Consider the following 71,406-nt stretch of genomic DNA (forward strand, 5'->3'; position numbering starts at 1 on the left):
TTCATCGCTGGGAAAAGTAATGTGAGTGAATGGCACCAAACTGGCTCTCCCAGGTTAGATGTTTGGTTTTGCTCCTCATTTGTAAGGAGGAAGCTATCACTAGCATAGATGCTGACCAGCATGATGGTCAAGGCATGGCCCCTTGGGTATTCCCCTCTATTTTGACTTTCTCTTCCCTGTGTGACCATTCATTGCTATTAAAATGCTGTGTCTTCAGACTTCCCTAAAGTGAATGGAGTACCACTGAAGAATTAGAGGTTAGAGATGTGTGGTGGTTGTTGAGGCATCAGTTTCTCCATGTGGCATCATATCCCAGCTGCTTCCTTTGCAAAACTCCTTATTGCTGCCTCCAAAACAGGAAGGATCCTTGGGATTCACTTTGTTCTCCCCAAGGGCTCTTCCTCCTCCAGGGTAAGGATGGGGATATGTGGGAGCCAGTTCTCCTGCAGAAGGACTTGTGCCCCTCCATGAACAGCATTTGATGTTCTGATAAGCTTCCCCTTCTGTCCCTGCAGGGTTTCTTTTGCTTGGCCCCAGGGGTGTGATAGCTGTTTGTCAGGAGAAAAAGGTGATGACACCAACCCCAACTTGCTTTCACCATCCCAAGTCTTCTATTAGTGAAGAAAACAGCTTATAGTGGGGGTGTTTGGGTTATTTCTGCAGGGTAGCAAAGGGAATGGGAAGAGAAATAGGCTTGGGGATAATGTGGTGGCTTATGGGAGTTGTGTTTAAGATGTGATCTGTCTTGTGGAAGGACGTAAAGATTTAACAAGTAGTTCTGCTGCTCAGAGGGTTTTGTTCCAGCAAGCTGGATTCTTTGGCTCTTTCTCAAGTGGAAGGGATGCAATACCAGGATCTAGTCCTGGAGCTTCACCTCAGCTTTTGCCCTCTCCATCCCAAAGACACCAAAGAGAATAATACAAGTCCTTTTCCCTCCTCAATCCCTTTTGTAACAGGGGCAACAAAGCCCGCTGGGCTTAACACTGCTCACACACAGTGGTGGCTGTGCAGCACAATCAGCTATCAGAGCAGGCCTTAAGAGCCCCTTAAAGCCTTTTCTGATGAAAGCTGCCAGTGAGATTAAGGGAGATTAGCTGCTTTTTAATTACTGTGATGGTGGGGAGGCTGGACCACAACAGTGGCTCAGTGGTTGCTGTCTGCTCCATGTCCCAAATACCAATAGACAGGTTTTTCTCCCTAATGATGACAAAATACACTTTAAATATCCTGACTTTGTAACTGGCTCCCAAGGGATCCAGTCAATTATTTTGTCATTCACTTAAATAGAAGATTGTCAACGGGGTCTGCTTATTGAAGGAGGCTGAAAAGTGAATTCATCAACCCAAAACTGGCCTTTTAAAAGGGGCAAAAGGCTCTTACCAACCCTAGGTGCAAGTCTGTGAACTCACTGCATATAGTCCGGTCTGAACAGCAGATAATGCTTCTACCTCTGTTTGCCCTGCAGTCAAAAGGTGACAGCTTGATTTCCTTCCCCAGGCAGTGTGGAGACCTCCCATACTTGAGAAGACTTTTATCTGTCCATAGAGGAGATAACTCTTGTTGCTGAGTCATTTTCCCTTTCTCATCTGCCGCTGTAATTGGGAAGGCAAAGGAGCAGCAGAGGCTGAGTTTTGCCTTCATCTCTCCCTCATCATTCCTCTCCTTCCTCCCGTCTCCCCCCCCCCTTAATGTTTTGATGTGCAAAACACTTTTCACTTCAGGAGCTGCTGTGCTGGGTAGTGGGAAAGAAAACAAGCCCCTTGTAGCTTGTTACTCTTTACTAAAGCTGTATTTTCTGCTGTGCCTTCCAGCTCAGCTCCTCCACAGCAGGAAATGAGGGGATGCTGGAGAGACCTTTAGGAAGAGGAAAGAGCTTAATTACACAAATAAACCTGTTTGTAGGAGTTCTTGAGCCTTGGAGGCCCTGACCTTGCAGACCACCTTGGGTATGGTTGTTTGCAGTTAATGGGAGATGGTGACCCCGTCCTTGTGGGCTGGGGTGATGTGCAGCTTGTATATTTAGATGCTGCAATGCAATGTGCCTCATTTAGAAGCATTGAGCCCCCAGCATTTTCCCTGTGAGTATTCAACTTTGCTGAAGTAACTTCTCTTTTAGATGGTAGCATACCCAGGATTTGGGTAGCTTGTGGTTAAACACCAATATCTGGCTGGCTGGACACCATCACCTGGTTAGGGGTGGTTTTTCAAGCTGTTTCTATGAGCTATTTCCTCTACTCTTACCATAACACTGTATTGTGTGGTGTTTGTATTGTGTGAGGACCTTTAATGTTCATTATCTCGTCCTCTCCACCCTCATGTGGTCCCCAAAGCCTGCTTTTCCCTATGTAGTGCTTGGAGTTGTGAGTGTCCAACCCTTGTCCACAGTTTGGCCTTTGTTTCCTGTTGTGGCATCCGACATGAAGCATCTCTTCCATCAATCCCACAGACCGTGTCCATCTGAATTCCCTTTGGTTTGTGTCCTGCAGTTGTTGTCTTGGGTATGTGACCACAGGAATGCTGAACCGAGGGGTGCAGACAGCCCTGGGCTGGAGAGGAGCATCCATGGGGAACACTGTGACCTGCACACAGGCCAGTCAAATACTGACTAGACCAGAGCCCATGGTGATTACTGGCATCATTCCTGGGCTCTGGGGATTCCCCATCCTGCTCTTTCCATGACAGATGATCTGTGTTCAGCCTGGAGTGTGGTATTTTCTTCCTTGGTACCAATCATCTCTGATGGTTTCTGGGTCGATGTGTAAGCACCATGCTGTACATAAACGAATGAGTGATACAAGGAATATTACAGCTGTAGTTATGTTGTATGTAATGTACATAAGGAGAGAATGTATTTTGTTCATTTTTTTTTCTTAATAAAAATGTATATGCCAGCAGGGGTGTGTGAGATCCCTTCATCCTCACTGCTTGCTACATCCTTCGGGAAGAGCGGCTGGAGAACTGCTCATAGGGAAGGACCTGGGGGTGTTGATTGAACATGCACCAGGCAGTCAAGAAGCCCCCAGCATCCTGGCCTGGATCAGCACCAGTGCAGCAGCAGGGCCAGGGCAGGGATTGTGCCCCTGCTCTGGGCACTGGGGAGGCTGCACCTGAATCCTGTGTTCAGCTCTGGCCCCTCACTACAGGAGACACCTTGAGGTGCTGGAGCGGGGCCAGAGAAGGGCAATGGAGCTGGTGCAGGGCCTGGAGCACAGGAGAGATGGGGAACGGCTGAGGGAGCTGGGGGGTTCAGATGGAGAAGAGAAGGCTCAGGGGGACCTGATGGCTCCCTCCAAGTGCCTGCCAGGAGGATGGAGCCAGGAGGGGCTGGGCTCTGCTCCCAAGGAACAAGGGATGGGACAAGAGGAAACGGCCTCAAGCTGCACCAGGGCAGCTTTAGATGGAGCTGAGGAACAATTCCTGCCCCACAGGGTGCTCAGGCATTGGAACAGGCTGCCCAGGGCAGGGCTGCAGGCAGCGTCCCTGCAAGTGTTCACACAGCGTGGAGACGAGGCCTCAGTGCCATGGGTTAGGGGTGGCCTTGGCAGGGCTGGGAATGGTTGGACTGGATGAGCTTAAAGGGCTTTTCCCACCTGATTGATTCTATGATTTTAAGTCTGTGACGGCCTTGTTAGAGGTGTTGTCAACCAGGAGGTGTGTTATGCTTGAGTGGCTGTCACTGTTGCTTCTGGAGAAGCCTCCTGTGTCCCTCCATGGCACAGAACAGCTGAGAAAACACCCTGTTCCCTGCAGTCATCCATGGGCTGGGTCAGTGTTCCATAAATCCAGCCTGTGCTGAGCAGCTGCAAGAACTTTAATTGAGGAGGAGCACAGAGTTAGAACACAGGCTGATGCAACCCATCAATCTTTAATCATGGAATGGTTTGTGCTGAGAAGGACCTTAAAGCTCATCCAGCTCTAACCCCTGCCACAGGCAGGGACCCCTTCCACTGGAGCAGCTGCTCCAAGCCCCTGTGTCCAACCTGGCCTTGAACACTGCCAGGGATGGGGCAGCCAGCCCTGGAACATCAATATTTGAATCAAATAAACTTTTCTTTCTTTCTTTTTCTAGTTCCTTTGCATAAATGGAAACTTAACCTGGGTCAAAATGTTTTATTTGAGGCACTTCAAGGTCAATGGAGCTGCTGAACTGCCCATGCTGCTGTGGAGGAGATCCTGCTCTTGTCTTTGGTGTCCCTCCTTCACCAGCGTCTTTTGGCTTAAGGGTTTGAGGTTTGATTCCCTCCTCTACAGCATGACCCAAGTGTGAGGAGGGGCTGCAGGATGGGTTTGAGTTAAGATGAAGGACAGATACAAGGGTAAGCTCCTTCCCTTCCCTCCATGGGCTTAAAGGCACCAGTAAATCAAGCAGATGCTCTGGTCATGGTGGAGCTGCTCTCACCCCCATCAGTGAGCATCCCACTCCTCTGAGCTCTCTTTGTTTTGAATTATGAGACATTCTCCACCACTACCTTCCTTCCTTCTGCATGGGAAATCACAGACAGGTTTGTGTTGGCCAGGACCTTAAACTCATCCAGTTCTACACCCCTGCCATGGGCAGTGATGCCTCACACCAGACCATGTCACCCAGAGCACAAGTTCTTCCTCCATCTGAAGGACTGGGTTGGGTTTGCTCCTTCTCCCCCAGTGTTTTCCCATGTTCTTTGCTAGGAGAAGCCTGCAAGCCCCATGTTGTGCCTCCAAAGCTCCAACCCCATCCAGTGGCAACACCCCCATCACTCAGCCAAGGAATGAGCCTTTTACATAAGAACGTTTATTGACAGAAATACATGATGCTTCCAAAATATATTTGTAGGAAAATGCAAGAATAATCTCTACAATCCAGTTCCTCAGTAAATTCCAGTGTAAATCAGACTCCTGTCCCCGTGAGAGATGCTGCTATACAGTACGTAAGAGCTCTAGTATATGTGCAAGGTTCAACAGGAAATAGGTTCTCCTTCTGCAGTCCCTTATGGATGATGTCTCCTGTATGTCCTCTGTAGGCAACACCAGTCACAGTCTCAACCTCAGCGCTTGGATCATGGCACTGTGAGTGGGAGATAAATGGTCCTAAAGTATTTACACGTTCCATGTGAATCCGAAGACGGAAAAGTCTCCAGCCAGGACATCTGAGCTGCTTGGGAAGCTCCCACCAGGAGGTAAGAGTAAGAAGCTCCTTGTACAACGTGTTGGGTGTTAAAGCTGGTTTGGGGGAGAGAAGAGGAGCATGGGGAAGGGAGGAAGGAAAGGCTGGGATAGGTTTGTTTTACCTGTTAGTTTTTGGTCTAAACAGTATGGCTGCAGTCTATAACGGGAAGGATTAAGGCCAAAGATGCTCAATTACTGCATTTCCTACCTGTTTATGTCTCTTTTTCGAGCCCAAAAAAGAATGTTCTCAACATAAGAACCATACTGGTGTTATCTTTCTTTTTTCTTTCTCACGGAAATAGTTCTTTAAATAGGGGGAAGGAAAACTCTACTATAAAATATCAGTGGTTTAAAAATACGGTGTCTGGAAAAATAAATAAATGTACAATTCCCATTCAGATAGAAATCCCTGTAAGCACTTGCTGAGCAGTCAACATCTGCAAGGAAAGACCTCAGCTTGCTTCACCTCAAGCCTTGGGAAGGATTCTCTTGGAAAGTCTTTGGACCTGATTCATTAAAGCACTTTGGCATCTCTTTGCTGGGAAGGGGGAATCTTTAGGCACGTGCCCAATAGCCACTGCCTGGAGATGCTCTGCCGGGAGCATCCCTACAGCGGCTCCTGTGGCCAAAACCCCATCCTTTGGCTGCATTGATCCCATGCCAAGGGCAGGAACACAGGGTCAGTGTGTTCCCTGCGGCAACAGGGAACCGAAGGCGCTCGGAAAGCAACTGCTAATGCCAAGCCCAAGGGTTCTTTGAGCCTTGCTGCAGTGTCAGAGATGGACTTGGTGCTGCCGTGGCACAAGGTTACATGGGCAGGATGTGTTCTCCTGCTTCGTGTTGGGTTGGATCCCCTCCCAGCATGGCCATTGGCTTTTTCTTTCCTTGTTTCTTTGCCTTTCAACCCCCGTCCCCTCCGGAATGACTTCCCCACAGTGCAGTGCAGGGGAAGTGAAGGCTGCTGAATACATTGCTGATGAATAGCAGGACTATTTACATACAAAAATGTATAGGTTTGAATGCTTCAAACTCACTGCCCTTGGGTGCAGGAGAGAAGGGAGAAGAGCCAGGCCCTTGGAGGAGGCATCTTCTGTCCCACCCCGACCCTCTCCTTCACGTGTATTCCCAAGGACCAAATCGATCCATGTTTCTCCAAGTTTTCCATTGCTCAGCTCTGCTTCTCCCTTCATTCAGGGCAGCCATGGGAGCAGATCCCCATCATGTTGACTTGGTGGCAGAGCCCAAAGGGAATGGGCTGTTGTGCATTGGTGAATGCCTGGTTTATGGCAAGCAGGGGAAAGGAAAGGCCGTGCTCAGGCATTGCTCTTCATCTGCAGCCCCTGTGGCTTGCAGAGGGCTTGGGACCACCACATCCTCCTGTGTTGGTGGATGCTCTCACCCAAATGACCTTCCCATCATCTCCTCCCTTTTCTGTGTGACAAAGGATGAAGCCCTGCTCTGATACTTGCCTCTGCTGAGCTGCTTCCCCAAATCCAGAGCTAAGGTGGGAAACTCTCCCCATCCTTTTAGAGCCACTCAGGAGCTGTGATGGGGAGTTAGGAAACCAGGATCAGCCTCAGTCCAACTGCTTTCTGCTCCTGTGTATTCTTCTTTTCCCCTCTAAAGCAAAGGGAGACCTGGGCAACAGACCAAGGGCTGCAGGACAAGGCTTGGTCTCAGCTTTGCTGCTGGTCTCTTACTTTACCAGCTATTGAAGAAGAGCTTGAAAGTGTGGGCTGAGCTTCGAAACTGAACACCAAGGGCTGCACCAATGGTAAACCCAGAACACCACCAAACTACCCAGCTCGTGCTGCTGTTCTTTCCCCTCTTCTGCTGCTCATGCAGGAAAACATGACCACAAGAACCACAAACCACCGTGGGGCACGTAACCCATGGCCTTAGAAGAGGATGGATGTGGGCTGTGAGATGCTGCTGTGTAAAGACTGGAAGGCAATCAACACTTCTGTAGGGGAATGCAGTAACAGAGTCAGACTCCTGCACCAGGAATCATGGAATGCTTTGGGTTGGAAGGGACCTTAAAGCTGATCCAGTTCCAATCCCTGCCACGAGCAGGGACACCTTCCACTGTGTCCAACACTGCCAGGGATGGGGCAGCCACAGCTTCTCTGGGCACCCTCACAGGGAAGAGCTTCTTCCTTATCTCCAACCTGAACTTCCCCTGTTTCAGTCTGAACCCATCACCCCTTGTCCTGTCACTGCAGTCCCTGATGAAGAGCCCCTCTTTGTCATCCAGAACCCCCAACCTTGTGCCTTGACCAGTGAGCAGGCATCCCTCTTGGTCTCAGTTCACCCTTCCTCAGAGGAATGGACTCAAGCAGTTATTCCTTTTCCTCTCCCTCCCCTTTGCATCAATACAAAGAGCTGCTGTGCCTCTCCTGGTCTCCTACTGTGTTCAGGATCCATCCCACAGGCACTGCTGCATCCCTCCCATCCAACCTGGTCTGGATGTGCTCATTTGCCTATGGCACAACACAGGGTCTTGTGCGTTTCAGCCAGCAGTTTATGGAGAGAGGATGGAAACCGGATTAAAACTCAAGGAACAGGCTGGTCCACTTGATACTCGGGTGCTGGGAGGGCGAAGTGACAACTAAACAGCATGGGCTAGAGGACTTCCTGGCTCTACTTGCTCTTGGGACATGTGCTCCCTCTCCCACCCTATTGACATCTATTTCTCTTCATCTCGGAGTGATTCGGTAGCTGGAGGATGCAGTTGGTGTGGTTGGACATGGGATGGGAGGGGACACGCTTGGAGGAGACACCAGCAGCTCTCCAGGAGCAAAGCCACCCCATGAGCCCATGCCTGGTGTGGTAGGTCCTGCTGAGCACCCGCAGGTGATGGAGATGCTTGTCCATATGTGGCCACCACAGTGGCTTGTGTTGATGATGGGCCCCAGAGGTGTCTTCTTGTGTCCCTTCCTCTTCCATGGCACAAGGGGCCAGGATGAGTTCATGAATGGGTTTTTCTGAGGTTTATTGGGAATTCTGCCTTGTTTTGGAGGTGTGTGTGTGTGTGTAGGAATTGTGGGGTTCTTTTGGGGGGGTTGGTGGTTGGTTGTCTGCTTCATCGAGTTCTGCATCCTATAGATGCGTGTCCTCCTCTTCCTCCAGGTCCTCCTTCATTAGCGTGTCAAGAGGCACAATCCAGCTGTCCCCCAGCTCCCCGTTGAGGTTCACCTTCTTCTCCTGCATCTCAGAGGAGGTCTCCATCACCTCCAACGTGGGGTTATCGTGGTACCCGTTCTCCATCGTCTGCAGCTCCTCGGTCAGGCGCTGCTGCGAGGAAAGAAAACCAAGAAACCCCAATGAGGAACAGCTTGGCTGTGCTGTGTGTGCCACTTCAAGGCTCTCACCCACCAGCTTACCATGACCACTGCTCCATATAGATGGATCTAACCACATATAGAGCCTTTTGTGGTGAGGTTGCGGCTGGGGGCTGCAGTCAGTGCCAGTGCAGCGAGGGGATAGCATGGAGCTGGCAAGAGAGAGACTGCTAATGGTGGAAGGGAGGAAAGAGCAGCCAGAGACGTGTGGAAAACCTCCAGGAGCAGTTGCCAGCTTCAGCCTGGCCATGGCTTGGTCCCCGCTGGACCTCAGGAAGAGGCTGAGCATCCTTACCTCACCCCAATCCTGCATCCCTACTCCTGTATCCTTACCTACACTCTGTTCTCTCCCTCCCCTTTATGCTGTGCTTTTCTAGCTGCTTTATTGTTATTCTCCCCCTTGATGGCAAGATGCTGCCGGCCCATTTGCCCCTTCATAAACATCATCCCTCCTCGTTCTGGAGCTCATGGTGGAAACCAGGCAGGGAAAGAAGAACCAGGCCCTTTGTCACCCTCATCCTTTGGTACACCGTGCTTCAGGCTCCAACCCAGCCCTTCAAACCTCTGGTCCTTCCTAATTCACCACCATGGCTTCTTCATGGGTTCACCAGGGAGCTGCAGTCCTTGGTCAGCCCTTTCTGGGAAGCCCAGGGCTGTCTGTGGGCACCCCTGTTAAATTCCACCTCAATTCACAGCTTGATCCATTACAGCGCTCCTAATAAACGTCAGGAGACAGGAATGGGAGGGAATCCACGGAGAAAGAAAGGGATGGAGAAGCAAAACTGCAGCTTTGGCACTAGCAGAAGGGGGCTGCAAAGGTGCTGCTGGGGGTCCCATAGGTCCCTTTTGGCCAGGGATGGTGGGATGCTCGAAAGCTTTTAAGGGGCTGTTTCACCCCATGGAGATGCTGGTACCCCAGCATGGATGGATGCTCGGGCAGCGCTTCCTCCCACCATGGCAATGCACCCCCCACAGCGTGCAGCAAGGGGAAGGGGGTCTTTAAAGCTGGGCTTTAGTAGGCTTTAGTCCTGTTAAAAGCTACTGAATCCTACCAAGCATCGGGGGTGAGAGCTGGTGTGTTATGGATGCGGCGCCCGCCCCTCCGATCCCTGTGTTGGAACTCACATTAAAGATCAGGGCCACATGTCCATCATCAAACCCGGGGAGATCAGGGTGGATGTGCTGGTTATTTCCAAGGTAAAACAGGGTTTAAAAGGGGGGAGGGAGGGAAAGGGTTGGAGAAAAATAAAAATAACAAAAACTTTCAAGTCATTTTTTGGACAGAAGCAGGAGGAAAACCAAAGAAACCACCCAAAAGTGAATGCAGGGAGGAGAAAAGGGGTTGGTTTGTCTACAGTCCTTGTCCTATGGTCTGAGCAAGAGCTGTGCTGAGGAATCATAGGTTAGGGTAGGAAAGGACCTTGTGATCATCCAGTTCTAACTGGCAGCCCCTTGATCTGGTTCTGATACCCTGCTCTGTGGCTGGTGGGTTCCGGTCTCCAGAGCATCCCCCAGGGCTGGAACCTGTTCCTCTGCACCATGTTACATGAGGGGTACACATTCCCATCACTGGAATTACCCCATTTCTGCCTGTGTTCTGAACAATACAGGGAAAGAACAGTGCTGTGTTTCTCCCTGTCCCTGCTGGGACGTTTTTCCCCCTATCAGGGACACTTCAGCCAAGAAATGCTGTGAAACCCCATCAGCTCCAAGGGGACCACAGTGGGGGTCAAACATCTACCGAGGTCTTGCATCCTCTCCCATTCCCTCTCCAAAACATCAACCCTTTTAAACCCAAGACTGATGCTGCATCCATTTCCTCTTCTCTGCCTCCTGTGTTCATCTCTTACAGTGCAAAGGCTTCTTTATCCTTCAGCATCACACAGCTCCTGGAGCTGACATTGGGACCCCATGGGGAGGATGAGCTGGTTTGGGGGGAAATGACTTGGAATGCAGGGGTTTGCTTCTCCATTAGGAGGGTGGATAACACTATTTTGGCCTCATTTCTGCCCAGCTTTCTGTTGCTGTCTCCCCTCTGGAGCTAAATCCTCAGCAAGAGCAGCAGAGGCTGATGCAAACCTTGGTTATGTGGCAGAGCTCTTCCTACTCGCATGGGAATGGCCAGTCCTTGCAGGTGGATACTGCACTAAAATAATCCCAAACTGCTTCCTGAGATACCAATTATAATGATATGGGTTTTTTCCATGTCTGTTCTTCCTTAAATCCCACAGCTCTGAAACTGGGCTCTGGTCCATGTCTCCCAAAGGCTGAACCGTGCGGTGTTGATGCCCTCCTGTGGCTGCTGTGCAGCCACCTGCACCCAGCCCCTGGTACCAATGGGGAGAAACTGGGGTGATGCTGGGGACCCAACACTGCTCCCTGCTCATAGAAGTATTTTAAGGGGGAATTGGGTTGGAAAAGCCTTTCTTGTTGAAATAATGACCCAAAGATGCAGCTCACCCGCCCTGTACGTTGGGTGGCAGCAGGGATGGGTGCTGCTGGTTTTCATCCTGCCTCAACACCCCCAAAGGGCAGTTCCTGCCCCTCCAGAGCACCCACAGCATTTATCATAGGATCCTAGCTTGGTTTATGTTGGAAGGGACCTTTGAGCTCATTCAATTCCAACCCCTGCCACAGGCAGGGACCCCTTCCACTGGAGCAGCTGCTCCAAGCCCCTGTGTCCAACCTGGCCTTGAACACTGCCAGGGATGGGGCAGCCACAGCTTCTCTGTGTGCCAGCACCTCAGCACCCTCACAGGGAACAGCTTCTGCCTTATCTCCAACCTGAACTTCCCCTGTTTCAGTCTGAACCCATCACCCCTTGTCCTATCACTACAAAAGAAGAGGACTTGGGCACCACTTGAGCAACACACAAGGATGGTACCCACTGGACAAGCCAGGATGTCTCTACCAGCAGAGATGGTAACAGAGATGTTCATCTGAAGATGCCATTGAGTCAAAAAGCCCTCACAGTCCCCATCCCACCCCTATCCCTCTGTACCTGGTCCTTCTTTTGGGAGAAGCGCTGGTGGCAGCATCCATAGATGGCAGCGATCAGCAATAGGGAGCCAGCCAGGGTGACGATGGTGATGATGAGGGGCGTGCTGAACTCATCGGTGATGACCATCTCCCTCTCCATCCTGTCATAGGTGATGTTGGCGATGCCCAGCTGCCACACAAAGGATGTGTCAGGCCTCGAGGAGGACTTCCTGCATCACCCACCCTGGGGGATGTCCATAGGAACCCACATACCTCCTCTAACTTGTCCTTCTTCTCCTTAAGCTCCTCAAGGACTTTTTCAGGGTCCAAAGGGACTGGGGGAAGAAAGAGGCTGCAATGAGCATTAGGGGAGCAGGTTGTGCCCCCATCTCTCAGTCAATGGGTAGCCCTCATTCTGAAGGAGATGGATGGAGATGTGCATGAATGAAGCCAAGTCTATCAGGGGTCTCCACTTAAGACAAGGACCTGAGACCTCTGGTCCTGGAAGTGGGATACCCCCAGAGACCCCAGTCCCCAGCCCCAGGCTGTGCCCACACTGGTGGGGGTCTCCAATGGGCCATTTACAAGTGAGACCAGTGAGGGGCTGTAACCAGCTACTCCAGGCTACGATGAAGTGGTGCAGGATTAGTCCTCAGCACCCTTCTGACCTGCTTGTGATTGGGTACCGGAGGCTGGACTCTCGCCCCCAGCCCTTGCTTTGATGATGATGAGGATGGAGCTGAGTCCTTCCTCCCCCTCCTGCTAGAGCAGTGTGATGTCTGCATCCTCCCAACACCCTGGTACTAAAGGAGTGTTTGTGGACACCCCTGTCCAAGCTGGATTTCCCCAGAAGGCTCCAATGGGGGCAAGAATCACAGCCTGGTTTGTGTTGGAAGGGGCCTTAAAGCTCCTCCAGTTCCAACCCCTGCCACAGGCAGGGACCCCTTCCACTGGAGCAGCTGCTCCAAGCCCCTGTGTCCAACCTGGCCTTGAACACTCTATAGTCTCTTGGGGAAGGATGTAATCTGGGCACTGGATTTAAGCCCCTTGGAGGAATTTTTCCTCCTGGACCTGCTTCTTCCCTTGACCCATCATAGATGAGGGATGGATCTGACGCATTCACTGGGGAGCAAAGCATTGCTGGGATCATTGTGCTTCTCCAAACCCATTAAGGATGGGGCAGCCCAAGGATGTGAGCCCCTTACCTAAGATTCAGGATACCTCATTCAAGGCCAAGATAGATGTGGTTGTGGGCACCCTAGTATAGTTGCAGGTGTCCCTGTCCATGGCAGGGGTTGGAACTGGATGAGCTTTAAGGTCCCTTCCAGCACAAACCAGTCTGGGATTCAATGACCCCAGAGCTGTGCCAAGCCTCAGGCTGCATCCCCACCACAGTGTTCCCAATCCCATCCCACTCCATGCAGGATGCTGGGATCACACTCACTGTGTATGATGGTGTGCACAGCCCAGTGCTGGGAGCGGGGCTGGCAGGCGCTCAGTATCACTGTGCACGTCTCCCTGCTGGCATTGAACGCGTGCTGGGCTGTGGAGCAGAAGCTCTCAAAGAAGGACACGTTGGTGCTGGCGACTCTCCACTCCTCCTGCAGGGACAGACAGGGCTCAGCATGGTCCCACCAGCCCCAGGAGCATCACATCCCATTACCAGGGATGCTGTGTTCATCCCCATCCCATCACCAGGGATGCTGTGTCAATCCCTATCCCATCCCATCACCAGGGATGCTGTGTCCATCCCATCACCAGGGATGCTGTGTCCATCCCCATCCCACCCCATCCCGCTGCACTGCCTGGAATCCACCAGTCATTTCCAGGGAACAGGAAAGGTTTAAGAGGAGTTTCTATACAAGAAGCCAAGCTCTTGGCTGACGTTCCCCACCGGAGCCTTATCTGGGAGCTGCAGCTTTTGGCTTTACAGGAATAGCAGGTTCCCAAGGGAAGTGGGGCAGGGAGGACCAGGGTTAGGGTGGGAGCAGGATAGGGCTGTGCAGCCATCCCTGTGCCCCCATGGGCATCTGCAGGCATCCCAGCCACCCCCATTCCTCCCCTCTGTCCCCACCAACATGGGTCCCTGTCCTCCCCAGAGCTTCCCCATGGCTCTGCAGAGGCAAGAGGAAGGGTTTTCCCTTCGGATAAACTGGAGCATCGCTGGCAGGGCTCAGCCTGGACATAGCTGCAGGGATGGCAGAGGGGTGGATGGAGCCCATTTTGCCCCTGAGATGTTCCAGAGGCTTTTTGCATCTGCTTGATGCTTTGTAGCAGCTGGGAGCTCACTAAGGTAGAGACAATCACCAGCTGCATGCATAGGTCCTGTATGTGGTGATGCTGTATGTACAGCTCCTATAGAATCCCAGCCTGGTTTGGGTTGGAAGGGACCTTAAAGCTCCTCCAGCTCCAACCCCTGCCACAGGCAGGGACACCTTCCACTGGAGCAGCTGCTCCAAGCTCTGTGTCCAACCTGGCCTTGAGCACTGCCAGGGATGGGGCAGCCACAGCTTCTCTGGGCACCCTGTGCCAGCGCCTCAGCACCCTCACAGGGAACAGCTTCTGCCTAAGAGCTCAGCTCAGTCTCCCTCTCTTGGGCAGGTTCAAGCCATTCCCCTTGGCCTGTCCCTACAGGCCCTTGTCCCAAGCCCCTCTCCAGCTTTCCTGCAGGCAAATCCCCCCCAGGGATGCAGGTGGGATGAGGAGGACTCAGTAGAGGAGCCAGAGGGAAGTTTCTCCCTGTAGGAAGTGAAAGGACAGGGAAGGGCCATTGGTGGGCTCCAGGGACAGCCAGGGCCTCACAATGCTGAGCTTACCCTTGCACTGTGCCTAGGACTGGTCCTCCGCCCCAGCAAGTGCATCCTGTCTCTGCTGCTGCTTCCCAGATGTTTAGATAAGATGGGGTGAGATTAGATGCCTTCTTCATCCAGGCCTCTCCCATCCTTGCAGTGGAGCAAGTGGGATGCTGATGCATTGGAGTGAGCAGGACCCAGCATGGATGGTTTGGACACAGGGGCTTGGAGCAGCTGCTCCAGTGGAAGGTGTCCCTGCCTGTGGCAGGGGTTGGAGCTGGATGAGCTTTAAGCTCCCTTCCAACCCAAACCATTCCATGACTCCATGAACCCTGCCCCAGCCCTGTGCCAGGGCAGCCCTTGGGAAGCAAGACAAGACCTTAGTGTGGCAGCATCCCCCTTGAAGCTCATCCGCAGCAGGACAGGGAGGAGTGAGGTTATAGCTCAGGGCAGTGCTTTTATCATCTTTGGACGCTGGGTTGTGCTCCTACTCTTTAAACCTCCTGTGTTTTATCAGTCCCTGCCTGTGCTGCGTTTTCTGCTCGGCAGAGGCACGAAGAGCCTCTCTGCATCCCCCTTCCGCAGGCTTTGCTGCAGCTCTGCCTTCACCCAACCCTTAATAACGCCCTTCTCCTCCTACCACCCCATGGGGGGAGAAAAACGCCTTCAAAATGCACCTTTTTTGGGTGGGAAATGAAATCAGATGCGAGGCTAAAACCCAGCTGAGCACTGAACCGCTTTGCAATGAGCAGAGCCTAAACCCCTTCAGAGGCTGATCTGCAGAGATTTACCCCTTCCAGGGTAGGAAAGGGGCATGGGGGACCCCAGTGCATCCATCGGGGATGCCCCATCCGCTGTGCCCGACCCTGGCAGCTCTCCCCTCCTGCCTCTGGAGCCGCTCGCATTCCTTGGCCCGAGTTGAGAGGCGCTGCCGAGCAGCTCGAATCCGGTTCCCACACTGGCGGGGACCTAAAACCAACATCCCCGAATGAGGTAACGGCACTTGAGTCAACAAAGCAGTTGGACGGGGAGAGGGACCATGACCCTGCACCATGAGGGTCCCTCTGCCTGCTCACGGACCCTCCTGTTGGCCCCACACTGGTTGGTGTCACACAGCAAATGCCCTTGGGCACTGGTCCTGGTGGTCCCACTGTTGCTTTTGCATCCCCTGGCTGGAGCTGGGTCAGCATCCTTGAGCTCAGCTCGCTGGGCACATCCATGTCCCTACCTGGGACACGATGGAAGAGGAGGATGGCTCCGTGGCTGAAGCACAACTCTGAAGACACCAGCCACCCCAGAAATCACAACCTCCTGTTTCACTGAACACATTGTGGGGTTGGGATGAGGAACAGAGCATCTATCTGTCTATCTATCTATCTATCTATCATCTATCTATCTATCTATCTATCTATCATCTATCATCTATCTATCATCTATCTATCTATCTATCATCTATCTATCTATCATCTATCTATCATCCATCTATCTATCTATCTACTATCTATCTATCATCTATCTACTATCTATCTATCTATCATCTATCTATCATCCATCTATCTATCTATCTACTATCTATCTATCAATCATCTATCTATATATCCATCATCTATCTATCTATTTATCTATCTATCTGTCGTAATACCTCCCCGACTAGCCCAGACCAGGCGCCCTATCTCTCCCTCCTCCCTGGCAGACCATGAGCTACTGCTGAACCCATGACACTATCTATCTATCTACTATCTATCTATCTATCTATCTATCAATCATCTATCTATCTATCCATCCATCCTTCTGTCCATCCATCCATCCCCAGGCTGGAGCACCTGAAGCAGCCAACACCCCACTGAAGCTACACTTGTGAGCCACACCTTAGGAAAGTCATCCTATGGAATGCAAGGCACCAAGCTAGTAAATATCAATAAGAAACTTACTAAGATCCTGTTGTAATCAAAGGAAGGAGAAGAGGAAAAAGGGAGGGTGGGGGAACATGGATCAAACTGTTAAGCATCACCTGAAGAGGAAGGATATTGGGAGCTAAGCAGACCATGAAATACCTTTGGTCCACAAAGTTGTACCAACCATATATTTGAGGGGTTTTGTGGGATTTACCTTTTCTTTTTGGCTTTTGGGGGAGTTTTGGGGAGGGTGTTTTTGATCTTTACATTTACTGCAGGTGGAGAAACCCAGTTCTTGGGTTCAGTCCCAACCATTTCACTGGGGTCCCAGCATCACCAGTGCTGCCCCATGCATGGAGTTGGTCTGCACTGCCCTGCTCCCTCTGACATGGACACATCCCCACCAACACCCATGTCTTTGATGCTTCTCAAGCCTCCCTGTAGCTGAGGGAAGGGAACTAACAGCATTGTTAGCACAGTGCTGCCCTGATGCTGGCTCCTTCTTGAGCACCAGCACTGGATCCATTTCTGGAACACTCCTTATAGCGCTTTCCTGTTTTCCCACGGCTTGTGAAATGCAAAGGCTCTTTTCACTTTGCTGTCAGGATTTGGCCAGAGCCTTGTTTACCATCCCTACAAAGCAGGGAAACCAGATAGTGCCACTCTGTTATCTGCTGGGCTTGGGAGGCATCCGAATCTGTTGGAGTTTAGGAAGACACTGAGTGGAACATTAACGCTGAGCGGGTGGGAGGTGTTTTGGCAGCTGAGGAGTGCGATGTGATGGGAGGATGAACCCTCACAGGCTGTTTCAAGCCATAACTGGCATTTGGTACTAACAATGCTTCAGGTCATGATGGTGCCCAGAGGGATTTAAGGAAGCAGGGCAGCAGACTCGCTGGCTCACCAGCACCCAGTGGAGCAGGCAGACAGGAGGGATGGATGATGCCAAGCTGTGATGTCTGCACAGCGCTCGGCTCAGCAACACATCTCTGTGCGCTGGCACTTCCCAGCCAAACCATCCCTGCTGCCAAAAGCCTCCCAGCACAGCTCCAGTGAAGCCATGGGGAGGAGAGAGCATGTAGGGATGGAACAAGGGGAATGGCTTTAACCTGCCTGAGGGGAGACTGAGCTGAGCTCTTAGGCAGAAGCTGTTCCCTGTGAGGGTGCTGAGGCGCTGGCACAGGGTGCCCAGAGAAGCTGTGGCTGCCCCATCCCTGGCAGTGCTCAAGGCCAGGTTGGACACAGGGGCTTGGAGCAGCTGCTCCAGTGGAAGGGGTCCCTGCCTGTGGCAGGGGTTGGAGCTGGAGGAGCTTTAAGGTCCCTTCCAACCCAAACCAGTCTGGGATTCTATGATGCTATGGCACTCGCTCCATCTGCACCCAGAAGGAGAAGGGAAGAGTTAAAGAGCAGCATGGTCATAAGTGACCCGGGTGCTTTAGGCTCTAAAATTAGATTTTATCAATCTGATTTTTTGCAATACAAAACTTGATGAGAAGCTGCAGGTTCAGACATTGCACAAAGCAGGGAAGGGGATTGGATCAGGAGATGGACATGGTCATCACAGTAACAAGCTCCCTCTCTGGAGTCATCCTCAGCGCAGCTCAGAGCATCCTCATTTCTGTGTCTGCACAGGCAAGGAGCATTTACACCAAGCAAAAGCCAAAGCTGGAAGGTGATGACCATGAGACAGCAGCAGACCTGTGCTTCTCTTCCTATAGTAGCACAGTGGGTGCTGTCATTTTACACCCCTAAGGTGGTTGTACTCATTTTGATGAAGTCACTCTCGTCTCTACAGGCTCACATGCTAAGGTACCACAGGTTAAAAGCTGATCTACACAGAAGTCCCAAAGGGTGGTACTTACACAGGTTTTAGCTTCTTTCAGGTACATGGTGGGCCAAGTATTTTGCACCTGGTCTTTACAGATGACCTGGAAGGGCAGAAGAAAAGCAACTCTCACATCATTGACATAGATTAGAAGGAGACTTGGTCAGTGATACAACACATTACCCCAAATCAGGAGACATCCAACCAAAGCTCTGATCCATTTGATGGAAATGAGACAGATTTGGGAGCTCTTCACTCAACTCTTTGTATGTGGAAGGGTTTTTGCAGGTAACTGATAGAGCTGTCTGCGGGACATTGCTAATGCACTTCCCAAACCAGGCTTAGGATTTGCAGTATGGAGTAAAGCAGGAATTGGCTTGGACAGTGGGAAGATCCATGCCAGTGGGCCTGATGCAGTCCTACTCTACAAAACATGAGTATCTAGGAGCAGGATCCCCTTCCTTCCTTCCAAGCACTTTGGTTATTCTGGCTTGTGTTTTGAGACCCCCTGCTCTCCCAAACCATTTTCTGCTAATAACATCCATGCATGGTTTATGCTAATTGGATTCTTTGCCCTTCTGTCAAGCCTAAGTCCACCCCAAGGCAGCTTCTGCTCTACATAATGGTTCTCTCCCTCTTCCCAAGTTATACTTCTTCCCTGTCCACCACTCAGACCATAATCCCCTTCACTCCATCCTCTGTCTTCCATGTCTCTTCACTGGAAAGCAAGAGGAGAAAGGGGTTGGACTAAATGACCATTAAAGGTCCCTTCCAACCCAAACCCTTCTATGATTCTATGATCTAGAGTTATTTTGCTTCCCCATGTTCTCCTAAGGCAGATCTCCCTGTGCATTGAGAAGAGCTGCAGGCTCCACATGGACATGGGATGCAGTTAAACATAAACAGACACCACCATGAAGTGCCCACCTTCCCTTAGGCTTCATTACCTCATTTTGGAATGAAATGTTAGGGTGCTGGTGGCCAGGACTGCAGCTCGCTGTCTGGTCCCCCAGTGATGGGGATGGTGGCTGTGCACTGGCAGGGCTCTGGTCAGCACTTGCAGGCTTGGTTGATGGATGACTTCTCTGGTCTGGGTCCCCAATAGACACCAAAAAACAAGCAGACAGACACTGATACAGCACAGAGGATACAGGTGACACAGCTCCATTTGTGAAGCTCATGGTGCAGGAGCTTGGTGAGGCTTTGGATTGCTCTTTTTTGGTTTAAAGATTAACTTTGGTAAGGAAAATGTCTTAGTGCTGGCTTTATTTTCTGCTGGTGAAAGCCATCAGACTGTTGTGGAGAGGTGAACCCAAGGGCAACACAATGACTGTGCGTTGGTAGCTGGGGGATCACTTCAAAGAGGAGTATTGCTGGGAAAATGGGACAACCCTCATTTCACTTTATCTAGGGGGGATTCCATAGACATTTCTACAACAAACATAGGCTCCCTGAGCTGGTTACGGGATTTTGCAGTGAATGGAGATCCCTATGCAATCCCACTGACAACTGCAGCCATCACCATTAGGAAGGGATGAAAGCCCATAACCTCCGTTGGCTGCATCTCCATCAGCTATGGAAGAAGCCCAGGGTAACGTGCTTAGAAGTAGTGGCTGGTACTATGGGAGACAGCCTGGGGTGTCCTGCCTACCTGCTACTCCCAAAGGGCACATGCCCCATGTCTACCAGCCCAATGGAGGTGCCTCAAATACCTGGGATCACCTCAGATGCCTTTGTTAAGCTCCATAGCATTTTACAATGCAACGGAAGTAGTGCACAGAGTAAAGCAGCTGCCTCCCCAAATCCTTGTGAATGAATGGATCTCCATCCCTGAATTCCTAATTAATCTCTAACTGTTGACAAAGAGAATTAAAATGCTGCATCTCTTTCACATCCTATTTGCTTTTGAGGCTACTTTTTGAGACTACAGAAAAGGTGAGGGATATTTCTCTCCCAGACACATACTGAAGGCTCCAGGAGAGAATTCATTTCAAAGCCATCTCTTTCTATTGCCTTTTCTCACTTACTTATCAAATGCAAAGGTTTTTAGACCTCTTCATGCTCAATGCATGAGGTCAGATTTGAATTAACATGATTTCATGTATCATCCTTTAATAGAGAACCGTCCTGTGGAGCAGGAGGGGAAAGAAACATCCTACATGAAGATATCCCTTTCACTTCCTCATGCATGGATGAAGCCAGTGAAGGTGGTCTTGCATTCAGTGATGCTTAAGGCTGAAGGTGGATGGAGATGGCTTTCGAGTGGCTTCTGTATTGCAGGTAACTGGAAATGGGGTCAAGAACAACACTGTCCAGGGGAGGTTAAGGAAAGGCTTCAGTGTCATCACAGCTTCTATTCAGGGCCAGCAGTGAGCTGATCCCACAATCCCACCCAAGTCTGGAAGGCTCCATGGAACCCTCACAGTCCCACAGTATGATTCCAATGCTACCAGACAAAATGCCAACAGGGAGCCTAAGCTGTGCCTCACCAGGACATTTGGGAACTAACATAACTCTGCAAAGCTCCAGGGATAACATAGTAATAGTGTTCAGCAAGATCCCAAACACCCCATAGGCACTCATAATGCTGCTCAGACCAGTCAGCAGCCAAACCCCCTGCAGCGATGCTGAGTATCCTACCTAGCTACTTAGACTCTCTAGAGCTTGTAGACTCAGAGTTCAGCCACAAAATCTCCTTAGTCATCTACAGCTCTTTATCTGTGCATGCCCAGACAGCCTTCACTAAGCTGTCAGCCATATCAGGGATCTTCTGCACTCAGCATTTGGGTGCTGTCAATCTGTTTCACCAACTCTACAACACCTACAACTCATTGCTGCTGGCTCCTTTCTGCAGTCACTGGAGATCAAGTCATTGCAGTCAGTGGTGCTTTGGGCACAGTCTGATCCATCCCAATTCAGTGTCTATGCTTTGGCAGTTGAATCATGCCTTGAATTTCATTAACTGCATCGACTTGATCTCCAGCAATGAAAACAGGGATGTAAGCACCCAGCTGTCACAGAGACAAGGATGCTGGGAAGTCCTACAATGAGACGAGGAGATGACACCCCATAATGACAGGAAGTAACCAAATGAAAACATCACAGAAAGGGGAATCCCAGCATGAGAAATTAAGGTTCTCATCATCTGGTACCTGCTGCAGGAGTCGGTGTAGTGGCTGCCTCTGAGACCTTGTCCATGCTGCCAGATGGTGAAGTCAGGGATTCTTTACTGGTGGTGGGGGACATGGATCCAAAAGGGGGAACAGAGATGCTGATGCTTCCAGGACTGGTGGAAGAGGCCAGTCCCTGGCCTGGAGAACTGGCAGAAGAGTGAGGCTGCTTGGTAGCAGATGTGGAAGCAGTGACCCCATAGTCCTTGATCCCTTGGGAAGAGGTGCTCCCTGGGACCCTGGTGCTTGCAGTGGTAGTGGTCCCCTGGACTGAAAGCTGGTTTCCCTGAGCTTTCACACCGGGAGAGGAAGCAACAGCACTTCCTATACTCCCTGTGGAGGCTGCAGAGCTGCTCATGTGTGTGAGGACAGGACTTGGGGTAGTGATGGGTGCTGAGCTGCCCAAGCTGGCTGCAGGGCTGGTCTTCTGCTGTGTGATACTGGAGGTGGCAGCAGGGGTGGCTGCTGAGGCTCTGGAGCTGGTTGAAGAACTGACCTGCTGAGGTGGTTGTGGTGATGTTGCAGGTAAGAGTGATGGGTTTACTGGGTTCTTTGTTGGGGTAGCCCCTTGAACTGAGGGGGGAGACATTGCAAGGGTGGGTGATAGGTTCCCTGGGTTGTTTACAGGGGTGGTTGATGACACTGTGGTGGATGATATCACAGAGGCTTGTGTTGGGTTTCCTGGCTTGCTTGTAGTGGTGGTGTCTTGAGCTGGGGTGGGTGCTGGTGTAGAGGTGGATGGTGAGCTTGCAGGGGTGGTCTCTTGTGCCTTCGTGGTGACTGTAGTGATGATGGACCCAGGTGCTCCTGTGCTTGGAGGAGATGTCTGTGCATCATCCTGAGAGCTGACACCTAGGGAGAAGTGAAAACGCCAAGATAAGCATTGAACTAAGGAAGCTACCTTTGGCTTACACCCAGAAATACAAGCTGACCAGTAACCATGAGTTATTCACTCGGGGCTTGTCTCATGCTCTCAACTCATACCAAATGCTGTGTGCTGGTATCGCTGTGTCCAGAGCAGAGCAGAGGAGGAGGAAGAGAAACCTCCATGACAAACATAGTCAAGAACTACAGGGGTTCAAAATCCCAGGGCTTCAAAGGGGTTGGAGGGTGAGCAGGAGGGAAAGACCTGTTTGCCAGCAGGCAGTTCTCCATCAGATGGGAGGTGCATGTGGTAACCATCAGCTCTGGGCTCTTGGTGAGATTCAACACAGGCAAAGTTCAACCAGTACAGGTTCAACCAGTATAGGTTCCTCTATAGGAACCGTGGGCTGCACTGAGCCACTTCATCCATAGATCTGCCTGGATTCCAGACAACAACCTGATCTGGGGAGGGATGTGTTCTTCCATCTGATGACTGTGCAGAAATGACTGTTTTCTTTTGCCTGATTTAACACTTGTATGTGATTTTCACTCCTCTAGAACAGGAGTCACACTTCCAAGGTTTGGTTTTTAGCCATATCCTAATGCTGCTTCTTTCTTCCATGCTGGCATACTGGCAATGTATTTTCTCTTACAGAGCCTGTTTATTAGCACTGGTTGTGCTTCAAAGATCTGATGAAAGCTCTTGTTTCTGACATTCATCCTGCTGGGGAAAGCTAACACCATTAAGATGTGAGTTTAATTGAAACCAGCAGCAACAATTATTTGAGGAAACCCTGGGATATGACAAGGCATCACCACTACATGTACAGGAAAAGAGCTTTTGTGAAGGTAAGTCATATTTCCTATGAACTGACCACTGTCATAGAATAGAAATCATATAGAACAGATATCATAGAATCATTTGGGTTGAAAAGGACCTTAAGGTCATCCAGTTCCAACTGCCAGCCTGTCTGTCTTGAATCCTTAGTGATGGTTGCACCAAGCTAGAGACCAGGCATCCAGTTAGCCACAAAGTGGGACAGTCCCATAAATAGGGCTGTGAAAGTCTGACAGGTCTGACAACAAAGGAGGTAAAAATCAGAAGAATAAACCCTTTAAAGGCAGAAACAATACCAAATAGATGTAAATAAAGAAAGGGTCAAAAGGAAGGTGAAGGAAATCCCCAACTGCTCCCGCTTCCTTTTCATGCTCCAGCCCCATCCCAGAGAGGCAGGAAGCAAACAGGCACCAAAGGAGAGGTAGAAAAGGCAATTCAATTCAACTCCTTCCAACAGAGAAAGGAACAGGCCCATGTTTTGTCTCTGAGACAGCCCCCATGGTCAGCTGGGACCATGGGCACAAAGAAACCAGCATCCCTGCCCCAGCACTTCCTCATCCAACACTGGAGGGCTGCAGATGTGATTTTACCACTTTTAGCAAAAATTGGGTGATAAAACACAAAGCAAGGGGTTGTTCTGCTGATGGAGGAATCTGGTGGGATACTCCAGGGTTACTGTGGTTGGGATGAGCAACTAGGAGAAGAACCAAGACTCAGTTTGACACCTACAAAGCTGTATTACCAGTATTTTACCTTTCCATATCTCTGTACCTTTAGCACTCTTAGCACTACTCTCCTGCTAAGGTCAAGAGATGATAAAACATCAATTTATTCTTATTCAATAAGCTAGGACCAGTGATTTAAATGGGCTCAAATGAGGAGCCAGCACACTCCTGTTTGGAAGCAGTGAGCCACCATGCAGGGGATGGATGGATGGATGGATGGATGGATGAACAGATGGATGGATGGATGGAATTCAACAGGTTGGACAGAATGATGGGCAACAAGTCCAGGGTGAGGTGTCCCTGTCCATGGCAGAAGATTGGAACTTGATGATCCTAAGTTCTTTTCCAACCCAAACCATTCTGTGATTCTGTGAAGGTACACCACTGTGGACCCACAACACACCAGCAGAGACCAGCCAAGGCTATGGCTGGGTGAGATCTTCCTTCCATGGGGGATCAGCAGCCCTGTCCATCCTCATACCTGTCCCACAGATTTTTGGGTACCCATTTGACAGCAAAATTTACCTTCTCTCTCCAGCTGCATTCACCTAAACTGAGGCACAAGGAGCCAGATTCCACTGCAGCCACAGGGCTGCACACCCTTCTGCAGTTGTATTACTCTGGGCTCAACAGCAGTTGCTTGTCCAGGGACTCTTTCTCACTGTAGCAATGGGGAAAAGATGTATTTTATTTCGACTAAGGAAAATCAGATCATGTTTTTTGGCAGCTTCACCACCTGCAGTGCAGAAGACCTGGCTTATGCTAACTCACTGCTCTCATTTACAGAGGGCCAAGCAAATGCCTAATCCCAAAGCAGAAACAAACACAGTGAGAGCACTGCAGGCCCAGGGGCTGCTGCTTTCCTTCCACATGTGCTATATATCCCTTTCCAATGCCAGATAAATAGTTTTTATCTCTTCCTCCTTAACTGGTCACCCGTGCCAAGCCTCGGTGGCAAACCTGGGGGTAGTAACTGGTAATGAGCCCCTGTTTGCCTGGGCTGATAGCCAGAACTGCCTGATGACTGTCTCCTCCATAGAAGAAATGAAAGGGATCTAGTTGATGGAGGAGAACACCCCGGTAACCTCAGACTGGTGGTAATAACAGCCAGACAGGACAGGATTATATTTGGTGGCCCTTTAGCATGAAAATTAGTCACAAAAGATACAGTATGTCCTTTTGCAGGGAACAAATGACCCTTTCAAGCTGTGAGCCCCAGAGATAAAGGGATTTAACATGTGCTATGAGAAAGAAGGATGGAGAAGAGGTCCTGTAAGCTATCAAACCCTTTCCCAGGATGAGACCCTTTCCAAAGGAAAGTGCCTTGAATTTCAGCCAGAGTCTGTCACCCTGTTTTCCAGAAGGCAGAAAATGCTACGTGTCCCTGACCTTCCTGGCTGCATTTGGGCAGGGCAAGGCGACTTACGTGAGTTCACTTTTGGACCACCATCAATTCCTCAAGTTAAGGGAAATGAGAGTAATACAGCAGCTATTGACAGCACTGCTTGCAGTGAGTCTAATGCTTTGCTCTGCACCTCTCCTCTTGCATGTGTCAGTCAGAAAACCCCACACCATGTGCTGGTTGTAGGGCAGACCTGCAGGAGGAGAGTCCAAGCCCTCCATGCATGCATCCGTGTGCCAAACAGCCTGGAGGAAATGAGTCCACTGCAAAAACATGATTTCATTTCCGCATATGTGTATGCGATGACTGTGCCTCTGATATGGTGTCTGCAATGGTGACAGCCCCAGAGTGGAGAGAACTTCCCCTTATTGCTGGCTATAGAGAAGCTGTGGCTGCCCCATCCCTGGCAGTGTTCAAGGCCAGGTTGGACACAGGGGCTTGGAGCAACCTGCTCTAGTGAAAGATATCTCTGCCCATGGCAGGGGACTGCAAATAGATGAGGTTTAGGATTCCTTCCAACCGAAACCATTATATGATTTTATAAGCAAGATGGGCTTGTTCATCCTCCAATGAGCAATATTTGGGGTGGTGGAAGTGCCACTGTTGGTCCGTGCTGATGTGATCTCTCCTGGACAAGGCTGGGATGTGAAAAGCCACCCAAAATGTAAAAGGAAAGGAGTGCTGGTTTGTGCCAGCGCAGCTCTTTGCACTATCAGTCAAGGACCACAAGTTTGAGTCGCTGTGACCACCACTGACCACACCATGAAGTGATGCCCTTGTCATAACCTCACTGCAGTAGATGCGTGATATTCTGCAGGCTGAGGAAGAAGCTCAGGGGGATTAACTTGCTTGCAAAGGTCACAGCTTGGAGCACAAGAAGAGAAACAAACTGGCTCTAAATGCAAAGCGAAAGGACATGTCCCATCCCTCCTCCCATCAGCCCACCCGTAGCCAGCACCTCTCCACACGCAGTTCCTCTGATTAATCCCCTGCCCAACAGCTTCCTATCCCAGTCTCGCCTCCCCCTCCTTGCATCCACCTTGCTGGAACAGCTCAGATATTGGCTGGAAATCTATTAATAGTGAGAAAAGGAAACCCAAAAGAATAACTTAGGAAGCGGTGGGTGACACACCCCATGCGGCAGGCTGAGCCCGGCTCAGAGCCTTACACCAGCTCCTCCCAAGGCGGGATGAGAAAGCCAAAAAGCCGGAGCAACATAGGGAAGGGGAAGGGATGTGAGGCAGGCCTGAGGAAGTTCCTATTTTCCTCCCCTTTTTTGCAGCCTTTCCTGATTAAAGAGGAGCAATAGGTTGAGTTTGTCAAAGGGAAACAGGGGGTTGAGGCTTTGCTAGGGGAAAGTATGTGTCAAAGAGGCTCTTGGCCTTTCCTTTGCATTGCAAGACACTCATGGGCGAAAGGAGGGTTTATCCATCCACTGCAATGCAGCCGTGTATGAGCTGGAGCACAGAGTAGTTACTGCAGAGGACAGGAAATTTGTCACCTCCTTTGCAAACTGTGAGAGCGATCAGATTGGCAGAATATCACAGAACAGTGTTATTTATCCTGGAATTAAGCTGGGCTACCAGAGCAAATGGTTACCTCACAGGGCTTTTAATATTGCCTGTATAGGGGCTTTCTCCCTTCTATCTGCTTAGGGAAAGGGGTCTCCAAACAGCATCATCCTCCCTAGATACCTAATGACTTCAGGCAGGGATGTGGTACAAGGATGCTGTTTGACCCTTCGCCCTTGCAAAGAGGCACTCTCCACATCAGAATACACACTTCCAAGCTGGCATCACCCATCCCTTTGGCTGCCAGTCTCACCATCAGCATTATGAAATGGTTTCATCCAAGCCAAAGACCAGCTTGGCTTCCTGGGTGAGAAGAGGTGGAAAGGTCCAACAGCATTGTGAAGGGTCTACAGTCTCTAAACCATCAGTCCAATTACACAGTGCAGAGATGTCAGTCCTCTCCAAAGCCCTGCCAGGATAAATATGCTGCAGAACAGGCTTGATAGGATTGCTCTGCAAAAATACTAAATATGAGCCCTAATAGCTGCATCTCATTTGTGCTACAGTATTGCTTGGGAAGGAAACATGCCTGGATTCTGATATAAAACCATTGGGCTTGTTTTCAGCAGGGAACCTCCTTTACCCCACTGAGAAAAGGTTCTATTTAAAGAGTCTTCCAGGTCAGCACTGTTTAGATCTTGCATGCAAGTGACAGCAAAATCAAGGCAATAATACAAGTGGCCTCTTCTCTGCTGTCAAATGAAAAGAACCTGCAGCCACAGCCTCTGTCATAGAAACATAGAATCATAAAATCATAGAACAGTTTGGGTTGGAAAGGACCTTAAGATCATCCAGTTCCAACCCCCCTGCCACAGGCAGGGACACCTCACACTAAACCATGGCACCCAAGGCTTCATCCAACCTGGCCTTGAACACTGCCAGGGATGGAGCATTCACAACCTCCCTGGGCAACCCATTCCAGTGCCTCAGCACCCTAACAGGAAAGAATTTCTTCCTTATATCCAGTCTAAACCTCCCCTGTTTAAGTTTCAACCCGTTACCCCTTGTCCACTACAGTCCCTAATGAATAGTCCCTCCCCAGCATCCCTGTAGCCCCCTTCAGATACTGGAAGCTGCTATGAGGTCTCCACGCAGCTTCTCTTCTCCAGACTGAACAGCCCCAACTTTCTCAGCCTGTCTCCATACAGGAGGTGCTCCAGTCCCTGATCATCCTCGTGGCCTCCTCTGGACTTGTTCCAACAGTTCCATGTCCTTTTTATGTTGAGGACACCAGAACTGCACACAATGCTCCAGGTGAGGTCTCACAAGAGCAGAGCAGAGGGGCAGGATCACTGCCTTTGACCTGCTGGTCACACTCCTTTTGATGCAGCCCAGGATACGGTTGCTTTCTGGGCTGTGAGCACACACTGCAGCCGGATCATGTTCATTTTCTCATTGACCAACACCCCCAAGTCCTTCTCCTTGGGCTGCTCTGAATCTCTTCTCTGCCCAACCTGTAGCTGTGCCTGGGATTGCTCTGACCCAGGTGTAGGACCTTGCACTTGGCATGGTTAAACTTCATGAGGTTGGCATCAGCCCACCTCACAAGTGTGTCAAGGTCCCTCTGGATGGCATTCCTTCCCTCCAGCGTATCAACCGGACCATACAGCTTGGTGTAATTCATAAACTGTCCTGAAGGTCATAGCCAATAAGCCCTTCCTGGCTGGACATGGAGGGGTAAGAAGGATGTGCTTCAAGCCCTGAAGGATTTTGCTTCATTTCCAGATGGGGAGAAGCATCCAGGGCTTCCTCCTGCGTGGCTGCACTGCCAGCCTGAAGATAGCCCTTGACTGGAGCTCTGGGGCACATATCTGCATCATCCAGAGGACTCTTATCAGTCTGCAGGATTTTGCTGTCACTCACAACACTACAGCAGCCAGAAGCTGCTTTGCTTTAATTCAGAGCTGAGAAATGTGATGTTGTCCCTATTTTACCGAGGGGAAGTAACCCTGAGACTCAGAGAGCAGGACTTGGATCAAACCTCAGGCTAGCTTTAGCAGCTCTGTCCCTCCTGTTTGATCTGCTTCACTTCATTTTATTCACATGACAGCCTTTAAACCTCCTTGGTTTTGACCAAGGAACCCATCCACAGCTTGAGACATCTTTCCTGCAACACACATACCCAAAGTGTACGTTCTGATGAACTGGCATTTTCTGTTGAGAAACTTGCTTCATTAACAAATTCCCCATCAGCTCTTTCTGCAAATATTCGAGCCAGCTCAGCTTGTCTGCTGTTTCATTTGGAAGGATGACAAATATGAAGGATAATCATCCCAAGGCACATCTCCCCACTTGGATGCACTCCTCTTCCCCTGCAGCCCTGACACTTCTCCTCCTCACTCCCCTCTAAACGCATCTGGGGAGGCAGAAATGGGCTCGTTTGCTGTACTATTTAAAGACCAGAGAGTGGATTTGAGGTAGAAGTATCTCAGCACACCTCGTTCCTATTGTCACTGAATTATCTTCCATGTCATACTTGGACCTCTCCTTAATTTCTCCTCAAAGACTGGTTATTGCCAGAAAATTGGGATTAGAAGCATATTTCACCCAAATAAACCCAACTGGTCCATCCCAAGAAGTGCTTCATCACAAAGCTCCATCCAGAGAAAAGGGATGCCAGTGGTAGGAAGAAGCACCATTCCAGCTTCTCGTATGGATAAATATAAGACATCCTATTCAGGACTGTGTCTTCACAACTCCTGCCATGGAAAGTCTGTAGCTATCTAAGAAGTGAAGGGAAGGATGAAGATACAATCAAAAGGAGACAGGAAGACCAATGTGGAAAATGAAAGCTGAAAAGCCCTTCACACGAGGTTGTCAAGGAGGCAAACAAACAGACACACACACGCCTCTATCCACAACACCCCAGACATGTATCATCACTGAGCCTGGAAATATCCTTTTTCCACTGTGGGCTGTGAGGATTTGAGGGGATCTGGCTCCGGCCCCACACCTTTCTCAGGCTGTAAAATGAACCATGGGCTCTTTGCAGCCCAAACAGAAACAGCCTCATCTTGCAGGAAACGGTAGTGGAGCTTCTGGAGTGGATACGTGGGGAGCACAAGCCAAAAGAGCTGCACGTTCCAGGGCAACCAGACCCTCCAAAGCCACACTTCACCCTTCTCTTACCTCCTTTATGCCATTAGTGTGGAGTTATCCCATGGTGACCTTGCTGCTCTGAAGCAAGATTTGTGGCAGTACAGCCTATTCCTGTGAACATCAGTCACCCATCGGCTGAAGGACACCATGTCTGTCTACATTTATCACTGAGACCCCTCTATTTATACAAAAGACACCCAGGGACTTTGGAAGAAACTCAAGGTTTACACTGAGGAATGGACCAGAAAGGTTGCTCTGCAGCAAGGTAAAGCCCAGCTACAACTGGCCCTAAATTATGGCTGTGAATCAAAATGATGCTGAAAATAACAAGGAAGACATAAGACCACACAACTTTGCTATATGTTAAACATTTGGGATTTTTTTCTGGTATAACTTCCACGTTATAAGTAAGTCTTTAAGATATTCTTTCAGCCTTTTGTCTGCGACCATGAATGTTAAAAAAGCCTGTTTCTTAAAGAAGCAAATAGATTAAATAATAGATTTGTCCAGATTTGGAGAGGTATCACAGGAAGAACTGAGATACTAAGATTATCAGATAGGTAATTCCACCTTGAGTTCATTAGGAGACCACTCAGCTTCACCAGCTCACTGCAGTGAGGGCTGAAGACTGACCCATTGTCCTGGGTTCAGCAGTAGCAGTCATTTTTCTCCTTCTTAGTAGCTGGTGCTGTGCTGTGGTTTTGCCTTTCAGCCTAGGAACAGCGCTGATAACACCGATGGTTTTAGTTGCTGCTCAAATGTTTACTGTGACCAAAGACTTTGTGAGTCTCAGCTCTGCCAGGGAGGAGGGGAAGCCGGAAGGAAGCAGAAACAGGACACATGACCCAAAGTAGCCAAATTAGCACGTCATGCCCACTGTAAACTGGGGGCAGTTACCTGGAAGGGCCAGATAACTGCTTGGGTCAGGCTGGGTATCAGTCAGCAGGTGGTGAGCAGTTGTATTCTCTTCCCTTGTTATTTCCCTTATCACTATTATTATTGGTGGCATCAGGAGTGGTTTGTGTTATACCTTAGTTACTGGACTGCTCTTATCTCAACCCGTGGGAGTTAACATTTGTTGGATTCCCCACCCCATCCCTCTGGAAGTCGGGGGGGCGGGGGGGGGAAGTGAGAGAGAGACTCTCTGGTAGACTGACTTTAAACCACGACACCCATGGATTGACTTCAGCAGTAAGGCAAGATGGTGGGAAGGAGACCTTCAGAGAAGCCAACATGAAAAGCACCTTGGCCAAAGCCACCACTTTGCTCTTGAGGTCTGAACTGTCACATCACAGCAGCCCTGACCTCCTTCCTCCAGCCTTGCCACAGAGCTGCTGTTCAGTGTGTCTGGGGGGACAGATTTATTCATCAAGACCTTGCAGAAGTTCCTCCCTGTGCTTTTCACCCCAGAAAGATGAATCATCTCTCTCTGGCTTTTCCTGGAGGACTCTACTCCAGACAGCTTGGGAAGTAGTGAGGACATGAGCCCACAAGGCAGGAACTGAGCTTTATTCAGCCTGATGGCTTGTCTGCACTGAAGTACTCAGGAAAATTAATCTACAATTAAAAGAAGTCTGATTTCAGAGTGGATTAGTCCAAGTGCTCACAACCCACCAGGTGGCTGCTCTTGTTTGGCTTGAAATCAGCCCTCACTTCATTTAGCCCAAATGAAGTAGGTTAAATCAAATTAAAGTCTCCTTAGCTCTGAAAGCTGATGAGGGGGAGCTGGTGCAGTGTCACAGGGTTGATTCAGGAGAAATCTGGTGATGGTGCCCACCTAAACAAGCCCTTAAATGTCCCATTGGGCACTAACACTGACCAAACATCAGAGATGGGGCACACCTCCCTTGGCAGCTGAAGTTGTTCTTCCCTCACTCCAGTACATTGAAAGCTCTGATTAATGTCAGATTTGATGTCACATCAGCAGCTCTTGCTGTTTGACCAGTTTTTGTCATGGGGAAAGGCAGGACAATAAGAAGACAATGGACAGGCCCCACCACTGGGGTCCCTCCACTGTGTGCTGTCTTCTAGGAAGGGACAATGCAAGTGTACAGAGAGGCAATGTGGGTTTACCCATCCATAGCAAGAAGCAGTCTTGCTGGGCAGCATGGGGAGACTGAGTTCATCACTTTGCCCTCCTCTCCAGCTGGCTGGGTTCATATCTGGGTTCATGCTGAGCAGTGTTGGAAGGAGTTGGCCCTGAGCTACTCATCCTGCCAGCTGAACCTCTGCCAGCTGGCCAGCACCAGGGGAGAGTTGTCACATCTAATGTCACTCAAGTTAGGCGCTGTGCATCGGCGATGTGTCTAGACTCTAACCATGAGAGATGAGGGCTACAGTGGTCTTGCAAAGCAAGAAACAGAATCATAGAGTCATAAAATGGTTTGGGTTGGAAAGGACCTGAAGATCATCCAGTTCCAACCCCCTCACATTAGACCATGTCACCCAAGGCTCTGCCCAACCATGCAGATCCTGTGGGTAGGTTTTGCAGCCAAAAAGCCTACCACTTTTCATAAGTATCCCACTAACTCTTGTAATGAGGAAGGGGAGCAGAGGGATTAAGACCCTTCTTGTGGCTGAGGCTCTTTCTAAATTGAAAGAGTCAACCCCAAACCTAAATAGGGACTATTGGCTTCTCTGTAACCTAACAACTCAGCAAAGCCAGGCCACACAAAGACATTAAAGCTGGCATTAGGGATCTAATACCCAAACTTTTGCCATCAAACTGAGGATGCCACCTTCAGCTGGGGGCCTAGCATGGAAGACATCCAAGCTGCAGCCCTAAGGGGCAGAAAAGGAGAGGAAAGACTCCAAACGTAGTGCAATAAGAAGACCTCAGCCTGCTCACAGGCAGCTTTGGTAAAGAGGGAAAGGAATGGAGCTGTGTGACTGGAAGGTCAGTTTGTGCTGGCACGCAGCACCACTGTGGTGTTTCAAACTGCTGTCCCCTGTTCTTGCACCTCCCTTTCCTCCACACCTCCCCTGAAGATTTACAGCAGGAATCACCCTCCTGCAACAGCCTCAGCCTTCTCCTGCCACCGAGGCTTTCAGTGGGGACGCTGCCAGCCCCCAATGCTCAGGGCAGGACCAAGAGGATGCTTGTCCACCGGGAGGGCAGAAAGGGCCAACGGAAAATCGATGGCTCCGAGGCGATAAGAGTTGAAGCCTCACCCTCCTTTGTGCGCCCAGCACCTCCAATGAGTCACGATCCAGCCCGAATTTACGCCCTCCAGCAAGGAACTTTATAGTTAACCTTTTCGGAGTCATGAGTCAAGTTGCCTTCCCCAGCCCATTCATGCATCACCCACCACCGAGATGAGATGGATCCAATGATGATGACTGAACATGTCTTGGACTGGATGACCCTTATGGGTCACTACCACCTTGAGACTGTTTATGAGTCTATGATCTTTGGTCCAGAAACACTCAAAAGTGCTGTGATGTCTCAGAATCATTAGGGTTGGAAGGGATCTCTGGAGACCATCTAGTCCAACCCCTCTGCCAAGGCAGAGCCAATGTCAAGTGGCTAAAGACACATGTGATGTCAAGTGATGTAGGAGCCACCTCCAAGAGGTACTGATGGCTTCCCCAAACACCCATCCTTTCTAAGTATGTAACTCTCTAAGCAATTTTGGGTGATTCCTAGTTAAATACCCACTCCCCAGTGTCATCTCCTTTGCTGCCATGTGGAGGACAGGTTTTCTGCAGCACATCTGGGACACTTGAGAACCTTCACCAACAGCAAAGCTGCCACCATGTGCCCTTCACCCCATGTTTTCACAGAAGAACCAAGCTGGATGGCAGGATCCATCCCTTTGCTGTACTTAGTCCCCCATGACCTTGGCTAGCCAAGGTTACCAAGCCAGCAGCCTGGAGATTTCCTGTGAACGCCGCAAGGAGGGCTCCACATTTCCTTGGGATCCTTTGTATGTCGGTGCTATTTTGGGTCCCACCTCTTTTCCTTCAGCTCCCAACCCACATCTCCCTCAGGGTGGGGCCTTCCCGGATAATTCAGAGCTCTATATATACACATGCATATACGTATGCACCTACATATGCATGCGAGTTGAGCCTTCGGGCATTGAGTGGACACGGGGGACTTGGCAGGAGGCTCGGTGCTATTCTTTAGGTGGGGAGAGCCTAGGAAGGGAAGGACACAGCTAACCCTCCCTCCTATTCAAAACTATTTAAAGCCTGTCTGGCACAGAGCTGCTTTCCCACCAAATGGCTCCAGTGACGATCTGGCTTTACAGGCTGCGTAATCTGATCAACTTCTATTGTTGTCAAATTCATAATTGCCTCGTTATTTAACTCTCCTGAAACAGTCAGGTTTACAGAAAAAAAAACCCAAAAATATCCGTTTTTGCTCTTTTCTGTTGGATTTATTTTGTTTTTCGAGAGCACTGGGACTCGGTTTCCATTTGAAGAACTTCTGTTCTCCAGCAGCTCCTGCTCTTCCCCTCCTTAAAATAACATGCATGATCACAGGCATGATAACACTGATGAAAGCCACAAACAGTAAGAGATGACTCTTTCCAGTGCTACTCTAGCACAGGATTCTCTAGCACAGCATATTTATTACCCAGTGGTCTCTTATGTGTAGTTGTGAGCAGCACAAGTGGAGGAGCTTTAACCATTTCCCCCCAGAGAGGAAGGATGCTCATGTAAGCGCTATGCATTGGCTCGCATCCTTGCTCAGCCACAACCCTCCGACACAACCCTGGTTACATTTCTTAACCTCTCCCTACCTCAGTTTCCTCCATCCCTATATGCAAGAGTGGATAGATTTTGGATAGAGGAGCTGTCTTCATTTATAGGCTGGTCTAGCACCTTTCTAACCGGGGCCCCAACCTTGGTTAGGTGCCAGAGCAATACAAATAATTACTAATAGTAATCCCCAAGAGAGTCTATTACATTATGGTTCAGCTTCCTCCCAAACAATTGCTCCTCTTCCTTGCTTTGTATGTTCTTCAAAAGAAGCGGCTGCTGTGCTTTAGGGCTGGGACACCAGCCGTGGTAAACATACACCCAGCGTTCCTGCTCCGCTGGGCCTGGGCAGCACAGAGAAGATAAATCTGATTTAAGACAATCACATTGTGGGCAGGAAAAAAGAATCAAGGGTTTAATGGAAATGGCAACCTAGCAGCACTAAACAGCGTTTATCCTGAGATGTCCCTTTGGGCACATTTATTCACTATTTACAGGATGATCTTATGCAGAATGGCAATAAGAACAAGAAATGTCAAGAGGAGATGTGCCCGCTGGTCTCTGTGCTCAAAACATCATTCAGAGAGTGGGAGAAGGTCTTAACACTGAGCTGAGGGAAGTAGAGATTTACTGTGAACACGTAGATGGCCAATACATGGACACTTCCTTGCTTTCTACCTGTACTGCGGGCAGCCAAAAGATGCACAAAGGGAGAGATGACCCCTAAATGAGAAGAAAAGTTCCCCTGGTCCACAACCAGTCCTGGGCTGAGGCTGACCCAGCTGGATGTATGGGTCAGGCAAACTGTCTGTCAAATACACAGGGTATAGGAGCACCCCAATGCTATAGGTTAAGGTGAAATCAAACTCCTATGAGAGCTGGGAACCCAAAATATCAAGTGTCCAACAAAAGGTGGGATGGCAATGCAGAGAGGCCATCCACAATGGTTTGAGCTGTGTCACGTTAGAACAGAGTCAGCTTTGGATGGGCTCTCCTGAGGCCCTTGGGTCCTCATTCAGTTAGCTTGCTCTGAAACACACGGTGGCACATCTCAGAGGAGGTTTTTCCATTGCCAGGACTTGGAATTTAGGTCTACACAGCAAGTAGCAAGGTGGAGAAGGAAAACAGGTCTCGCTTATTAGTTGGCCCACTGTCCTGACTTAATGCTGACGAAGAACAATGTGCATTTTGGTCACCCCTTCCAAGATGGAGCCTGCAACAACTTTAATTAGTTGATTAAATGTGGCTTTGTCATAGGAGATGAGACACAACCGGGATCAGCCAGCTGGGTTCTTGGCTGCTGAATGACATTGTCTTTCCAGCCCAGTGATCTCATTGTTATGACTCAATAGGGGAACAATGTTGTCCACCCAGCAGCCCAGCAAGGAGCGAGATTCCTGTGTGGTTTCAGATGAGAAGAAGAGCATTGGGAAGTTGTGGGATGTCTCCGGGTTGGGGATGCAGCTCTTTGCACTCCGTGGTAGGTTTAAGTGACATGGTTACATGCTGAGAAATACCAGCAACAAATATAATATATAATTCAAATATAGCATGAAACAGTGTCAGATTCAGCTCCCAAAATCTCCCTGGACAGGTAGGTCCAGGTGGGGAGTTTGAGCATCAAGGGTCTCACTGGTTAGGAAGGAAAATCCTAGTGGAAATAGAGGCTTACAGCACTCAAGTGCAGGGTTATCTGCATGGCAAAGACCCCTTTTCCACCAGGGAAATGTCACCTTTTGAGGTCAGAGCCTCACTGCTACCAAAACCCTTCTCTCCAGGGCAGCTCCTGGAGGTTGTGCCGCAGGGCAGGCCATGGCAGGGCAGGGGAAGGGAGCAAAGGAAACAGGAAGGAAGAAGGAGCTGCATCCCCTCCCTGCTGTTAATCATCCTCCTCTTTCTTCTAAGAGAGGCCGGCAGGTCTGCAAGCCCCACAATGGGCTCCCACCTTGCAGGGGACCCAGAAGGTGACCTGCTCTGGGGGGAAGGAGCAGGATGAAGGGCTGGGCTTCATCATAATATCCAAGTTACTCTGCTCCTGGAATGGCAGAGGCTGGATCCTACTTTTGGCTCAGCAGTGGAAGTCTGGCACATCAGGTTGGGCATTTCCTTTAGAAAACCAAGCTGGAGTCACAGTGGGGTTGGAGATGGGAGGAGAGGGCAGGGACCACAGATCAGGTCCATGATGGGATCTACAGAAAACCATCTGAGATAAGAGCAGTGTGAAGAAGAGGACACTTAACTGGGGTTCAGTGCATGCTACTGGTAATCCTGGAGCTGGGGAGTAAATATGGGGAGGGTGAGGGAGAGCAAATGCAGCCCCATGTTGGCGATGTGCTACACTGGTGAAGGCTGCAGCTGCGTGAACAGCCCTGTTATACTTGTAGGTGATCAGTTTCAAATCAAAGCATGGCTTTTCTGCAATAACTACCCTATTTCATGAGATACAAGAAAAAAGAGTCCCTGATTATAGAAAGGCAGAAGAGAGAACTGAAAAATCCCTAAACAGACTACAAATCCAAAGGATAAAGGGCATAAAGCCACTGCAAGGAGCCAATGAGCTTATTAAGAAAGCCCCATCTCATCCTGACATCAGGGCAAAATGCTCCTGGATTCTGGTGACCACGGAGGTAAGAAGAGTTGATATCAACAGCAAAGAGCAACTTTTAGCAATGCTTATTGATGACTCTCAGTAGTTGATTGTCATATTATTGCTTGAAGTAATTCATAACTAGCAAGCCTCTCTACTCCAGACACTGCTCTCTGGTGCAAACATATTCCTGGTCCCTGTTAGCTGCCATTGCTCTGCTTGTCCATCACCCACTCCTTCCAGTATCCAGACCTCTCTGTGTGGACCACAATGTCATGGATGAGAGGTTGAAATGCTTGAATGATGCATAAACCACCGCCAGGTCCTTTGCCCAGCAAGTTCTGCACAGTGCAGTGGCCAGATAAGTAGGACACACATGCTGGAAGCCAGACATTGCATTGTGAGACTATGGATGGAGCAGATGGCCAAAGCCCTGTGCTGCTGCAGGAGCTGAACCAGCTCGCCCAAGAAGAGTGTTGGAGAAAAGCAAGAAGTGGAGCAAATCCCCATTGTGCAAACATGCAAACAGCCCAGATGCATGGAGGGCTGAACCTACCTGTGATGGAGGTGAGTTACAGCAGCAGGACATTGGGCACTGCACGCACAGACACCCCAGGAAGCTGGCTCAAATGCTGATCCAACCAGACCCAAAAGCTGATGTTTATTAATATGAAACAAATACATTACTACTATTAATTCCTATATTACCAAGGACAGGGCTCCTCCTTTCCCTACTCCTGGTAATTTCATGGCGATAGCCATGGATTGAACAGGCTAGACCCTTTGACTTTGGGAAGTCCTGTGAGGCCTAGGTAGCTCCAAGCTGCACCAAGTAACAAGCCATTCCCTGCCTTTTTTAGGAGGAATATGGGAAATCTGCCCACAAGCACCTCACACACATCTGTCCATCTCAGTACAGAGCAGTCTTGTTGCCTAAAGCAGGAGCTGAGAGATCTGAGAGTCTTTCTTTTCTTCTATGAAGTGAATTCCTGCGGCAGGAATACTTTCCCCACTTCAAAGACAGGCTGTGAGCATCTGCTCTCATCAGATGTGGGCAGAGGCAAAATCTGATTAACCCTTGCTCCCTCCTGTCCCTCCATGGGGTGCATGCCTCTGCTCTGAGGCAAAACCCTTGCACAAACAGCTTGTGGGCTGCACTTTTCTTACCCTTCCCCTGCTGTGATGAGCATCAGCCTTCAGGATGGGAGTAAATAAATAAAGTGCAATCCTAAAAGCGCTTTCCAAAACCCAGCTTCAAAGCCAGTTCACCCACAGAGGTTTCCCAGTGCTTCTCCCACTCACCCATCCTCATTATCAGCCCCCTTCTTCCAGTGCCTCTGGGTACCAGTTTTCCCAGCCAAGACAGTGATAAACCCTTGCCCCCAAACTGCTTCTGAGCTGGATTATTATAGGGAAACCCTTCCCTGCAGGGCCAGCTGGGCTGTGTTCACTGCTCTCGGGGCGCCCATTCCCAAGGAAAGCAGCTTACATCCCAGTGTCGATGCTGCCGTCCCCCCAAGCGAGCCCCTTCCTAATCAGATTGGAGTGGCCCTGCCAGACATGCAGAAAGCTCTCATGGAAGACAAAGAGTAGAGCTGCAGCCCTCCTCCATGAGCTCAAACACAAATACAGCACCAAAATAGCCAGCATTCCTTTGGCACGGCTGTCCCCAAGTATTCTGCATCAAATCCGCAAGGCACACGCAGCTTCTTTTGGTGGTTTCCTGGATTTTGTTGTTTTTCCAAGCAGAGTTTTGCAGGTTACCTTAGTGGGATTATTAGTGGGGTTTTCTGTGTAAGAGCATAGCTGAGATAATAGAGTTATATGCACTGGGACCTCAGCAACCACCACATCAGTGCTTGGGTTTGGGTCTTGTCCAAACCAGCTCTCTGCGGTTCCCTCTTGACTTTCTCACTAATAAGCCTCATGCCAGGACTCTGTACACATCCTGATGCCTATCCAGTTTTTCACAGCACGTCCTGCAGTGACAGAAGGTTCTGCACTGGTCAGGGAGTGAATGCAGAGGGTCCTGCAGGAGCAGAAACTGCTGGTGAGGCTGATAAGATGATGATGAGATGCTGTAATGTCCATTCCTAATGTGATCAGGGGATGGAGAGCCCTGCTCCTAGTGACTGTGCCATTAAAACCCCTTTAAGATCCCCAAAACATTACCCTGCTGTTAGCTCCTCATGTTTCGTAATAGAAACAAGAAAAAGGTGGACTTTATTTTAAGCAGAAATAAGTTTTTCATTTATCAACCCATCAGTTTGGGCTTCAGTGTTTCCCTCTCTAACCCACAAAGGCATTCATAAAGGGCTGTACAAAGTACACATTGACCATGAGGTCCCCTGCTTCTCTTGCTGCCAACCCAACCTTATGTCCCCACCATGATTTGGAGGACACTGACAAGGGGAACATGGACACTGATGGGTGCTTTGTTGTGAAGTCCACCATGGTTGTTGTATCAGACATCCTTGTCCTCATTAGGAATAGCTTAACACCACCCAGTCAACTATCAGCCTTCTCCTGGCTGGAAAACTCCACAAAAACCAGGGATTTGGTGACATGGTAAGTTATAGACTAGACTTTGATAACCACTCACCATGACAGAGCTTCTCTGGAGCATAACTATCATGTGATATTGCTCCTCCTAAAGACTGAGAAGGACTTGGCCTAATGAAACACAGAGCGAGGGCTGCAGATCTGGCCCATCTGCATGATGCTAGTGCATCCTCTGCCTTGAGCTGGGCTGAACTGTAGCATATCAGACAACTTTATCAGCCTTAACTGATGTGTTGTAGCAGAAGCAGATGTGTCCACACTGTGGAAGTGATACCCCAGTAGCTATAATGGCTATGGGCAAGAACATTGATAGCAGGAGAGGAATTGCAACCGTCTCAGTGGCAATGGTTGCCTTTGAAAAGGGTCCCCTGTGATGAGGAGCTCAAAATGCTGCACCAAGAACATGACAGTTGTCAAGAGGTTTGCATTTTTTCCTGCTTCTTTTCCCCTCTGATGGTTGCCTTAAACTGCAGTGTTTTGTCAAGCTTGTTGGAGAAAGCAAGGAGATGCATCTAAACTAGCTGGATAAGAGGATCCAGGCTTCACCAGGCTCTGCAGAATTGTCTATTAATAGTGATTTACTTTGGAAAGAAGAGGGGGGATTGAGTTTATCACTCCCACCCTCCCCACACTCTCATGATACAGTGTAGATGGATGGAGGTCCACCAGGATCTGCTAGGCTGTTTCTCTCTTGGACACAAGAAGGATCACTCTAAGCTGGCCTCATACCATTGGGAGAGGCTGTGTGCACTGCCATGGGTCTCAATCCATCGAGGCCAAATCTCTTCCTAACTTGTGAAAGACCAAAATGAAGATTAAATCTATTGCAGGCTAAACCCAACTAAGGACACCCATGGCTCTTGGAGAAGTTGGATTTTCCAACACTAAACAGGACTTGATTTGGATGTGAGACAAACTCTAGGCAAGAAATTAAAGGAAGCTTCATTAATTCTTGCTTTTCTATATTACAATTTCTATCTGCTCGTGCTATGGGCAGATATCCAGGGTGTCCAGACACTAAGTAAGTGTGGGGTTTGCCTTCAGTTAGATAGGCAAAAGTTACATATACCCTAGGATATAAATCTCAACTAGCCATTTACTTTCCCTTTGCAGCTCAAGGAGGGACACCATCAGCCGCTCCAGCAATAGTTAATCCTAAACCACAAAATCAAGTGGAAACCAGCAGCTGAAAACCAAAAGTGCTTCTTCTCCCCTTTTAAAGAGCAAAAGTGAGTTTTAAGAGAACAATTCCTGTTTATTCAAAACCCTTGAGGGACACAAACTGATTCATTTCAGTCACTTAAGTCCCTCAAAGATTGACGCTTGAGATGCGCTCAGTGAAGTGTTCTGCTTTAAACTCAAAGGTATCTTGAACTGTTTATGCTATAGGTATCCAGGCCCTTGGCTACCTGATGTCTCTTAAAGGAATTTTAAATGCTGTTTTGCATCTGTCAGTTTAACAGATTTCCTCTGCAGGTAAAGAGTGATTGCCACCAACAAGCCCCACATCAATTAGAAATCAAAATAGAGCAGTGCAGGCTATAGAGCAGCTTAAACAAATATGCTTGTAGTGTGTCCACCTGGGTAGGAAACACACAGTCGAAACCAAAGTGTGGGCTGTAACTCTCCCTACAATAAGCAACTGGGGAGAATGAGCCCTGATGAAGGGCTATAGTTATGAATTGTAAATGGAAAACATGATTAAAATCAAATAATTCAAATTAAGGCTTTCTTCTGTATTTGAAATGGTGATTAAAATTCATAATTTAAGCCACATCAATTTAAATCAAAGCACCCTGCCATAAAAAGAGGGTTTGAACCCTTTGTGAGGCTTTAATGGGAGAAAAAAAAGACTCTTTGGTTGAATGCAGTTTATGGGGTTTATTGGTGCAATTTCTAGGTAGGAACTATCTTAGAAGCCTATAGAATTGCATAGACTGAGAGTCTTAAGGACTTTTTTTGAGCTGCCTGGAAAACTCTCAGGAAACAAGATGATTTTCTATACTAAGGTGTTGTAATAAGCTCAGAACTTCCTTTTCCATAGTATTCCACATGACTGTTCAGGGCAGGAAAATTTATCCCTTGTGCCAAAGAGGTCAGCATCTCTCATTGCTTTCTTGGCATGGGAATTACCCCGAGGCTTGGGCGAGTGTGGAGGTGATGGTGAGCTGAGATTGAACTCCTGTGTGCTTGAAAAGTAGGGTTAAAGGTGTGATTTTTACTTCATGGCTTTAAGCCAGTGCTATACCATGTCCTGTTTTGCTTATGTTTTGTCCCAGTTGTCTCCTGGCTGGATCAGGAGCCCCTCAGGAATTGCTGGTTCATCCCATTTTCAGCACACACATCATTGCTGCCCAGCTTTTCCTTGCCACATGGGATTTTGGTGTGCTTATACCATTGCTTTGCTTCGGTATCAATTCATATACCCTTTGAAAAAGGCAGTGGAGAGAACAAACACTTCATAGCATTGTGTCAAACCAGATCAGGGGGCTGATGCATCTGAAAACTGAACCAATATTAGAAGGAAGAACTAGAAAAAGGGGAAAATAAAACAAGAGGAGGTCATTTCATGCTTTTACTGCATTTTGCTGCTCTCTCCACTTTCCCAAGAAAAGCCCATTGGGACAAATGCTTATTCCTTTGTTATTTTAACCTGTGTAGGCTCTGAAACCAAATCAGGTCACCAGTTACAGTGGGAGACGATGGCTGAAAACATGCATGAATGGGAATGCTGGCTTTGCAATCACAACCTGGTTTGATAGTGCTCCTTATTAGCTGGCCTAGTGCCTGGTAGAAAACTTGCTTCCTTTACATGTGCTTTAAATATTTCTTCTATTGCCAAATAAATCAGAAATATCCAACCAGGTCAACTTTAATTCTTTAATTCCATATATATGTATTTATATCTACACTATATATACATCCAGGACATTGGTTACCTGATGTTATTTCAGTATAACCCCTGCTAACCACATCCGTGCTGGGGAGCACAGTGCATCCCTTTAAACACTCTGCTTTTCCTCATAGTCAAGCACACAGTACCCCGATAAGCAGCACATAATAGCCACCCTGAGCCCTATCCAATTCCCACAGGCTGCAGCAGGATCATTTTCACTTTCCCATTTCTGAGTCCCCATTTGCGTACGTGGTGGAATGTCTTATCTCACCCTCCTGCTTTAGACTCCAGGGAGGAGAAAAACTATTGCTATTAGGTTTCAAAGGAGGACTTTGTCAAACACAGTTTGTCCAAGCCCTTCTTGTGGAGTCTTTCAAGTTCCCTTTGACGAAGGTGGAAATCTGGCTTTTTGTCTTTGTCACTTAGTGTCTGACAAGGTTGTCTTCTCATTCTCTGCAATGGATTTAATAGATCTTTAAGCACCACAGCTGAACTCCAAGCCAATTTTTACCTCCTCCTCCAGTTAAATTTACTAAAATCAATTAAGGATGAGAGGGAAAATTCCACCCTTTGCCACTAATAACTAAGGCCTTATTCTTCCCCTGCAAAATGACCTTCCTCCTCTGTTTCACCAGTCTCGTGAGCCATGTGGTGTAAGACCAAAGTTCCCTACACACAGAGCTTGTAAGACAGAGGAAAAACCACTGGATTAATCCAATTTTTATTAAGGATGCTAAGAATATGAGCCAGACCTCAAAGCAACATCTAAAATGGGACTAACTCAGAAATAAAATATAACCTTTTTCCATTTTGGAGGGGGTTTTAATGCAAATCCTGTCTGCTCTTTTCTAAGGCACTTGTCCTGTACCTGCCTTCCAACACAGACTTGGTTTTTAAACCTGAAGACTGTGTTCTTATCTGCCTTTCCATTTTGCAGCCTTTAGGGTGCACTCCTGACCCACCACCAAGTTCTTCCAGATCCTGAAAACCAAACCTTTTTGACCTTTTTAAGCAAATAGAGACACTGTTATGCAATGTAAGTGCATCCAGGGGCAGATCCTGGGTATTTCTGGTGTAACACCAGACCCTGTTAGGTGGCATGTATGGAGACAAGCATCTCTAGGGGCTAAGTCATCCCAAAACACATCAACATTGCCTTCAGAAGATGCCCATTTCTCTCCTACTAACAGCAGCTGGATTCAAGAACGACTCAGCTCCAACCTCAAACAACTTGGTTAAGTATCCCAACCTACATGACATTACTTTGGGTCCTCCAGTGGGAGGCAAAAGCAACTTGCCCACAGCTGCAGAAGAGCTAGTATTACCAGGACTCCCAGTTCTCCCTTTCTCTGCAAGGCAGCTCATTCCAGCTTGCCTAGATGGGGCCCTTTCCCTTTCTGCTGCCACCCAGCCCCAGTACTACACTGAGACACTGGACCTTGGGCATTGGAAGCCGAATCTCAACTGGCATGTTGTCATCCTGCAGCTGGTTTATTGCAGATGCACATTGAAAAGCAGTTGAAGTCCAATAGCCCCAAATAAATCATAGAATCCCAGACTGGTTTGTGTTGGAAAGGACCTTAAAGCTCCTCCAGTTCCAACCCCTGCCACAGGCAGGGACCCCTTCCACTGGAGCAGCTGCTCCAAGCCCCTGTGTCCAACCTGGCCTTGAACACTGCCAGGGATGGGGCAGCCACAGCTTCTCTGGGCAATGCAGAACAGGCTCATTCACCTGTGTTACCCCTTCTGCTCTGTGCTGGGCATTGAGGCATTGCACTGAGTTAATCTTGATAAGTCATTTGCATTCTCCTTCCTCCTTGCAACACTTTGTCACCAAACTGTCACCAGCGTCTGCTGCGTGGTGCTGGCCTCTAGCCAGACAAGCCATGGGATGTACTTATCTATGGGACAGAGAAGGTTGCCTGCAACACGCAGAGGAGAGCGTGCTGCAAAGGTGCAGAGATTTACAAAGCTGCCATGTTTAGGAATGAGGAAAACATCAACAAGAAGAGTTGGGACCCAATAAACAAATGATCATTTGAGGATATTGATGCCATTGGGGTCTGGAGTCACTTTACCTCTTGAAGTAGAGAGGGGTTTTATTTGTTCAGGGTTGATGTGGCATCCTGGTATCTGCTGGTTCCCAATAGCTTTCAGCAATATTCAGTACTGAAGGCTGACTGTGAGACACAGTAAGGCTCAATTCAAGTGAGTATGTGCATGAACCCCCAAATAACCCACCAAAGGGCTATGCCTAGAAGGCAGTGATGCTGCTTCTGGCTCTTGCCATGGCTCCCCCAGGCACTCACTATTTCTAGCACTATTTGCAATTCAAAGCCAGCAGCTAAGATGAAGCAGGCTAAATCTTAAAGAAACCTGGAGACATTTAAGGCCATGCTGGATGTGGTTCTGGGCTACCTGATATACTTCAAGATGTCAGTTCTCATTGCAGGGGGCTGGATGAGATGAGCTTTGAAGGTCCCTTCCAAGCCAAACTGTTCTATCATTCTGTGAAACCTTCTCCCTTAGCTGTGGATGGAGGAGAGGACACTGATACCCATGGCTTGGAAGTGTAGCTAGACGAAAACTAGCTCTGCATCAGCATGGCCCCACATTCTCACACTGTAAAGGGGTAGAAACCAGAAGTGCAAAGTCAGCAACTTCTCCTGAATCACAGCAGAGGGCCCAGCTCCAAACTTGCTAAGTGTCATGATAAAATACCTCTGAATGTCACTTGTCACTTCTCCCTGTGCAGCATCATGAGGTTGCTTCTGGCCATGGAAAGCTGTTGTTGCATTGCAGGCTGCTGCTCATCAAGTCTTTGTTGATGCTATTTGCACTGCAGCAGCCCCTCAGAACCCAACTGAGAGCATCTCTCCATCCCTAGACATTCACCACATGGTCTCCCCACCAAACAGCACACAGTACAAACAGCTGCATTCAAACTAGAGAGAGAAACTGTGGCACAGCCAGTCCTTTAAACAGCACTTCAGCTCTTTGGTTCACAGCATACCATATATGATTTAAGTACAGTAACAAGGAAGATCATCTTTGTCTCCTCAGCTCTACCTTCTCAAACAGGGCTATTCAGCTCAAAAGTACCACATTTCCAGGTAAAAGCTAATCCCAATGCTTAGACACCTTGAAACTGGAGCTGTGGCATGGGCAGAGCACATCCCTCCTGCCTCTACTCTGTTTTGGTTGGATCTCCATATTCCTCAAGGACCTCCTGAGCAAAGCACCATAAGGCTTCAGCCCAGACTACAACACGCAAACATGCAATTAGAGCTGTTGGCACCTAACAAAGCACAGATGAACTGTCCCCATCCCTCCCAAAGAACAAAGAAGCAAACAGGAGAGAACACCTCACCCTGTGGTGTGGGACATCATCACACTAGGAAGTTTGGGGAAAAAGATGGGGTTTTTTTAAGGTCAAGCCCCAATGGCATGTGGAAAAGGTATTGGGGGAGATGGGCTGTGCATCCCCAAACCCCATTGTGCAGTAGGACCTGCAAGGCCCCCATGCAGAGTTCATTTTGAGCTTGGTTGCCTCACAAGCTACAAGTCTCTTCATCAGGGGTTGTAGTGGTAGGACGAGGAGTAATGGGTTTAAGAATGAATTTACTTGGCAATCCCAAGACCACTGCATCTCTGCAATGAGGACCATGCATCAAAGCACTGGGGTTAGTGGTGAACTGAGCCCAGGTAGCTGGAGAACAACAAACGCCAGATGACTGCATGGCTTAGAAGGGAAAAAAGCAAGGCTGGGTCAGGTCTGTGTGAAGGAAAGGGCAGGCATTGCAAGAATTCCAGAACAACATCCTTAGGTGGAGGGTGGCCAGTTATGGGAGAAGCTGTGCACGTAAACAGGCTTTCGAGAAGGAAGTTGGCAGAAGGCTGTGAAAAGGCTTCAGATGGGTTGTGAGATCTCACATGCCTGCACACGGGGAATGGACCAAACTGGGCCACCTGGATTCCTGCAAAGGGCAAACCCTCTCGTGACGTTGAGGTTGGCTGTGGAGCAAGACTGGAGGTGAGGTGGATGCTCAGGCTGCATGTTTCTGCCTATGTGTTAATCCCCATTGGATGAACAGCCAGAAAGGAAGAATTTTTGTGCCCCCATGGGTGCGTTGTTCACTATGTGCTTGGTCCTGCTGCTTGGTCCTTGCACCACTTGGAGATGTAGTTACTGAATGCAGCTGAGTTGGGGACAGAGAAGCACAGAGCAGCTCAGCTGGATGTGATGAAAGAGGATAGATTTAGCTTATATATTAGGCAGAAGCTGTTCCCTGTGAGGGTGCTGAGGCGCTGGCACAGGGTGCCCAGAGAAGCTGTGGCTGCCCCATCCCTGGCAGTGTTCAAGGCTAGGTTGGACACAGGGGCTTGGAGCAGCTGCTCCAGTGGAAGGTGTCCCTGCCTGTGGCAGGGGTTGGAACTGGAGGAGCTTTAAGGTCCCTTCCAACCCAAACCAATCTGGGATTCTACAGCAGGATCTCATCTCCCCAGAGCATCACCCTATAAGGATGAAGCCTGTTTGCCTCATCCTTCCTGGCCCAGGAGAGCACCATGGGGCTCTGGCTACTGCAGTGGGTCCTTAGAGACAGGGCAAAGGGGTCACCTAGCCCCCATCATAGAGAAGGGGCAAAATTCAGGGTGGGTATGAGCAGGTGGGATGAATGGGGTCCTGCACCTAACCCCACACATGTCCTCTCAGCTCTTGTACAGCGATATAACACCCAGAATAACATGGTGGGGGGGTCTATTGCACAGCCTGAGGGATCCTCGCTGGCTATAATCAACCTCCATCAGTCCCCACTGCCTGAACCCCAAAGCACCCCAGAACTCATGTCAACAGGTTTAGGTCTTTCAGAGGGTGCAGATGGGAAGAGAAAATGCATGATTTATAGGGCAAATAATAACCCAAGCACAACCCCAGCCTCCCTGCAAGTGCTGAGAGCAGATATTTCCAGCCAGTCTCCCATCAATGACAACATGAATGATCACCATCCTCCTCCTCATAAGCCTTTAAAGCAACTCTTGGGAATTAAATCAGTGTCTTGCATGGTTCCAGCTCCTTTCATCCCAGGCTCTTCAAGTGCTTTACAAACAATTCTTTAATTAACCCTTCTAAACAGACCCCCGGGTATGGTTACTGTGTCTGCATCACCACTGGGGAAAATCAAAGCACTGCACTGCTAAAACAGCTCACAGAAAGGTTGCAAAAGCCTTATCGAAGTTCCTCCAGCAGCAAATCCATAAGGAGATATGCTCTGCTTCGATGCTGATTTAAAAACCCTCTGGTTAACAATGGTTTTTCTCCTCCTGCAGGCATGGCCCCAATTGCCCTTCCCTGCCCGTGTCAAGATTAGTATTCAGTGGATAAAATGGGGTTTAAAATGCACATCTTTGACAGCTCCTCTTGGACAAACACAACTCCAGTACCCAGGAGCCAGCACAGCTTTAGGAATGAAAAGTAGTGTTTTGGCAACAAGGATTTAAACCCCATCAATCTGTTTGCTTTGAGCTGGGCAAAGGGTTGAGCTCTGGTTAAAGCCCCATCCTGCCTTTTCCTGCCCCCAGGACGGGTTGGAGCTGTGGCTCTTTTTAATCCCCTGCGAATAAAAGCTATCCTTTTTCTCTTCCTGATGCAATTTGGCCAAAATACCCCGTGTGGGATAGAAGATGATATATGGAGAAGGAATAAATAGAATCAAACCTCCTGTGAACACGCTGTAATGGATGAATTTAGAGATGTTATTCGCTCAATGTCCTGTTTGCTGCCTCTTGTACACATTGGCTGTGACTTCTTTGAGCCTGATTTCATTCTGATTCACACAGGGAAATGAAGGGAGAACCTCTGCAGGTACAAACCTGGGAGCTGGTGTTTGTAGTGAAGTAGCTGTACCCAAAAGACCTGCTTTTAAGAACTTCAGCAACCTTGCACTGAGGCTGCTCTGCTGTTACCTTCTTCCCCATGACACTCAAACCCATGCTCCGAGTCCCAGCTCCCTGCTCACGCACCCATTTCACATCCAGATCATGAGGACTCCATCCCAATTACTATTAAGACACCCAAAATCTTACAGTTTCACTTGCAAACCCAGTTTCTTTCCATTTTAGCAGGTGAATTTTAGGCTTTGAGCAGCTCAGATGACTACAGCAGATACCAGCCCTATAGTTAAACACTGCTGGACTCCAACCCCCACCACCGAGCAAAGAGGGGTGCCTATTTTGGGTCTCTAAGGAAGAAAACCCTGTTGCCAATAGCCAGGGAGCAAAAAAGCACCTCTAAGGAGCTTGTTTTGAAACCTCAGAGCAGCAACACATGGCAGAAAATACTGTTTCAAAGGATTTAATACATTAATTTCCATGAAAGATGTAATAGGATCATTGGAGAGTGCTACAGAAGCAAGTCCCACAGCCACCCTCCTGCTTACAGCCTGTTTTGTACCAATTCCAGCCTATTTTGAAGGACAAAACCATCTGAGAAGGCAAAGTCAGCTAAACTCAGCTACATTTTGGCCAGCACATGAAAACTTGCATTAACAGCCCCTACTTTATGCCAACACTAATGAGGCTGAGGCTTCCTAAGTTTTAATACGAACAGAAACCTTCTCTTTTAAAGCCCAAGTTGACATCAGGGAGAGATGGGCACTTCCCACCTGCTCTTCCACCAAGCCCTGGTGTTGGGAGGAGCAGGAACAAACCAGACAGGCAGTGATTCTATTCTACTGTACTATATTCTATTCTAACACATTATATTTTCCCCATTCTATACAATCCTATTCTGTTCCATCCCATTCTATTCCATTCTATTCTGTTCCATTCCATCATATTCTGTTCCATCCCATCCTATCCCACCCTATCCTGTTCCATCCTACTTTATTTCATCTTATTCTATCTCATTCCATTTTACTCCATCCTATTTCACTCCATAGAATCATAGATCCTATTTTACTCCACCTTATTTTATTCTATCCTATTTTATTCCCTATTTCCCCCCTCCCTCATCTTCCCTGAATATAGAAAAGAAATACCCTTCTCCTCCCTACCTTTATTCACTTTGGGAACAATCCCTGCATTCCCTTTCCCCACTCCTTTTTGGCACAGTTTATGGTAACCAACGAAACACCCCACCAAAGAACAAGACACTTATCACCTGCAGCTCCCTTAACCCCAGCACCATCACAGGACCCCACACACTGCTTCCAGTGCCATTCCCAACATCCCCGGTGTGATGCATCCCGCACGGGTCCCCATCCACCCCACACCGAAGGGTCTCCGGGAGTTTATCCTTTTCCCATCTCCACCATCAACTTCCATTAGGGAATTGCTGTTTCCCACCAGCTTTCCCCCCCCTTTTCCCACGCTAGCAGGGGTGAGAGCTCACATTCAATACACGCAGCACTTGGCACACCGGACCACACAAAAGGGGACGCACCAAACCCAACCAAAGATCCCCCTCCTTGCCCCATAGGACCCCAAAAGATGAGTGTGAAGCTCCGCACTTTGCACATCAACCTCCCAACAGCCCAAATCCCTGCCCTGGGGGCTTTGTGAAGCCCGAGGAAGGAGAGAGACAAGCGGCGTGTTTAGGTCTCACCGCTGCATAAAGAACCAAGCACTGCGGCTCTGGAGCCTCAAGTTGAGCTGCTGCGGACGGTTCGATGTGCTTAGTTTGTAAATAAGCAGGTAAATAAGCCCCGGTTCACAAAGCGGGTGTGTATGAAGTGTCTTTTCCCCCTTCCCACCCTATTTACTCCCAACTAACGAGTAGTAAAGTAGGGAAAGAGGGGAAAGCGAAGGGGTGAGGGATGCTGGGGGGGTCCGAGCGGCACTTACCGAGCAGCAGCAGCGGCAGCAGCAGCGGTGCCCGCATCGTGCTTCGGTGCCGTCCCCACCGCGGCTCCCGGCTCAATCCCGATGGGGCGGGCGGGCTCTGCCCTCCCCCGGCCCCGGTCCCCCCCTCCCTTCGCCTTCTCCGGCTGTCGGGGGAGGGACAACGCGGCCCCGGCCCGCCCCATCCTCCGCCCCTCGGGAGAAGGGGGAGATGGAGGAAGGGTGAGAGGTTGGGGGGGCACCAAAGGGAACCCGCATCCCTCATAGGATTTGGGGTTCTCAAGTGTATGGGGAGGATGTGGGGGTTTCACTGGGATGGGGGTTTGAGAGGGTTCGGGGGTTTCGTTGGGACGGGGACTTGAAGGGGGATTTGGGGTACTTATTTGCAAGGGGGGATTTAGAGGCTTTGTTGGGATGGGGCCTGGGTTTTCTAGGGTTTTCATCAGGGTAGGAGGTTTGGAAGGATTTGGGGAGTTTTGTTGGGATGTGCGATTTGGGGGGGATTTGGGATGCTCCTTGGGGTGGGGATTTAGGGGAGATTTGGGGTTCTTAACTGTGTGTGGGGACTTGGGATGCTCATCAGGATGGGGATTTGGAGGGTGGGGGTTCTCAACTGCAGGGGGGATCTGGGGGTTTAACCAGGGTAGGAGGTTTGGGTCTTTTTGGGGTGGATGTGGGATTCTCCCATGGAATTCCTCCCATGGAATGGGATCCTGGATTTGGGGATTTCGTTGGGGTTGGATTTTGACTGGGCTGAGGGTTTGGGGCAGTTGGAATTCCCACCTGCATTTGTGGGGGATTTGGGGTTTCAAACAGAGCTGGGACTTGAGAGGGATTGGGACTTACCATCTAGATGGGGGGTTCTGAGCTGACTGTGGATTCCCACCCACACAGGTAAGGATATGGGATTTTCATCTGGATGAGGACTTGGGGATCAGCTTGGGATTCCCACTGGCATAGAGGACATTTGGGATTTTTATCAGGATGGACATTTGGGGGTGGATTTGGGATTTTCAGCTGGGTTTGATTTGCAATTCTCACCCTGCCTTTAAATACAATTTAAATAAATTAATGTGCATTTGCATAAGATGTTTTCTAGGAAAAGTTTGGGAATGTCTCGAAGGAAACCACATGTCCAAAGGAATAAGGACAAGATTATCCTCAAATCATGGCGTTCTCTGTGGCAAGACAGAAGGATGCTGGAAGTTCTTTATGTGTCTTCAGGTAAGGAGCACTCACTGCAGCCAGGAGGGGACTAAAGCTCCGGGCTTTGCATTGGATCCTCCTCCTTACACCAGCAAACCCATGAACCAGCATGGCCCCAGGGGTGGTAAAATCACCCTTCACCCCAAAAGGGACTGTTCAAAGGTGGTTTTCTTGATGCCTTCAGGTAAATATAGGCTGACTTCTTGTTGCAAGGTCACCCAGAGGAGACCTGATAGGAAGCGTGGGTTAACTCACTCAGCCCTTGTTTTGAGTGTTGTCCCCACTAAAGGCTTCGTGTCCTGGTTTTAGCTTCTGGGTCAGCACAATGAGACTCTTCGTGTCCCTCAGCCCAGCTTCACCTCCCCTTGCAATGACTCTGCATTACATTAAAAGCCATGAAACTCGAGTGCAATGAATGAATGTGTTGGTGCACATTAATCTTGCCAGCATCAGAGAGGCAGTTCTTTCTATCCCCATGCAATGTTCTTAATAACAGATCACATTCCCCCCCACACACACCTACATGCACACACTTTCTCCCAATCAGCATATTTCAGTGTTAAGTGCCAAGTCAAGACAGCCTAGGGAAAAACCTGAGCTGCATCAGTACAACTGTGTCCCTGGGATGGAGCAAAGGGAAGTGATGCTCTGTTTATTGCACCAGTGCTCATAATACACTGCAAAAACAGCCCATGGCACGTTGCTATGGGGTAACAATGAATGGGAAACTGGGGCTCCCTGAGGTGTGTTGGGTCTTCATGTTGAGAGTGCTGTGGGAAGGACAGGAGCAGAGCTCCCTTGGCAGCAACTAAGACACATCTATGGGAAACAGAATGGCCTGAAATCCACTTAAATATCAGGCTGACTTCAATGGCTTTTGGTTTTATGCTGCAATGATTGGGCTGAGAGTTAGGAGGAGAAGACATTTCATCTGGCTGGTCCCATCAGCGGTGCTGGTCCTCTTACCTTGTGCAGGGAAGAGGGAATCTGAGCATTTGATGCTTGAAGTCTTTTTAGATCGTTGGTCTGGGCTGTAGGTTTCCTCTTGAGTTATCACAACAGGCACCCTGCCACTTACACAGGGATTTTTGTCAGTTCTCAGCAGGGATGCTCTCAGCATGTTTGTTGGACCTCTTTTTGCCTTAAGATACAAGCAGGAGAGCACAGCCACCACCGGGGAGGGAGGATGCTGTGCAGAAAGCTTCCTTTGAGGGCTCTGTGGTTATCATTGGATACTGGAATCATAATGGGTCTGCCATCTGTGCTGGGTATTGCTTCTCACTCAGCAGGGCTGTGTCCTGAGGGTCTCCAGCCTCCTTTCTGACTGCAGCTCCTCTCTTTGTGCAAGCCTTGGCTGCTGGCAATTGCCATAGTGGTTACAGCAGCACAAAATCCACTTCCTGGGAACACCAGTTCATCCAGAAACATGGTGATGATCTTAAGAGTCACAGACTGGGTTGTGTTGGAAGGGACCTTAAAGCTCATCCAGCTCCAACCCCTGCCATGGGCAGGGACCCCTTCCACTGGAGCATCTTGCTCCAAGCCCCTGTATCCAACCTGGCCTTGAGCACTGCCAGGGATGGGGCAGCCTGGTTGATCTGTTGATCCTATGGTGCTAAACCTCCTTTTCCAAGGGGTAGCAGAAAGGACTCACATATTATTTTCCACTGCTTTGCTCAATTGTGTCGGCTCAGAATCTGTCTCTTGTCTCTGCTGCAAAGGGGATAATTACTGAGAGGGTGTCAGATCGAGACTGTGAATCATGAGCAGCTGCAGGAATAAAGGAAGGGATATTTAACATGACTGCTTCAGTATTTGGATGTCTATTAAAGCATAACCCGCTCCTAACCATCTGCTAGTGTAGAAGGTCAGAAAAAGCCCTGACTCTGGAAACTGTGCTTCTGGGGATGTCAAAAAGGGCTTCATAGAAAGAGCTGAACACTCTTCTGCACCCAAAGATACGTGGCACTGCTAACAGGGACCTTTATCACAGGTGGAGGTTTGCCCATGTGCCAGCATCGGGGGGTCAGGAAATTAAGTAAAGGCTTTGGCTTTCAACTCCAAGCATGAAAAGGTGTGTTTAGAGGTGCAGAGAAACCCTTTGGGGAATGGTCTGCACATCTACCCAAGAAATGGGAACAAAAAGTGAAGAATTAACTCTAAAATTCATTATTATTATTATTATTATGATTATTATTACTATTATAATTATAACTCTCATGCTCTGAAGTCAGTCTATAATCTTGATATTGATTCGCACAGATTCACGTATAACCGGTTCCTGTGTCCCAGTTCAATATTTATCCAAGGTTGTGAAAGAGCAGGACAAGAAGCCAGTGGTTTGAAGGTATGCAAGTCATCTGTGATGAAACTGCCTCAGGAGGGGGAAGATTTCACATGCCACAAGGTTTCTTTGTTGGGGAAACCCCAATACGCTTTCATTGCGTCTCAGATGCTATGGATACCCCATTTCTTTTGCAATGTAAAAGTAAACTGGACAAAGGAGAAGATGACATTAAACAGCACTGGGATGAAGCTTTCCTTCTCTGTGCTATGTAATCCCTTCTCAGCTGTGTTCAGATTCACCATAACATTGGACTGACGTCTTCACGCATCCTTGCAGTATTTACCTCTTTGCATAGAGAATGACTGAGGAAAACCTACCCAGCATGAAAACCCTCGGGCTGAGATCCAGCTTAGGAGCACTTAACTTGCCAGGAATCTGGTTTTATTGGATGTCATCACCCATCTTCCTTGTACAAAGTAATAACATTTGGAATTCAAGTTTGGGGTTAAGATGAGAAAAACGAATGGCAGCGCATGGGGCTGGTATTTCTGGCATGAGTAACTGTAAACAGCAGTACATGAGCTGCTGGGGTGGAGATCACCAGTGGCTATTTCAGGCAGGAAAGCATAAAACACCTTCCAACCTCCCCTTCCTTCAGCAAAAGTACCTATTTTTGGTGTCTGATGGCTGCCTGACAGCCCCAAGGAAATGGGACCGCTGATGGAGTTAAACTTGAAGCCAGATCTGAAGTGAGGAGAAGTGGTGATTTGTGAGAAAAAACACAGTGAAATGGTTTGTGGTGGACATGGGATGGGGAACGGAGGTGATGGCTATTTCAGAAGATGGGGAGTTGCAAGTGTCATGACAGGGACTGCTCCTTAGCCTGGAAGAGCTGAAATGCAGCTTGCCTCAGGATCAGGAACTGTACAATCATAGGGACCTCAAGGATCACCTGGTCCAGCCTTTTAGGCAAAGCATGACCTACACTAGATGTCCCAGCACCTTGTCCAGATGAATCATCAATCTGTGTCCAACACTGGGGAATCCATCACTTAGAATCATAGAATAGTTAGGGTTGGAAAGGACCTTAAGATCATCTAGTGGCTTACTGTTCGCATGGTGAAATGTTTTCCTCTTCTGTCCAGTTGGAATCTCCCCAGGAATAACTTGTGCCCATCACTCCTCTTTTCCATGTGACTCCTTGTCAAAAGGGAGTCCCCATTTTCTTTGTAGTCATCCTTTATATGCTGGAACATGGAGATAAGGTCTCCCCTGATCCTTCTTTTCTCCAGCTGAACAGTCCCAGCTCTCTCAGCCTTTCCTCACACAGCTTTCCAGTCCTTGGATCATCTTTGTGGCTCTTCTCTAGACCTTCTCCAGCCTGTCCACATGTAGAGCAGGGACCAAAACTGAATCTAGTATCCCAGGTGTGAACTGAGTCCAGTATTCCAGGACTAGACATAGGTGCCTGGATGCATCTCAGGTAATGGAAATGTTTTCATGGCAAGAAGCATACTCCCAGAGAGATGTGGAGCTGCAGCATAGGATATTAATGGTTGCTGCATAGCAGATGCATTGGAAAGGATAACATGGAGAGGCAAAACTCTACCCACTGGGGCTAAGGAGAGTTCATAAACACATCTCAAAGTCTCATATCACATTTGTCTCTCATTGTCCTTCATATAGAGCTCACCTAATGGTTCACATTGAAAGGGAGGAGGGAAGGGATGCAGGATATCAAAACAAACAGCCCTTTAGGAGGGGCAGGCAAACAACTAGACACATTTTCCATTGCTAGAAATAGACACTGGTGGAAACCTGTCACTCTGCCTGTGTCTAGCTAAATGGAATAAAATAGGCTATTTCGGTTGGAAGGGACCTAAAACAATCGTCTAGCCCCACTGTCTGATCAGTTCAGGGCTGCCCTAAAGTTAAAGCATGCTGTTAAGGGCATTGTCAAAATGACTCTCAAACATCAACTACTTCTATAGAAAGCCTGCTCCAGTGTTTGAGATCCTCTTGGTAAAGAAAAGCTTACTCGTGTCCAGTCTGAACCTGCCCTGGTGCAGCTCTGAACAATCCCCATGCATCCTACCATTGGATCGCAGGGAGAAGAACTCAGCACCCCCTCTCCACTTCCCCTCCTCAGGAAGCTGTGAAGAGCAATACAGGCATCTCTTTCTCAAGCCCAGAGTGAGTGTTGTATCAGTTCTGCCCCGAAGTCCCTTCTGTTCACCCTCCCCACAAACTCCTGCAGAGGTCTATGGGCTGGAAAGGATCAGTAGGAGACCCTACAATAGATCTGGGGTGGATTGCTCCCTTTTGCTGGACAATGAACCATCATTATTTCCTTCTGGAGCTCCTTGTGTTCCCAATCTCCTGGCTTCAGGGGGAATATCCCGAGATGATCGTTTGGCCCTTGGCACTAGTTTCCTCCAACCCAAATGTATTCTGTGTCTCCCACTTGGCTGCAAACCCCAAACACTAACTCTGCATCTCTTCCCATAGGCTTTGCCATTTTCTCATCCCTCTTCGACAAGGATTTGCCCCGAAACAGCCTTGGAGTTACCAGGGTAACCTGCAGAGCTCTGTCAGCCTGGATCATTGTTTGGGGCTGCAGCTGCCCCGAGGAATTCACTATTTGTTTTAGAGATAAAAGCTGCAACTTCCACACATTCTTCTTCCATTTCACTCTCCATTAACTGCATTGCCCTGTCATAACAAAGCTCATTGAATTATTAGAGATGAGGGCTGGGGAAAAGGATGGGGGAGAGCTTGTTGCACGTGATTTTGCTTTGTGGGCGCTCTCCAGGAAGCATCCATTGGTAGCAGGGTGGTTTTAGGATGTGGTTAGGGCTTTGTGGGAGTGCATGGGGGACAGTGAGGGTTGCTGAGTGTTGCAGTGAGCTTGGGAGTCAGGATGGGAGCATTAAAGGTCTGGTTGAATAAGGTAGTCTTGGACAAGTCCTGTTTGCTTGTCTCACTGGTCCTGTCCTGGACTGCAAGCATTTTACTTCATGTCCTGCTTTCCCTTGTGCTTTTTTAGACATGATGGAAAAACAAAGGGTAAATAGGAGGTCAAATGGAAACCTCATGTCTGAGAATAGTGGTTGACCCCTCCACCTCCTCCAGTACCACCAAAAACTCATACACTCTCCCTCAATCCATTGTCAACTATAGAGTTGATGGTCCCACCTCAACTTAGTGAATCGTTTCCCTTGTGTCTGGTGAAAACTGCAGGTTGCTGAGGTATGAACCACCAAAGGTGGATTCCTTCCTTCCCAGAAACTCCTTTCTGGGGTATCAGCATGGCAGAGCTGGTGTAAATCCTGTGTCACCCCAACACCCCCATCCTTACCCTTTCATTTACCTGTGGTAGGCGAAAGGGATAAACATGCTTTTTGTGGGGAGAATTCACTTCTTCGGTGGGAAGCCAAGTTAGGTCAGAGCAGTCACTTATTGCAGCCAGATGAGGTAAACCCCATTCCTAAGTCTCAGTTCTAATATTGACCCTCGTTTAGTTTTTACCATGTGTTTTTCGATGCCCCAGTTTCCAATGCAAGCTGTGAATTGCATCCTGCATCTCAACAAGCTTAAGGAGACAGTATTGGCCTGGGTCTATGAAAGGTTTTGAGACCTACAGAGAGAACATGTAGCAGATGTAATAAATGTCTTTATTTCCAAGAACTAAAGCTTTTTCCAGATAAACTCATTTGCTCTTTTTGCATAATAGTTGTTTTGGTTTTCAATATATTTATTATGGAGCTCTCTTGTATTTAAAGACAAGACTAAAACCAAACTGGAAGCTAATTGAAACACAGCCTCCCTTTTATTTCCTTACTCCTATGTTTTAGTGAAGACTAATTTAAAGGACATTCATCCAGTTAGTGGAAATGCGTCATTCTCATCAGCAGTAATGGGAATTACAGAAGGACATCAGTTGCACAAAGAACCCCCTTAAATCCCTGCAGCCTGAGGAAAAGAAGTACAAATCACAGCATGTTTCAGTTTTATTTGGCATGGTTAATGGACAACAAGCTAAACTGCATCAGTAAGACATGCTGGCTCACTCCTTGGCACGTATCTTAACAGTAGCTGGTGACTCTTGGCTGGGGCAGTGTCTTTCTGAGGCAGGAGAAGAAATTAAGTCTGTCTTAGATGAATGCAGCATCGTTTAAGGAGTGACAAGGATGGAGATACAAGTCCTACATTTTCCTGCTGGAGAAGTGCAGAAGAGACAGGACAAATCCTGCTTTCATCACAACACATGGCCAAAATACTTTACAGTGGACGAGAGCTGAAGCTCTCTGTCTTGTTGCAAAGGAAACCACCACAATAAATAGCCAGAGGTTTAATGAATTTAACTTGCTTATGAGAATGGAGAAAATAGGGACTGATTATACCCTGATACTGGTATAATCAGGAGACCTGCTGAAACCAGACCCTGTGTGCCATGCAAGATACTTCAAAGACTAGTTGCACCAAGACACCCCATAGATCATCTTCTGGAAGCAACTCCTTAAGGATCTCTGTCTTCCAAACACATAACACCAAAGAACATCCAGATACCCAGCACTGCTGCCAAGCCTGGCTCAGGAGAGGAAGGCTAACACAGTTAACAGTTCTTTTTTGACCTGTTCTTCCCTTCAATCCTGCATTGTAAATCAACCCAACCTAACTCTATTCTTCCATGTGTCCCTGTTGTTTTACTAGTGACAAATACAGGCAGAATGGAACTACAGGCAGCACAGCAAAGGGCTGAACTGGGTACACCTTGAGAAAAGTTTATGGTATGTTTCCCTGCTGCAGGTGGATATTGGGCATCAGTGTTGGGTTTAACTTTCTGATGTTCAGGTCTAGGACAGATTAGGCAGAAGTTATTAACCCAGATCACCCCAAATGTGGAGCCCCTGTTGATTCAGCTTAAGCCACTACCAAATCTATTGCCTAGACACTAGGAAATTGTTGCCAGGAGACCTTGTGCAAATATTTTACCCACTTGAGATCAAGCCAGCCTGGAGGGAGTTTGCCTACAGCCTTGTACCAGTAAAAAGATATTATTCTGTTAGCCTGGGACATTGGCAATGAAATGGGACTTATTAGAGCTAAGGAATTCATTTGTGCTTTGGATCGATCTAAGAAAGCTCAAATGGATTCAAAGCTGTCTTTTGCTATAAGCTATGCAAACAAATGTTGGAGAGCATCCCTGTCCCAGCACAGGATAAAGCCACATAATCTTGGCTGGGTTAAAGATGCTAATTAGGTACCAGGGGAGCTGGCATAATGTGATTGTTCCCAGGCACCCCAAAGGAGAATTAGCGGCACTCATAAATCATCACCTCAGTATCTCACATCAGGTCCAACCCTGCTTTATACAGCAAATACCTCAGTTTTCTGCTACCTGCAAGAGGAAGGATTCAGCTCACAGATGCAGGCAGCAGTGTCAGGGGAGTTGCTTTGTCCTAAAAATGTCAGTTTTGCCTCTAAGGTTGGGAAGCCTCAAAGAGGGAGCTCTGCAAGTGCAGCCCTACACTTGCATCAGCTGCACACACGCATCCGCTCAACCCCTGCTCTGCACTGTGACAAACTGCAGCTGTATTAAGGTAATAAAGGGAGGAGAGTTAAAAGCCAGGGTGGGGAGAAACAGGATTAACAAATAGGTAATAAATGCTCAGTAATCTGTAGCATGTGGTCTGGTCTCTCTCTGGGAGTCCTTGCAGCAGAGCAGTTGCAGTTACATGAGGTTTAAGTATGGATCTAGCAAGCTGGAAGGGTGCACATCACATCCAACAACCCCCCTTTACCTGTTGTTGAAATGCAGCCACTCCTGGGGCACAATTTAAGGGTGGAGTGTGATTCAATTTCCAGCTTTTTGGACATTTATCCACAGTAGCAGATGTCTCCCTGCAACCAGAGGAGGCACGAGCTCTTTCGGAGCAGTAGCTGGAAACCATGGGGGATTCTCTGAAGCAGCTCAAATGGACACTATTGAGGGGACCAGAGAGGCATCTTGTGCTCCTGGAGGTAAAAGATGTGGCTGCTTTGTTAGTATTTCCACATTTAAGAGATGTATTTATACAAAGCAACCTGTGCAGTGGTGCAAAAGGGCAGAAGATGTGAAGATACTGCAGAGAGACATGAAGGGTTTTGCAGTATTCAGCTCCGTGCCAAGGGCAAGATAGGGTACAGCAAAGCAGAGCTATTCTTGCAGTTAAAATAGCAGCTAACCAAGGAGGCAGTTTGAGTCTCTCCTTCCAGAGAAGGGACTAAACATCATAAAGAAGGGCTGCTGGTTATAAAGCCAAAACCCATAAGAACACTCCAGCTGAAGTCTATGTTTCACACTGTTGAGATTAACAATAAAAGGAAATTCCGGGAAGAACAGCAGGCTGGGCTGGACCCGCTCCAGTGTGCTTACTAACTCTATACTGAACATGGTGGGAATGCCCTGTTGGAGCGAGAGCGTTGCTGAAATCTCTGGGGTCAAAGGAAGTTGTCATTACAGCTACATCCTGAATGTGAGTGAGCTGCGGTCTGCTTGGGAGAACATCTGCAAAAGATGCAAAAGGACACAAAAGACTTTGGCCTCTCTATAGCTGGTTGGATGTGATTGATTCCCCTGCTAACAGATGACAAATCCACTCAAAGAAAACCTGCAATTCTTTCCCAATTGGCTTGCAAATAGTCACAGCTAAACTCACCATCAGCAGTGACTATGTTGGAGAGATCCCATGACTCTGATGATCGATAAAGCTTATGGATTTGGAAAATCAACAGGGAAGAAAGAGGGGATGGAAAATGAACAGGGAAGAAAGAGGAGATGCTTTCTGTGCTTTGACTGATTGACTTGCCCTATGATTAGAGCTAGATCCCAAACATAGGAAGAGCAGGGTGAAGCTGGAATCTCTACTGAAGTCTTTCTCAGTGGCTAATGTTAGATGAGGCATAGTTATCCTCTCATGCCCCAGACAGTAGTGGCATACTAATTTACCTGGTATAAGGAGATATTTGGAATGCTAAGTCAGCAAAGAAAATGTAAGTCTGATCTATTTCAGTATTTCTAACCCCTGGGTGATGGGCTTGAGCATTGAGATGGCAATGAACTGCTTAGGTAGAGTCATGGTCTGCTTTGGACAAGATAGGACTGGTGGCCAGGGAGCAGAGTTTAACTTGGGCCTGGAAATGAAGGCTGGGTAGATGGCTGGAAGAGTTTGGCCAATGGGACTTGGGACTTGGCCATGGAGGAAACCTTCTCCTATTTCCCAGAAATATATATATATATTTATTACTATGGTTATTTTTTTTTCACTTTTTTAAAGCTTTTAAGTTCTAGAAGTGGTGAATGCTCCATCCCTGGCAGTGTTCAAGGCCAGGTTGGACAGAGCCTTGGGTGACATGGTCTAGTGTGGGATGTCCCTCCCCATGGCAGGGGGAGTTGGAACTATATGATCTTAAGGTCCTTTCCAACCCTAACCATTCTATGGTTGCCCATCCGTGGGTATTGTCCATGCTGATGATGGGGGAGCACCCAATAGGAAGGGTGGGAGAAGGAGAGTGGGTTCACAAGGGTAAGAAGGGTGCTGCAGCACTGGGAGGTTGGTAACTTTGCAAGTATTTCCAGCCCTTTTGGCTCCCAGATCTTGAGCCCAAAATGAATTCCTACCTAGACTCCAGAAACCCCATTATTTAATTATAAAACTTCATGTGAATCAATGCAAACTGCCTTCTGTATAAGGGGGAAAAACCTTTCTGAAACAAGGAATGTGAAAACAACTGCTGTCCCATAAGAATAATCCCTGGAGGAGATATTCAGCTCCTTCAAAGCAGGTCTAAAGTCATAGGGTAGATGACAAACATAGCTGTTGACTTTTAATGTTGCTGTTCAAGACACTGGATTGAAGAAGAGGTTGGTGCTGTAACATTGTAGTTCATATACTGAATCACAAAAAGCATTTATCTGAAAAGAGCCTTCTTGTCCTCTTGAAACTCTGCTTTCTTTCTCTCTTTAATGTGTCTGTGTATGATGGCATTAGAGAACAGCTCTGAGTGCTGCAAAGGGCTCAGCCTACAAGTAGTCCTGGAAAGCAAACATGGAAAACAGGCTGGGAAACATTACCGACTGTTTCCTACAGATAGCAAAACAAGCTGTGGAAGGCCTGAACTCACCCTCAAACTTGGGTGAGTGGGTTCCCAACACAGCTCTCTTTTATGAGTGTTTAACCTCAGATAGGTGAGAACCAGAGAACCAAGCTACAGTGATGGCTAGCCCAAGGTGCGATCTCTCTTCACCTATTTTGATGAGACATCTCTGAGTCTGGATCATCCACAGCACCATGCAGGGTAGGACCAACCATTCCTTATTAAATAGCACAGGGATTAATCACAGGGAAAAATGAGAAAGAAAACGGGAGCCTGGAACCTCCTTTGGTGCATCAGCCACAGCTTTTCCTCTCCAGTGAGCTCTGGTTTCGATAGGAGATATTCATCTGTCAATGAATGAGATGCTCTGTGGATCTCACTCTGCAGTGCTAGTGCGTGTCCTGAGCATGGTCAACAGAGGGCCAGCTGGCCCTGGTGAACCAGTCAAAGCAAAAGGAGGACTAGGGAAGGGAAGGTGCAAGAGGTGGTGAGGAGTTTCCTATTTCCTTGAGGTCACTCTTGGCAGGAGACAGGAGTACAAGACAGCGCATATTGAGGGATAAATGAAGTTCTTCCTGCCTTGATTCCATGGCTGTTATCCTCTCTTATTCGTTAGCCAAGGGCTGAGCTACTGTCACGGCACATATTCCACCCCACCTACCTGTGCTCAAGAGCAACTCTATATTTAGCATTCACCATCTTCCATTGTGCAGGCAAACACACTCCTGCTGGGTGCCCCATGGGTGAGCCGAGGTGGGGCTTGATGATTTCTGATGGATGCTCCCTATTTTTAGCCATCGGATGACATGTGGATATGGTGGATCACTGTAATTCTTTCCATGCGACAGATCTGGACAGTTTATAGCTCCCCATGATGCAAAATTCCACATGTTTTTCCCTTCTGGTGCCAAGCAGATGGAGGAGCAGAGAAGGACCGGGAGCTGTGTCCTTCAGGTAGGTTGGATAGAGAAACACTATAATTGTGTTTTGTTCCCATCTTCTTATTTAACTTGTGTTAAAGGAAAAAGAAAGCTTTTCTAGAATTCCTGTTTCCTGCCTGCATTCAGTGCTGGTCATGTTTTCATTTGTTCCCTCTAAAACTTCTGTGTACAAAGATTATCATAGAACCACTTCATGGTTTGGGTTGGAAGGGAACTTAAAGCTCATCCAGCTCCAACCCCTGCCACAGGCAGGGACCCCTTCCACTGGAGCAGCTGCTCCAAGCCCCTGTGTCCAACCTGGCCTTGAGCACTGCCAGGGATGGGGCAGCCACAGCTTCTCTGGGCACCCTGTGCCAGCGCCTCAGCACCCTCACAGGGAACAGCTTCTGCCTTATATCTAGTCTGAATTTACTCTCTTTCAGTTTAAAACCATCCCCCCTTGTCCTCTGCATACAGGCCCTACTAAAAGGTCTGTCTGCATCCTTCTTATGAACCCCCTTTAAGTACTGGAAGGCTGATCTAAGGTCTCCTCAGAGCCTTCTCTTCTCCAGACTGAACAACTCCAACTCTCTCAGCCTTTCTTCATACAAAAGGCTATATATTCATTATAGATTCTATACATTAATTCCTGTAATTTCTATATATTCACATAAAATAACTTCCCCTATGAGAGTCAACTGAGGCAGAGCTCAGGGGACTATCTCAGTGCTCAGGTCTTCTGCTGTTAGACACATTCATCTTCTCATGGGATCATGTGGATTACAGGAATATCTCTTCTGGGAATGTTCCCTCGTGGCCACCAGAAAGATGTAGGCTGAACATCAAAAATGAGGCCATCCTGCTACTGTGGGCTTTCTGACCTCTTTTGCTGAGCTCTGCCAAAAGTATGGGTGAGATTACACATGGGTCGCATCCAATCTGATTGGACTGATCCAGTTTCCAGGAAGACTATGTATAGTAGTATGTTCCCAGTATAAAATATCCTATATCCATAAGCTGCAGTGGATGAATTAAATGTTCAAAACTGGAGAACAAAGAACAAAAAACCCTTACCCATGGCACTGAGTGTATCTCTAGGGCATAGACTTCTTGCATGGTGTATACAATGCTGATCCCCCCACTGGAGAAGGTAAAAGCAGCAGGAACAATTATAGGCCCTGAATGACTTCTATGTAAGCACTGCCTAGGGAATAGACTGGGACTCCATTGTCTGCAAAAGAGAAAGCTGAGCAGGAGAACAACCCCTGGGTCACAACATCCGCAGGGATACGATGTCAAGTGGGAGGAGGCAGAAGCATTTGCTCCTTCCCGTAACTGCTGGCAAGGGACCTGCATCCCTCAGCCAAACAACAGCCAGGCAGAGTTCAGGTGTAGTTCTTGGGATGCAGGGATCAGAAGCATGAATAAAGCTGGAAAAGGAATAGAAAGCTTCATGGAGGATGGGTCCAGCAATGAACACAATGCTCTGGACAGACATCCTCATGCCAGAGCTCCTGGGGAGTTCACCTATTGCTGCAATTCCCATGCTCCTCCCTAGAAATATTCCTCCTTTCCTGTGCCCACTTTCCTTCTTTATCCATCTCTAGGTATACAGGGGACATAATGGTGGCTTAGACCAGGCTTTGCTCTGACCCCCAGTGGTTGCCATTCTGCCCTGAGGAATGTGACAGTGAAACAAGGCAGTGTAGCATCATGTCACACGAGGAGCCAGGGGAGCTCCATCAGATGGCAATTGTAAAGCTAAGGCAGAGAAAAACTGAAGGGATTGAGTTCCCAAGTATGTATGGAGAAGATCCCAAAGATGCATGGAGAAGATCTGAACAGGCCTTTCCCACGGGGATCAAAAGCAGTCAGTGTTATCGAGGGAGATGATAGGGAGACCTCAGAGCTCCTTTGGGAGCTGTGTCTCCCTAAAAACCCCACCACATGTGTAGGTTTGGACGCTGACTAGGGAAGGGGATAAAAGACTCTCAGTTCTACAGTGCGATCCCTTCCCTGCTGGAGGGGGCAGGAGGCTTAGTGCAGCTCCGCATCCCTCCCTTTCAGTGCAGCTCCGCATCCCTCCCTTTCAGTGCAGCCCCTGGACACAAAGGCAGAAAAATGCCAGGAATTTCCCAGCGCCCTCCCCAGTCCGGCTCCCATCTCACTTCCCCCCTTCCACCACCTCCTCCCGGCTGGGAAGGAGGAATACTAATGAGGAAACAGGGATCTTTAACAGGCCCCTTGCCCAGTCACTTGGAGCTTGAATGCTGAAAGGGATGGACGTGACCAACCATAAGGAATGAGGCTTCATCAAGACTTCACATTTCTTGGTTTTGTTGCTTTGTTGTGTTTCCCATTCCCCAATTTCTCCCCCTTTTTGCTATGCTGAAAACATTCCACTCGGCCCCTCTCTGCTGTTCCTTTCCCCTTGGAATCAGGCGGCAGCTCTAATCACTGCTGGGTGATTAGCATGTGAAGGGAGAGGGGAAAACAAAATCTTTATTGGTGGCTTGTGGAGCAGGAGCAGCTGTCTGGATGGATGCTGTGTTATCCTCACCACCACCACCGATCCCTTTCATTGTGAATGCTTTCCTGTAAGAGCGGGCAATGCACCAAAGAAGGGCAGAAAATGGGCTGGGGATGAAAGTCAGAGCAGGTGGGACTGTTTTTCAAGGGGGAAAAAGAAGAATTGGATTCTTTTTCAGCATTGAACTTGGAACATAGGGGAGGACAGGGACTTGTGCGCTGTGCCGAGGGGGTGACAGCAGGAATGAAAGGATAATTTATAGTGCTGACCTCAATAGGAGCGGGAGGCACAACACTGAGCCCTTTGATGAGATGAGGCTGGGGATGGAGGAGGTGGCTTGAGATGGAGGTTGGGAGGAAACACCACATGTTGGGGGTGGTGGGGACAGTGGGGTAGGGAACAATCCTTTGCCAACCATCACTGTCCCCTGACAGAGAGATCTTGGCCAGTGGGAGATGAAAGGCTGACAGGTAGATGGCATCTTTTTGGCTCACCCTCACCAAGTGCCTTGACAAGAGACAGCATCTGCAGAGCCTGGTGTGCTGAGGGGGGTAAGGAGCATGTAGGCAGCCTGGTGCTGGCATATGGGCCAGCTCTTGCTGTGGTGATTAAAACCTAGCTAATTAGAAACTAACTAAATCTACCATGATAGAGGGTATTAGATGAGATATTAGGAAGAAATCCTTCACTACACTCAGAGAAGCTGTGACTGCCCCATCCTTGGCACTGTTCAAGGCCAGGTTGGACACAGGCTTGGAGCAGCTGTTCCAGTGGAAGGGGTCCCTGCCCATAGCAGGGGGCTGGAAATGGGTGAGCTTTAAGGTCCCTTCCAACCCAAGCCAGTCTGGGATTCTATGAATCACAGCTTGATCCTGGACAGAGACCCCGAAGGGATGTGCTACTGGAATGGAAAACACTATCCATCTATTTGTTCTTTGTGATGGGAACACCAGTGCTTCTGGGGTGGGTATTGCCTGCAAGCATCAGAGCTGGCTGTGCTCAGCTCCTCCTCCCATAGCCCCAGGTGCTTCCTTTCTTGAGCTCAATAATGAAATCTGTGAGCCCGAGCCAGGTTATATTTAGTTTCCACCGTTGCTGGTGTGTAACAAACAAAAACCACTGGTAAGTGCCCAGACCATGAGGTTCAATCATCCTTCATACCCCAGTTCCTGCTTACACAGTGGGAAGAGCTGGAGTATGAAGGATGGGGACTGGCAGGATGGGGCTTAGCATACTGCTTGTCATGCCATTAGCCACTGCTGTGGACTAGCCCCCCCCAAAGCTATGAAATCCAGACCAGTTTTGTTTTAGGAACTGTCTCTGGCTATGGAAACTAATCCCATATAATGTCTGGTATTCCTGACCTGTCTCTGCTCCCTTTGGGAAGAAGTTCTTAGCCAGTGCAGGCAATCCTATATCTTTCATGCCCCTGGTTCCTCAAGCTGATCATCATTGAGACTACTGCCCACGCCACCTGATGTAGGTGGGATTTGGATGCCTAATCACAGATGTATTGGGCATCTGAGTTGTCTTGGTATCTGATACATCTATAAACTTATCTATAATCTCACATGTCCTAGAGCACCCCAGCTGGTACTAGAGCTCAACTCATTTGAGCCCTCAGTCTCCATTAACTCTCATGGGAGCTTAGATACCCAGCTCACAAGGATACACCCAATGCAGGTGTCTTAATTGGAATGTGAAAGTTAGGATTCTGTTTCCCAAACAGAGCTGTCCAGTGCAATGACATCCACTTTGTGCTGTGTGAGACCTACAATCTACATGGAGCTCACCAGTATGACACAGGACCTAGAGAAAACCCATGCCTTTTGGACAGGCAGAAAAGGACTGACCATAATACTCAAAAAGACACTAAGAACTTGCCTCCTGAGACCTGGATATTCCCCAGAAAGTTTACTCTAAGGCACAATTCTGCTATTTCTGGCTACTTCTCAGAAGCTGCTGCTGTGCCACTGAACCTACCATACATTCACCTGCTTGTTTCAGGTTGGGTCAGAAAATAGCCTAGTCAGGCATGCTATATATATCTCTCTATATATAGAGAGAGAGACTAGTCATAAGTCTCTATACCTCCTTCTGAAGTGGCACTTGTGTTTTGGGTTTCTGGTGGCTTTGTTCCCTGTTTGCACCCCCTGCACCTCCTCAGAGGTGATGTGGGAAGAAGTAATGTGCATACATAGATTCTGATTGACATCATGAGATCATTCTTAACACAGTTGCTTCTTCCTGAAAACTTTAGGGTATGTGTCCCCAGCCTGTACATAAACATCCTGTCATATCCTTCCCCAACCAAGGGCAATACATTTTTGTTAGAACTCAACTGAAGTGGGAATCATTTAGAACAATGGAAAGCAAAGGTCTGGACAATATTGCAAGTAGGTGCTATAATTTCAAGTAGTATAAAAGTGAAGGAAAAGAAGCAGGAAGTGTAAATACTAGAAGGAAGGGTCAGAAGTGGGAAGAAGGGAGAGAAAAAAGGGAATAAATTACATGGATTTCTAGAGGTGTTGATCAGGGAATGGGACAGAGTGAGATGATTTGCACAGGGCAAGGCCGGGTTGGATGGGGCTCTGATCAACCTGCTCTAGTGGAGGGTGTCCCTGCCCATAGCAGGGGGTTGGAACTGGATGAGCTTTAAGGTCCCTTTTTACCCAAACCATTCTATGAGTCTATGAAAGTGAGTGATGGATCAAGTATGTCAAGCTGGAAGGACTATATCTGATTCAGGAGTGAGTAATGGATGGTCTAGAAGGGTCTTGAACGTCTCCAGGGCATCCTTTCTGTTCTGGCACCTCCTGTTCCTGAATGCTTGTTACTCATTTGGCTTACAACTGCACACTCCTTTTCTGCACCATTCTCTGGCTATGCCCTTCCTCTTCCTGCAGATCACTGTGTTCCCTGCCCACTTTAACACAACCACACTGGGCACTTTGTCCATGCTCCTGGGAACTCCTGGCTGCAAGGCAATGCAGAGCTCCAGTGGTTGGAGGCATCCAACAGACAGATGCTCTTGTGCTTTCCGAAGAGATACTTGCTACTCTCTGCTCAGCTATTGCTGCAGCATCATTTTGACGTGGCTGGACTAGCACTGGGACAAGGAGGGAAACTTAATCCACAGGGAAGTTTGGGCAGCTGAATCCCCATCACTTGTAAAGAAAAATTAAGTCATCTACTGTTTTGCCAAGATTTAGGCCCAACTGGACTGAGTGGTCTTAGGAAAACTGTTTCTAGGGCATGTTTTGATTCCGGCCACAGGAAGCACTTGATCTGCTGGTATCCTGTAGGATATCTTGAGCTCAACAACCAGGCAGGATAGAGAGGAAACTTCTGAGAGCTGGATCCTCACATCTGCTCTTAAATCATCTGCTTGTGGTTTTGTAATTCACTGGCATTTAAGAATTTCTTTCTAGGATTAAATTAGAAACATCATTGAAATTTATGGACATTGGGCAAGGAACTCTTGATATTCCCAGAGTATTTATGGCACTGAAAGTCATTGTGAGTGATGGAGATGAATTACTGCAAACAAGGTTATTTTTCAAACCCTTCTGCTGGAAATGAGCCTTACTGTTACAGTGACTTCTGTCATAGTGGATCCTAAACCAAAAAGACTGTTGGGTCAGGAAGTCTGACACTACTGATTAGGTCAGAAACTCATTCAGCGTGTGTTTAGTGCAATGGTGATGTGATACTTGTGTCTCTGTTTGTTCACAGACAGAAAATTCCAGTCATGGGGGCAAAAATGCTATGTGTTGACCCATGTATTGATGTACAAATGCACTTGCACTTATTTTAAGGTAATATTCCTCCATCTCAGTACCTAAATGACACTATGTGGCTTTCATGACCAAGCAAAACATCTGCAGCATCGAATTTCAAATGCTGAGCTGTTTGCAAGGAAAACTAGTACCCTGAAAATATCAAACCCAACAAAACTTATCCAACAGCACTAGGGGAATCATAAACCAGAGAGTTTGGGTAGCAAACTCCTTAGTCATGACTAGGAAGAATTGCCCAGTTCAGAGCTGAGGCTGTACTAGCTGTATGATGGGACTGTTGAGACCATCTGGCCCACTGGAGATGCCTTACAGAGGGTCCATCCTTGCTGTGTTTGCAGTAGTCCCCAGACAAAGTATTGTAGTAGGCAGCCTACTGAACCTGAAATGGGGAGTATGTTCATGCTTAATTCTGCTAAAGCATTGGAATTGAGGTATTTTATCTTACAATAAGTTCAAATATATCAGTTATTGTGAGTTCTCAGGACCTTTGATGTTTTTCTTCATTCTTAGCTAATAGTGCCTGTGTTACCATCTGTTCAGTGGCCTGGAAGGACAGTGAAGTGCATTGTTTGTCCTCAAAGGCAGACCTTGCCATGGGTTTTGGACCATCATACAATACAAGTAGAGATATATTTTTAGCAAGAGCAGTGACATTTAAATGAACATCCTTCTTGATGAATTCTATAGATATTTCCGTTAAAAAAGAACTCTTGTTTAGTCAGGGTTTCCATTGTATGCTCACATGCTCTTGAGAGTTGAAGAACATAGTGACATGCATTGTTAAATGAATCCTTTGTTTTAGTGGAAACTGGTGGATACAAGCTACTTGAAAGAAGTTTTAAACTAGAAAGTAGTCACTAGGGTTTTCCTTATGGGTAAACTGAAAAGACGCCCTTCCTAGTGTAAGAGAATGGGGAAAGAAAAGGAACACATTGATCACTGAGACTGGGTCTACACTTTCACAAACTTTTCCTATAGGAATCAAAGATTATTTGCTTCATGAGGAAGAAAGAGTTTATGCCCTGTTTTTGCAAGGGGAACCTCTTGAGAAATCCAGAGGTAAGGCCACAAAACTAGAATGGATTTTACATAGTTGATATGACTGAGAAGTTGGCTGAGGAGTTTTGAGGTAGGCTGATGAAACAGTAATCACAACAGCGTGGCAAATAAAGCCAAGTGAGTTCGGATCTCAGAGGAATCAAGGCATAATATTTCCCACACGCATATAACACACCCATGATTCAACACTGCATAAATGGTTGAGGAAAACATCCAGAAGAAGCCATAAAGAACTTTCCATGCTGCCAGGTTGCTGATGGATTCTGCATGGGTTCTCTTTTCTCATACTGGCCACACAAGCAAGGCGGGACACAAAAGGCTGATGGGTGGACAGTGACCACTGTGCTTCTCTGAGAAGGGTATGTTAACTTCCAGGTGAACATCATAGAAATGACATGGGGGTTAGAAGTAGCATGATCAGGCTGTACGTAAGGCATAAGTGTGTATTTACAATATCTAATGATGAAAGTGGGAGGCCTTGAAAGAGACAGATGTGGTTTGACATGGAGCTGAGGAGCTGGATAAGCTGGGCTCTCCTCCTGTGGGATCTGGATGAGGCACATACCCACCCTGGCCTTCCCTTGTCTGTACATTTGCAACAGTGATGTTTAATCTTAAGGTAACCAGAACACTACCCAGTAGGCTCACCTGGAGTAGAAGAAGTAGAGAACTACCGTGTGTGGTTGTTATCTGTCTTCATTCATCAGATGACTGACGGAAGCAGCCTCAGAAATGGGAAATTCCTGTGTCTCCCAGACTGATCCCACATCTCTTGATGTGGGATCTTGCAGACCTGTTGGACAGAGAGGTTCTGGGGAAGGGAACAAAGCCTGGGTAACAAGGAGAGCAAAGCATAAAGCAAGTGAATGGACATTGTATAGCAAACTCACCAACCTAAATGTATCCTCTCTTGCCTGTTCCCATACAGATGGAGCAACAACACCCCCGTACCAGAGGCACCATGCAAACCCTTCCATTGCTTTACACCTACAGGCCTCCTCATGAGCTGGAGAAACAGAGGATTGGAGGGCAAAATTGAAGCCTGGCTAAAGGCTCTGCTGTGCTGCCCTGGCACGGGTGAGCCAGCTTTGTGCCAGTGGCTGCAGGAAGCTAAGAGGGTGTGATCCTGCATCCGTTGCTCTGCAAAGCATTGTGGCCAAGCCCTGCAGTGACCTGGAGCAGGCTGTGAGCCACCAGATGGGGAGAGCTGATCCCAAGGGTCTTGATA

The 71,406-nt window shown here is 48.3% G+C and overlaps 1 protein-coding gene across 4 annotated transcripts; it reads right to left on the bottom strand.

Moving 5' to 3' along the window:
• Positions 1-4,760: 4,760 nt before the first annotated feature.
• On the bottom strand, positions 4,761-50,315 carry PODXL (podocalyxin like). 4 transcript variants are annotated; one of them, XM_034063118.1, is made up of 9 exons: positions 50,241-50,315; positions 21,130-21,999; positions 18,925-19,067; positions 18,015-18,080; positions 12,910-13,066; positions 11,739-11,800; positions 11,488-11,655; positions 9,612-9,668; positions 4,761-8,436 (listed from the first exon to the last, which is right to left on the bottom strand). In XM_034063118.1, exons 1-9 carry the CDS (start codon positions 50,275-50,277, stop codon positions 8,245-8,247), a joined length of 1,752 nt encoding a protein of 583 aa, XP_033919009.1. In that variant the 5' UTR covers positions 50,278-50,315; the 3' UTR covers positions 4,761-8,244. The 4 variants fall into 4 exon arrangements, with proteins under 4 accessions (XP_033919009.1, XP_033919008.1, XP_033919011.1 ...); XM_034063117.1 differs by having other exon boundaries at positions 4,761-8,439; XM_034063120.1 differs by lacking the exon at positions 9,612-9,668.
• Positions 50,316-71,406: the final 21,091 nt, after the last annotated feature.

Source organism: Melopsittacus undulatus, chromosome 5 (genome assembly GCF_012275295.1).
Source record: "Melopsittacus undulatus isolate bMelUnd1 chromosome 5, bMelUnd1.mat.Z, whole genome shotgun sequence".
NCBI classification, from domain to species: domain Eukaryota; kingdom Metazoa; phylum Chordata; class Aves; order Psittaciformes; family Psittaculidae; genus Melopsittacus; species Melopsittacus undulatus.

Coding starts and splice junctions, on each gene's coding strand:
- PODXL (XM_034063117.1), bottom strand. CDS start 50,277: ATGCGGGCACCGCTGCTGCTGCCGCTGCTGCTGCTCG. Junction 18,081..18,924: donor ACATTTCATTCCAAAATGAG/GTAATGAAGCCT, acceptor CTGCCCTTCCAG/GTCATCTGTAAAGACCAGGT. Junction 11,656..11,738: donor AGAAGGACAAGTTAGAGGAG/GTATGTGGGTTC, acceptor TTTGTGTGGCAG/CTGGGCATCGCCAACATCAC.